We start from the raw sequence: 72089 nt of genomic DNA on the forward strand, positions 1-72089 counted from the left end.
GCAAATAATTCTGTGTAAACCATCACTTATATGCATAACTGGAACTAACAAGATATTAATCATGTAGCTTATCTTGGCATTATTTAAGGTATGCTAATAGTTTATGATAGCATAACTGTTAATTTCTGCCTCTTCTTTCCAGTATCAAAAGTTATAGATTTTATTTATTAATTTTTTTATTAAAAGATCTTGAGAAAAAATAAATCATGTATTACAAGTTGTGACAGTTCTTACTACAATCATATTTGCTCTGTAAAAATAGCAATGCATACCGGTACTGGCGGTTTTTAAATAGTGAAGCTGTCTTATGGTTGAACTAACAAGTAGAAGGCAATTCCCTCAACTTCAGTGAGAATTAAACTTTGAACACAGTTCATCTGGGATACTTAAAATTCTGCCAGAGGAATACTGTTTTGACTGAGCCAGCAGGAATCATGTTCAACTTAGCTGCCAAGTGTACAATTTATGTCCAGAGAGGATTTTTCCTTACTAGAAACTATTGAAAGTCCATGAAGTTTAGTATCTCCCAGAGAAAAGCACAAATTACTGTAATGGACCCAATCAGTTCTGCTCTACTGCACTTAGGAAGGAGGTTTACTTCATAAAGATCAGGTGACACCCTAAAATGTGATTGACTTGCATCTCACATAGCGTGTGTATCCATAAATGCTACAACTGCTCTCCATGCAAAAAAATAAATCAGGCCCTTTTAAAAAACTTCGTATGGTACATACCTGTGTCATATTTTCTAGCGATACTTCAAAAACTGACAAGGGATTTAAAAAGTGCATTATTCTTCTGTTGGCTGCAATTCTATGAAGAAACATGTAGATTCACAAAAGGATTTGGACATATAAAGTTTCATATAACCAGCTCCTTCAAAGACAGGTTCCTGTGCTGGGCCCTGAACACCAGTGATTTTTTTAAAAAAAAAAAAAAAAAAAGTTTTTAATATCTTTTAAAAATACTGCTAACAACATATCTGTATACACGGTAACCCAACTACCTTTGTAAATCTGATGTTATGTCCTCACCTCTTCTTTTCAAAAAAATTGCCTGGTATTTTGATCCTTACTAGAATTTCATGCCGACAAACAGCCAACAGTGTAAAAGAAGAATCAAGCAGCAAGACAGAAAGTATTTTACTCCCTGAAATATATCAAGACAAAAAGTACCTTGCTGGTGTGGTATAAGCAATTTACCAAACATTCATACTCAAATCATGTGTTAATTCTATTTAGATTTAGCTTTAATGTATTTAGGAATCAAATCTATCCCTGCCTAGAGATTTTCAATGAGGGCTGCATTAATCTCTTAAGAAGGGATTAACAACTGTAGACAGAAGTACTCATCAAAGTTAATTTTAAAATACTGGCCATTGTATTATTCAACCTTAGCAAATAGAATTACTGTCATTCATATCCAGCAGAAATCTTTCTCAAAGGATTCCACTTTGTTAGAAGGGTTGTTGAAAAAACAAAGTACAGAAGGAAAATATGGGGATGAAAGAAGAGATTGCAATCTTCATTTTAATTATTGTATGTAATTATGTATTGCTGTAATTATTTACAAAGTCTGGATTTTATAGGAAGCAGGGCCTTTTTTTTTAAGTTCAACTCTAGTCTAGTGATAATCATCATTATTTACAATCTGAAACATGTGGAACTTGTAGTCAGTTTGATAGCTTTAGATATATACAAACTCTAGTCTCCGATGGAGAATTAAATTTCCACCATATAGTGATGCAAGGTCACGATGCTCACTCCAGTGAATTGGTGATGTGGGTACTAAATGAAGCTTCTCTTGGCACTTCCAGTCTTATAAATTCCTACATCTTCATCTCCTCTCTCCTGATTTTCCCTCTGAGTGCCTAATTTCAGACAAGCCACCAGAAAGGGTGATAACAGTCTAACTTGGTAAGATCTAGACTAAGAGACAGACACTATACGCATTCTACAGGACAGAGTTGTTCTCTGGTACACCAGCAATGCAAATTCATATGATGTGGGTAGAAATTTAGATACACATCATTATTTCACCTGCTCTTTTAGAAAGAAATGTGAACTTGGGGAGACGCAAGAAGCCATGGAACACTCTAGAAGGTCCCAAGTCTGGAAACTATGAGGTCCTTAGTATAAAGTGTGTCTGACTATAACAGAAATACAACCAGAAAAGTCGATGTTCGGTCCTTGTGTAGCTTCTGAAGTGCATACTGAGAATTTCAGGAGTGCTGTTTCACAGGGATCTGGCTATGTGGTCCTATTGTTTACCCCCAGCTGGCCTGAACAAGAAGAGCAAAAGACTTGGCATAGTAACAATTTTCCTGTCAAGAGGAATAAAGCCTATGCAATTTATTTTATGTACCTTGATAATCTGGTAGTCACTCAGCTTCATTCCTACCTTTCCAATTCCTGTTGTATGTTCACAGATTTGTACAGACAACACCCACTCCTCAGATTAAATGCTCTCATGCATCCTTTCCTTGTTTGTTTATGCTATGTCTTTAGATGCCATTTGGCTTTCTTGTTCTTCAGGATGGCCAGCAGAATAGTGTATAGTGCTCAGCACCCAAATATAAAATTCAGGCTCCTAGCCTCAAGATCTCAAGACATTTTAAAAGCCATTTGACAGGCTTGGAAACTTACCCACTTACAGTGGAGGATGTGTATACAAAATTCCATTTTAACAGATGGGTTATATATGAGTAAAATTTAGTTACCTACACATAGAGTTGATTGAGTTTTCCATATGTTATTAAAATTGCTTGCATGCAGAACTGGGACGTAGACATGGGAAAGAAGTTCTTTAGAACTCGGAAAAAGCCAATGTGGTTCCACAGGGTTGCTGTGCTTTACCCCCTTACCACAGCCTTAATGCTCTGTCTCTCCTGTCCATACTTCTGAAACAGTTCTTTATGATCATTCATGCTACTATTCTTTTTCAAATTCTGCCTGCAAGAAGTGCCACTAATTCTATTTCTTTAATTACTTCAATTCCAGTTAATTACCCAGTGTAGTCAATATATTCCTTAGTCTATTACCTCTAGAATGAGATTAAGGCCTTGTAAAGCACTGGCAGACGGATTGCAAAGTAATCACCCGATTTCACTGCTACAGCATAAAAAGAGGACAAGCTTCAGTCATGATTGTTACATACAAAAGTGCCATTTCAGGACAATGTGATGCAGTAAGGACCACAATTAAAATAGTAGAGATTTTATTTTCATGTGACCATTCTTAGTAGAGTGTATGTATTATTTTGTCACAGTTCTGCTAGTTAATATCTAAACTATTCCTCTTTGTGATGGAATCATTTTCGTGGTATCAACTCAAAGTCACAACCACACAATTTCTAGTGCTTCTCTTTGCTCTTTAAGATTTACATCCATCCTCCCCAGCCATGGCCACATGCAGGGTTTTTTTATGAGAATTGTATACCACCATTCTACATGTTTCACCTAATCCCAGCCAGTGATCAAATGTGTAGAATGAAGAGAATTGTACATCTGAAATGAATTTGGCCTGATGATTCATGTGCTATTGGTTAACACTGAATAGAATCAGCATTCGAAGGATATTGCTCTGGTGGCACCAGGCCATTCAGATCATGGCTGTTGTATTTCCTAGGTCTCACCCTCTAAGGATTACTCATACCTTACAGAGCAAAACAGCAGCTGCGTAACACATTTACCCTCCACTGTATACAAATATCATTGGCGTTTTCCTCTTTACTGCCTACCCACAAACCCTTTGTGCCAGCAGTCCCCAAACCCAATAACACCAGGAGGGTCAGAATGCATCTCAGATTGCAGAGAAAAAGGGAGAATGGTAAATTGACATTCAGGTAGGACAGACTGTGAGCAATAATTTTAAGCCCTTCTTTCTCAAGCCTTCTTCTCACTGGGTTTGGGTTACATTTCAGGATGGATTATCACTATATCTTAATTATGCAGTGATATAAACAGTAAACTCTAGAGTAAGATTGTCATTCACATAATCTGGGGACTGATTTTTCTGCAGCTCCCCCCTTTTATTGCAGTGCAAACAAGCTCAGAATGAAATGTCAGATCAGTAGCTTTTCAGTATTAGAAAACAAACTGACTTCAATGAAAATGGGTGGTCAAAGAAATAAAAAACTGTGCCTGCTCTAACACTCACCTGAGAAAAAGCAGATATCAGCTTTGAAATCTGCTGTCCTGAACTGCCCTGTTTATTCCTACAAAATAGTTGGAGAAAACTATCTCTTTGCTGTCACAAATAGTTTAAAATTTAGCAGAAGCATAATACAAGTATGGGGAGGGAGAAGAGGGTTTGGGGGAAAACAGTGACACAATGACACTGAAGACAGACAAAGTTTATATGACATTTCCTAGAAAAAATTTCTTAAACTTGAACAAAACTGCGTGCATCTCACATGTCCTGTAAGTGAATACTCTCAGAACCATTCAGCAGAGGCTCAGCTGGATCCAGCCTTTCTTGCCCTTGACTACTCTGTCAAGCTGCTATGTGCTGCTAAAAAGTTGTCAAGTTCCACACAGAAATGGCTGTACATGGATGAAAGAATGTGTTTAAGGATCCTACCCTGCTGAGTGCATGATATTAAAATAATGTAAGTCAATATCATGAATAGTAGATTTATTTTAGGGATGTGAACAGTGAGGGAAAAAAGAGAAAACAAAAGATTTTCTAAAATTGAAACCAAATAATCACAATAAAAATACCCTTTCCCATTCACAAGTTATCCATTTCTTGGTTTAGCAGGTGAAATTGAGTAATACAAGACAAAGATAATCAGAAGGTATTTTGGTTTGGGTTTTTCTTCCCGGTGGTGGTTTTGGGTTTTTTGTCTGTTTGTTTGTTTGTGGGTTGGGTTTTTTTTTTTCAAATTCTCATAACTTTCATAAAAAGTTCGCTTTCTTCACAATTTTTTTATTTATTCTCTCCCCTCCAGAAATGCAAATATTGGATCTTATTGGTTCAGGTGTCCTTAATTCTCCCATCCATTTTTTTAATTGACAATTAGCCCTTTTAGTCAGTAGAAACCCCCTTTGATAAACTTACACACTAGTTCTTTTAAATAACTTCCCCCTTTTCTTCCCTTGAGATCATGTTAAACTTGCTCAGCAATCAGCCTCCCGGGCATGCACTTGCAGAGCCCCAAGTCACAGGAAAATGACTGGGATGGGTATGTTCTGTTTTGAGTCTGGCATCCAAACAGAAACTCATAAAAACTATCTATATTGTAATGCCACATGAAAAGGAGTCTCCCTTCTGACTAGCCAACATGTTTCTGCATCTCTGCAGACAGCCAAGATTAATAAAAGTTTAACCACTACCTTTTCAACAATGAGTCTATTCATTAGAAGGAGGAGGGGAGGCATAACTGCACCACAAAAGACTGTGTTGCACTAAGGCTAATAAAACAGAGGTATCAATTTACAAGCAGTAGGCAGAGATTGGTTGAAAAGACAGGTACATTTTCATGCATGCCACAGGGCTGGAAACCCTTTTCAAAGAAAAAAAAAAAAAAATGACAGTGACTGACATGTAGCACAGGTATAATTAATAAGAACAAGGAAAGTTGAGGTCTATTGTTTCTTCTTAAGTACTATCAAAACCCCACAGATTTTATGCTTCCAATGAAATCTGTAACAAAGAATTATTGTGTCCTTTTCCAGTAAGCAGTGATAGCTGTATTTGGATTTGTAGTTGAGAGGATACTAGTTTCATGTTTGTGTGAGTATGGTGATGCGTTCTACACACACACACCCCTCACACCCCCCAGTGCAGATGATGATTCTAAAATAATAAAAAAATCCAAACCAGCTAGAATTCACAGGTGAAGATACAAGTTAAAATTTTAGGTTGGATTATTTATGTAATAATAAAAAAAGGCCTTTTACCTGAAGTTTATATCCATCTCTAGACTTCTAGTTGTGCAAGTACATTTCTGAGGTGCTGGTTCCATCTGGTTGTATGAGACCTTTTTTAGTTTCCTATAGATAGGCTTTCTATTGTGCTTCTGATGGGAGAATGTGGAGAAATTACTAACCAGCTGTCTGTTAGAGATATCATATAACCTAAGCAATTTCACAAACGCAAACTGCAGATGCTAATGGAAAACTACACAAGCAAATCCTAGAACGAATACCCCCAGGCACAGTTTCCCTTTTCTTGAAACACTCGCTGTGTTACTCTGCCGTTGCTGTCACTTCTGCGGGCAATACAAATCTGTATATGAGTCTGAAACAAAGTTACAAGGGGAAAATACATTGTTTTGGAAGCTTCAGGTTAAAGATATTGAATTGAGTGTTGAAATTTTATAATTTTTTTTTTTTTGAATGTGCAGATTTGAAAGTATATTTTGATGAAAGAGGCAATAGTCTCTTTTCACTAGTATACTACTCAATCTTAGGAAGTTTTGTTTACCGTAATCATTTACACAGAAATATGATATGACTTGTCACCATACCTGTAATATCACAAATATAAGCAAGAATTGTGATATTCCCCAAAATGGGGATATAGCATAGTTTTATATGGGCATATATGCATACGCCTCTGTAAGCTAGTGAGATATTTTCACATTCACTGTGATGACTTCTGAGAAGATCAGGGAATTAAAAAAAAAGTTTAAAGAAAAAAAAAAATCTGTACCTTTCTCACCACTGTTTTCAAGAGAAACCAGCAGATTTTGAACCGTGTTATCTATCATTTTTGTATTGATCATGCTATGCAAATCATCCTGTTTGCAGTCTTGCTCAGGTTAACGACTGTTCTTATCGATGCTTTTTTCTGTAATGGCATCTTATGGAGAAGGAATGTCCATCCTCATTCTTGAGGGTTTGTGTCAGTCTCTCTTGTGGAGACTCCTAGCAGTCCCTCTGAATACATATACCTGTAACGCTCTTTCAAACACATTTGTGCACACTCCACAATATCACAAAGATGTTTGCTGACAAAGGTTTAATGCTTTGTTGTTTGTAAATACAGAGATTCTTCCCCCTGCAAAAGACAAAACTATGGTCATGCATTTTTGACAATGTTTGTGCTCAATCTCTACCTGTCAGTTCTGAGGACAAGAACAACATCAAGAATATTGTAACCAGTTTTAAGTCCCTCATTATGAGAAAGATGTCAATAAACTAATGCAAGTACAGCAGAGGTCTAGGACATGTTCAGTATGGAGAAGAGGTGGCTTCGGGGGGACTTAACTTACATGGAGAAGAAGGAGCCAGACTCTTCACTGTGGTGTGTAATAGGAGGATGAAAGATAGACGTAAATTGAAACAGGAGTGGTTTAAACTAGATATAAGGAAACATTTTTTCACTATGAGGACAATCAAGTATTGGAAGCGGTAGTGCAGAGAGGTTAAGCAGTCTTCATCCTTGGAAGTCCTCAAGATCAGACTAGGTACAAGCGCTGATTTTATATCTACTGCTTTGAGCAGGGGCTTGGACTACGGATCTCCTTAGCTTCCTTTCCAACCTGAATTATCCTAAGATTTTCTGATCTCTACTGAATATGATTTAGCTGTCAATATTTCAAATTTGTATTAATAAAGAAGACAAAAGGGTTTTGATCTCTTAATTTTAGGTGAACCTATATTATTTTCAGTGCTTGAACAAACATAATATTATATAAAACTAAAAAAAAAAAAAAAAGGAGTAGCTGAATAGTTGAGGTTTCTGGTCATAATCGCTGTTAACTGCCATGAAAACAAATACATCTAGTCAGATCCTAGCATGCTTCCTTTTGCCCTTCAGCCTTTTGGGACAGACATACAGCCATGCTTTTTGTTCTGTAAGAGTTTTTTGGATGTAATCTTGAGAATGGTTGATTGATGCAATGTTTATTGTAACTCTAGTGTTGTTTTCTTATTTAATTAAAATGAAGTATTTTATTAAGTATTAACTCTTTTATTCAACGTCTGCAGAAGTCTGTCACCCCCCACTAAACTTTTCTTTTGTGTAGCTTTTATTCCCTTTTTTCCCCCCAGTAGTGATAAGTTTTAGGTTTCAAGAGTAAAGAAACATTATGAATACAGCGTGTTTAACTCCTGATCTTCAGTTTGAAAGGAAATGCTGACATTTTAATAATGCATTTGCAGTTCTGAAACAGAACAAAAGGAAGATAAAAATAATTAATAAAGTCCCATAAAATTGTACTGTGAAGAAGAAAAACAGATTAAAATCTCTCTTTTTGAATTGACATTTGCACCTCTTGCATTCTACATGAAAAGATCACGTGGAATAAAAAATGGAAAGACTATTTTGGGTTTAAAGATCTTTGAAAAGATGTTTGATTGTTTCTAGCATAATAATCTTGGCACAATTTCATAAACATTACTGACATATCTTTTGTAATTGAGATGCCAACATTTGGAACTCTAAGCAACTTAATAAGCCAAACAAACATTTTACGTTATATCACTCAGACTACACATACCTGGAAAAGAGGCTCTGAAATTTAGTTCTTGAACAAGTGAGGGCAAGAAAATCCACAATTTATTGTCCATTGGCAAGAAATGATCTGATATTTACATTAGTGAAGGATTTGTTGCCCTGTCTTATCTAACTTTTTCCACTTGTTCTTAGTCCTTAGTTAACTACAATGCTTCCAGAAGGAAATGACACAGTGCTATACAAATTCAGACTAGGATCATGCTACACATCTTTAATGAAGACTGTGTTGAACCTTTGGGACATCTTACCTAGGGATGCAGTAAATCTTTTATGCCACGAAATAAAGTGGTTTCAACACTTAAAATGAAGTTTGGGTATGTTTGGTTGTCTCTTTAAAACATTACGAAATTATGGCTTTCACTCTGGATCACGTGGTGAAATTTGTTGTCCCATAGTCTGTTAGTCATTAGGTTAAGATGTAAATGCCCTTTTTGGGGCCTTAAAATCTACTGGCCTGAAAATCAATATAGGCAATTTGGATATTAGAGGTGCAGATCTGTTCAGAATAACCATCTAAACTGCTCTGGTTCCTGCAATAGGCTGGAATGCATACCAATTATTTCCTGTCTTACAAATAATTTGATGTTCATATTACTTCTCAAACCATTTCCAGTTCTCTATGCTGTTCTCCTCTTCTGAATAAGGAAAGCACTATTCGTAAAATATAGCCTAACAAACAGTTAATAATACCAATCTGAAAAGTGACTCTTTAATAGCTCCTATTAAGGAAGCAAAAACAAAGTGATATAATCCTGCTATTCATGACCTGTGCATGAATAGCCAATGAGGGTGATTGTAAGAGAAACTGTAAGCTGATGGCTCGTGGCTAGGGCTCATCATAAGTAAATAAATATACAGTGTGTGTGACTCTCACACACTTTTCCCTTCATGACTTTGGACTATAGTACATTTTTCTCTCTTTCTTAACCCTCAGTGACTTAAAAATAACAACCACGTATGTAATGAACAGCAACCCATTGTAATTGCAGGTGATGGGTTTGTATAATGTCATTGATTCTTCTATTAGGAGAGCAGTAATATAAAACTCTAGACCTTACACTCCACCATCCATCTGCAAGCAGACCTGCACACTAATGTTTCTGTCGAGTCAATAGGAACAGGAGGGAGCTTCTTACAAATGACTGGTGCAAAATATCTTCATGGAAGAATAAACCATTATGGAACAGATTTTGCATAGTTGCTTGGGAGATTTACCTTTTCCTATTTCTACTTTTAAGCCTTTATACAAAGACTTTCCCATGATAGTTTACTGGGTTGAATGAATAAAGAACACTTAAGTCTTCTGAAGGACATTACAAGCTGTAAAATTCATTATTCTTTCATTATTTCCCCATTCATTGGGTCTTCATTTAATTGAAGATATTAAAATGTACAGATTCTTTACTTACAGGGAAATGGTTCAGACAAATGTTTAATGCCCAAACAGCTACCAGGCATTGGAATGCATACCATCTGTTTTCTTCCGTCCCCTGTGTTTGTATAGCCAGCTTTCCCAACGTAATTGACTTACTCACTAGGAAAATAAACCGTGATATCTATCTGCCAATTCTATTTGTCCATCTGTCTACCTGTCTGTCAGACTGTATCTGCAAGAAGGGCTTAAAAAGGTAAGATTTCCCTGAATAATTTTGAATACATGGAAATTTAATAGAAATATGTTTTCATTATTTTAGTTTTGTGATTTTTTTTATTTTCCCTGTTAAAAGTCACCAATACATTTTTGCAAATATTTTATGAAATAGAAAAAGAAAATATATGCAACTTTAAATAACCATACTGAAATTTAAAAATACTGAAGTCTTAAACAAGCATTTATATACATTATTATCAACACTTGTTGCCACTTAACATGAATAGAGAAAGCAGGTTTTGGTCTATTACATTCTAAAATGAATATGGCTAAGCTAAGAATTAAGGTCTGAACCACATGAGTAGTTCTTTTGATTTCTTTGGAATGCTTCTTGTGTAAAATTAGGCATTTGATTTACTGCAAAGACAAAAATCAGATGCCTAGCTGTGAGTAAATTAGTTTAATCCAGAATCTATTATGGACTTTCTTATCTCCTGTCAACAAATCTAATTGCAAAAGAACTTCAGCAAAAATTCTAAAACACGCATGGAATAATACAAGACACCAGACTGGATGATTCACATTTAACTACTTATTAGTGCTACCCATAAACATGCATGTATGCTGACTGTATAGTTTGGGTTTTGCTATCATTTTAATGATATAGAAAGATTCACAATTTCATAACAAAAATCATATTGTGTGTTATGTAATTAATTTTTTAAAAAAAGAAATAATAATTTACAGCAGACTCAGAAATACTCTTTTCTTCTTGTTATTTGAAAAAAACAATATCCTCTCTGAACAATATTGAATCTTAAAGCACAAGACCAAAATAGTAAAGTTATTTTAAAACAAGGTACTTGATTTTGAAACCTGTGGATCCATCTACAAGTCATATTACTTCACGCTATGTTTTACTGGGAGTAGACCTTAAACCATGGCATCATTTTTTGCTTTTCACTGTAATCAGTCTTATACAACACTTCTGAGTGTTGCTGTGGCAATTTCCATGTGCACAAAAAATACCTTTGTCTTATTTCAGCACAGTTTCCTAATTTTAATAAACTACAGCTCAGACCCTTGTGCTTAAAATCTAGAGCAAAAATAGATTGTAAGCATGATTTTATTTAACTATTATACATTTCCCTGTATTTAGTAATTGCCTACTAGCTAGATTTCAGTTCTTAGTTTTACCTTCCTCTTAAGGGGAATTTGGAAGTACCTGATGGATATGAGGGTATTCCATCTCTTGGGAAGTGACAATCCTCAAACTAGGATACTCTGGCAGAACCTTATGTATTATTACATGAGTTACAGAGGAGATATTGCCGCTAGCTTTGTGGCTTTGTGGACCCATTTGGGAAACGATGAAACATCTCCCAGTGACTAGCATTACCCAGTGCCTTACTTCAGCAAGACAGTAAGGACTGCAATCCCTGAACCTCATGGATCTCAAGTGAGTCTATAAAGCCTGGGTTTAAACACACATATTTAAAATAATGTGAATAATTATTTTCTCTGATATCTGATTTTCAGTTTTGCTAATCTCACTGGTTCTGAAGCAGTTAGGGTTGGGTTAAAATAACAATATCTTCAAATGAAAAGTGAACTGTACAGTCATGGGTTTGCTCTGCTAGGACTAGATACCTCATACAAAGGTGTGTAGAGATACCACCTGCCTTCACCACCAGTCAGAGCTTATCAACACTTCAAAACTAAGGTGAGATTTTCTTAAAGTTTCCTTTTTGGGGTAATTGGGCCTTTAAAAAAGCTGCTCTCAAATGTTGATAACGTGAGCATGGAAATATTACCCTAGTAGCCTTCAAAAAATCAGGTCCTTTCTGTAGAGCCAGCAAATGTACATCTGTAACAGCAAATGTCATTTTCTATCTGAATATGTTCATATATTTTGTAGATTATATTCCTTGTTAATAATAGCTCCAAGGGAAGTCCCTTTCCTTATTAACATATTGCTGCTCTTGGATGAGACCAAAAGGAACATGAACCTAACCCCCAAAAGAAAACAAACAAGAAGTTAAGGCCAGATTGTGTGACATATGGCATGATTACATGGCAGTCACTGTAGATAGCAATATAACCTCAGTAGCACAGATATCAGCATTGACGAAACATCTTAATATTTATTCATTTTGCCAGACAGATTTCACAGCCTGACTGTTCTGTGCTGCCACAACTACTATCCAACCTACTAGTTCACATATGCCTGAAGTAGTGTTGGTGACTTTGGGAAAGACAGCTCGTAACATAGCCACGATATAAACCTAGTTTGTTACTTGGAAGATACAGAGGGTTTTGGTTCAGTTGTCAGAACCTATGAAATCAGAACATTATCTGGTGGAGCCCAATGCAGACAGGCTTAAAAATGTTGGCTGTACAGAGAAAGGACAGGGGCGGGAAGGACAGGGAAGGACAGGGAAGGACAGGACAGGACAGGACAGGACAGGACAGGACAGGAAAGGAAAGGAAAGGAAAGGAAAGGAAAGGAAAGGAAAGGAAAGGAAAGGAAGGAAAAGGCAGAGAAGAGCTTCAGAAATCTACATCATTCATTATTTCATCTCTGACATTTATAACAATGAGAAGATTCAAAGATGTTATCATCTATCTAGTGCTCATGATAAACTGCAGAAAGTCACTCTCTGAAATTAGTGATGATTGAACAAAGGAGCCCTCAGATATTCAAAATTCCTTTAAGTAGGTCCCACATAATTTTTTTCTTCTGATCATTTTAATGATAAAGTAAACATCATAAAACTATCTCAGATGATTAGATTAAAAATCCTGCTCAACGATTGAGACTCATATGCTTAATGCAGTGATAGTAATGAACCTACTGAGTAATCCTAAATAATAAATTGCTTAACTATCAGATAACACCCTTGGTTGCATCATAGCTAATAAAAATTTTGGGCAAAGCAACTGTTTGGAATGCCTTGTCTCTGGCATGGGCCAAATCTAAAACTGTTCCCCTGGCAAAACTGACTAGTTCAAATGGGGCTGTTGAATAATGAAAGACTCCACAAGGGTTTTAGGAGTTAGCTCCTGTGATATGGAAAATGGGGCTGAAAATAGAAACTTATAACCACTACTCTCATATTAACTTTTAGAGCATATTAACATGTTAACACAGTCTTAATTATTTTTTCCTGTCAGCCAGAAAAAAAAAAAAAAAAAAAGGAAAAGAGAAGAAAAGAGAAAAGAGAAAAGAGAAAAGAGAAGAGAAGAAAAAAGAGAAGAGAAGAGAAGAGAAGAGAAGAGAAGAGAAGAGAAGAGAAGAGAAGAGAAGAGAAGAGAAGAGAAGAGAAGAGAAGAAAAAAGAGAAGAGAAGAGAAGAGAAGAGAAGAGAAGAGAAGAGAAGAGAAGAGAAGAGAAGAGAAGAGAAGAGAAGAGAAGAGAAGAGAAGAGAAGAGAAGAGAAGAGAAGAGAAGAGAAGAGAAGAGAAGAGAAGAGAAGAGAAAAGAGAGGCAATAGAGGTAATGGAATATACTTTTTTCACCACCACCACCCCCTCTTTTCCCCCAGGGATGGGAAGGAAAGGTTTTTTTACTGTTTGTGTTCATCACATAAAGGCTCACTGAGTAAAAAATATATCTGGCTAGCCTCTCAGCAGCTATTTTAATGAAGATTATTAAAAGGCAAGGTCTAATTAGCGACTCTGATAAGCTAAGGTTATGAAATTCAAAATTTACCCTTTCCTCTCCAAGAAAAATTAATTTCAATTATTTATTCAATTTTGCACAAGTTATTTACTTATTGCAATTATATGATTATCTAATTAAGTCATTAGATATCAAGGCAGTTATCATGGCAGAATTACATACTGGGAATAAGTGCTGTCTAAAACTTAAACATTCCACTACAAAGATGCCTTTGTTGTGTGAAATGGAAGAGGGAGGAGGTAAATGGCCTTCTGATGAAAAAAAAAAAAAAAAGGCTAGAAAGATGCAACTGAGAAAATGTAAGCTTAAGTGAGTTATATGTTTAAGTTCTCTTTGAATCAAACTCTGGAAAAATTCACAGAACCGTCACAAAACTGCACTGCAAATATTGCCAGCACTGATGACTATTCATGTCTGAAATGTATCCGTCAAACAGAAAGGAGAGCAGCTATGCTGAAGTCGCAGTATTACTACTACTTAGTATATTCTAATTCAAGTAACATTTTTTTCATTAATTACCCCTACTTAATTTGATTGAATGAATAGATGATTAGATAAATAATAAAGTATCACAATTTGACATACAGGACTTTATAGAAAAGACTGCCTCTATTCTCATCCAAGTCAAAGAGTGAGGAAATATTTTAAAAAATCAGAAATAATCACTGTTATTTTTAAAAATGGGCAACATTTTCTTGTCCAAATTCAGATACACTGAAAGTATGTGGGGATTTAAATCTCACTGTCTTAGTTGTAGGTGGTTTCATTTGAACTCTCTCCACTGAGTAGGATCAACACTAGATAGCTGACAAACATCTACAGACATCAGTATTCTGTTGGTTGAACATACCTCCTGGGTTTACATTTCAGAAGCAGTAAGACTCCAGAACTCTAGAGGAAAGCAATGCAGGACATGTCTCACTGGAAACAGTGCAAAAGGTATGAAACTGAAGTTCTATCCACATGTACATAGACATTCTCAAGCAATTTGTATGTGATATCTGTAAGTACCATTCAAATAAAGTACACAATCCAAAGACTGTACCTGTACTACTGTTTGCAATCAAAAATGCTTGAAGTCAATGGAATTTATTGTGTGAGATAATGCTATTTGCATAAGCAAGGATAGAAACCTAATCTAGGGGGTTTCATTCCATTTTTTTTTTTCCTTTGATAAAGGTTCAATACTGAGATGAGTAAATGAGAACTGCAGGTAATAAATGCTTTTAATGGAAACTGATATTCATTTTTCAAAGCTCTTTTGCAACACGACAGAAAAAAAATGAATAGGATTGCATTTTTTTAAGAAAAGAATGACACAGCAGTATGAAGGTTAGCACTATAAGGAGCCTAAGAAATTTCAGAGCTATGGTCTGTCCAAAAGCTCTGCCCAAATTTGCTTAATTTGGCAAAAAAAGAGTAGAAGACTAAAAGTGAAAAAACAAGCTGAACTAAAGGATGTATATTTTCCAGTGATAAAACAGTGCAAATAACTTCTTAATGACCCAAAGAAAAGCGTAAAAACTCCATAGCTTATGCAGTTTAAAACTGGACTGATAAAAGCATTAATCAATATACTGAGGGAAATAATTCTATACTAGTTCCAGAAAGACAGACAAGATAAATTTTCTCATTCTGATTACCATTACTCCTAGTTATTGAAGAAGAACCTTTCAGTGCAAGTCAATTTTCTCCAAAATATCATATATGTATATCTCAAGTCATTACAGGAATTTAACCCTAATTCTCTTACATATTTTTTTACAGTCACAGAAATTGATCAGATATTTTACTCTCATAGAGATAGATTAAATAAATAGAAAACCAAACCAAACAGAAATCCCTGACAGAATCTTAAATAAAAAATTGTTATATCCTATGACTGCTCTTGACTTTGTGCCCCTTTTCTGGTCTAGAGTGTGTCTTAAGGCCAGAAGGAGATCATAGACTGAGTTAGAAGGCAAGTTGATACTGATCTGGAACATTAAGTTCTCCCATGTGTACATATTCTATTGCCCTACTGCCCAATTCATGTGGTACAGTTCATCCTAATTTTTGTCCTGTTCTGTGCTTATCTTCTGCATAGAAATATTGCACTGAATTATAAGTCAGTGTGCCCAAAATCATATTAAACAGCACAGGGGATGGCTTTGAATAATAATTATGGGTTTATAAAATATTCCAAACTACAAAGACCAGATGAAATCACAGTCCCTTTGCAGGTATTCTGCTAGCAGAAAAGCAATCCAGTCAGGTTTTTTTGTGACACTTGCCCAGCTTTGTCCATTTATCTTACAGACAGTATTCCTCTCATTCTTGAATAGTATGAAAATCAGTTACAAACCAAACAGAAACTCTATTCCTCACTTGTATTAGGGAAGTGTTAAAAGCAGCAGAAGAAAAGGCACATGTAACTCTTTTTGTCAAGGTAAATGTCATTCAACTATCTAGTGTGTTAAACAAGGGTGTGTAGGGCCAGGATCAACATGCTGCAGCTATTATCACTAATACCCACCATATGCCTTCAAGGATGGAAAACGCGAGACGTGACAGATCACTGGAGATGAACAGGGAAGGATAATGGGTGTTGGAAGATGTTCTCCCCAACTCCCTCCTGTTTTTCTTACAGAGCAGGAGTGTGGGGGAGTCAGAGAAATAGGGCAACATAAGTAGCTACTTTTGTGGGCTGCGTTTTTCTTACTGATAGTGCTGTATTTTCATTAATATTAATTGAATTATTCCTGATCTACAGCAGAAGAAACGAATATTAGGACCAACATCCAGCATTTTATCCTAAGCATAATCTTGTAATTAAAATGGGAAAGAAAAACATTTCTTTAAGAGAAGCTGTACTTAAGGAAAAAAATCCTCTCTTTTCGATCTTGCATTTTAAAACCCTTTTCATAGAAGAAAATGTTTATTGCAGGGGGACAGGGCAAGGATGACTGTGTGATGATAGTTCATATGCTTGCAGTGTCTATAAATGCTGTGTGGCTGTAATGCTTCAGGAAGACAGTAGGATTCCTACACACTCCACAGACAGGCAGATCTACAAAATTTTAGACAGGAAAAAAGCAGCCCTCCCCTCCCCCAAAGCAACACATGTATGTAATTTGGATTTTAAAGTTACATTCCTTGAAGGAAGATTAGACTCTTACCTTCGAAGATACTTCAAAGTCTCAGAAGTTTCAGAGCCCTCAAGCCCTGGAATGAGGCTTGGTCCATTTTAAAAACTGCTGCAGAGGAATTAATTCATAAGAGCTTATACATTGATAGAATCTTCTTCTTATTGTACTGACAAGATTTCCCTGTGCTTATCCTAGGACTCATTTTTACTGTCCCAGCGCTCCCTGGGAAATGTCAAAATTAACCTTTACCGATCCTGCGTGTTCTCTAAATACCATGCTTTCACGATTTCTCTAGAGAAGTTTGACAGTCACTGGGAGCTTACACTTGTAACGAGGACTGCGTCTTCTGTCCTGAAAGCATATTCTCCCTAGGAGTCACAGCAGCCCTTGCCTCTATGACCTCCTTTACAACCTCTCTACCTTTTCATGACAATTAACCCACCAGCACTCTTTAAATTATTTGCAAAATTGTACCCTGAGATCTATAGCATCCCTACCTAACACTACCATGCAGAATTTGTTTTAGAGACAAGAATAAAAGACAACATTCAAAATGTGGAGAGATGATGAATGCAACATTTCTAACCATTAATTTTCTTCCAGTCTCCATATAAGTACAGTCTTATTTTGAGGTTAACAATTTACAGCAATAAAGAGCATAAAGGCTGGGAATGTGTCAAACAGAAAAAAATCTGTGTTTACAGTGAATGTATTGCCATTTAAAGAAGCACGTTCCTGTGAGGTACTCAGTGATATAGTCGCCTTTGCCAAATTAGCGAACATGTTGTTTCTCATTCACAACAGAGGTAAAAAGGGCGACCGAAGATAAGGGCTTCAGGTTATATGACCTGTAGCAATGTAAATACCTCTGTGTGTAGAGGGGTCGAAAAGAACGTCCCAGTCTGGGAAGGAAATGGAAGTAAAAAGAAAACTGTATGCATTATCCTTAGAATCATAGACTGGTATGGTTTTGAAGGGATCTTTAAAGATAATCTAGTTCCAACCCCCCTGCCATGAACAGGGAAAACACAGCAGGTAACACTGAGCAATGGGAGCAAAGTGCTGTTGTTAACAAGGGAGTTGATCCAAACAGGACTACTTCAGGAACAAAGCAGTGGCTCAGCAGAGCTTTCTTTCAGTATTATATGCTTTTAAATTAGTAATGCAACATCTGTCAGCATTTTTCACAAACCTATTATAAATACCAATGTGTTAAATACATATTAAAAAAAAGACTAGAGAAAAAAAAAAAACCACAACAAAACAAAACAAACTCAAACACTAAGGATTTATCTAGAAAGAATTAGAGGTTGGATATAATTTGCTGAACAAAGATAAGGACAGTTACTCTTGTCATAGCTATCCTATTCTTCTGAGTATTTATCGTCTGTCCCATATTCTTAAAGTAACTATCACTTGCTTTGATAGAGAAGAACAGAAATGCCACTAAGACCACTGTCTACAGTAGTGCCATCCCAACATGAAATCACAATATTCAAGGACTGTATAAATAATGAGCATGATACTTAGTCTTGTATGAACCTTCTGATTTTTATGTGCTCACAGAATTAGATAAAACCAGAACAAACTTAATCTTCCTATAATAAATGGGAAAGCACTAATCAAGAACCCTCTGTTCCAGTAGGATAAACTGAGGTACAGAAAGTTCAGGTGAGCACAAGGAATGCCAAGTACTTGCACACCGCATCATCCAGAAGGCTATGCTTCCTAGAAGCTACTGGAAATCTTCCAGGAAAGTTTAATCTAGAAGTCTCGGGAGATCCAGGTATATATCAATCTCAGGCAGTTTATCAGAGCCCAGCTGGAAAACCTTGGAGGCCCTGTTCTTCAGTCTTGATCCCTGTGAAACCATACCCACCTACACACACAGATGAGATTTATGTGTATTGTCCCTAGACATGGAGGACTGCCCGAGGTTCAGGGAAGTGCAGCGTCTTCTGAATTGTTTTAGATTTTCTTGTCATTGATTGGTAGCATGCCCAAGTACATTCTGCAAGATGCTTGTCAGAAGTTTTTTGTCAGAAGTTGCATGGGTACCTTGTGTGAAAAGATTGTAGAGAAATAAGCTGCTCAGCTGTCAATCAGGAAGGTCATCATTACCCTTATTATTAATTTATATGGCTGAGAAAAACTAAAAGGTCCAATCATGGACAAAAATCTCAACTCTATATGGAGTTGTACAGTTCAGTCACAGAGAAAAGAGACAGTCTTTTCTGCAAAACTTAAAGCATTTAAGTAAATGAAAAAGACGACATCCATTTCTGCTCCCAAAAGCTTGGAACATTTTAAGAAGAATGCTCTCTAAAGAAATCTGTGACTTACAGACATCCATAAACAGAAATAAACAGAAAAAGAGGTATTTTAATTTTATATGTTATTGACCTTTAGAAATAGGAAGATAGCCTATTTCTCTAGTAATGAAGCAATATTAATATTCACTATATTATGCAGATGAGGAGCTCATGAGCATAAAAGACATCTTAATTGGTTGCCTTCAATAGCCAGATCAACAGCACTGACTCAAGGGCTTACTCACAGTCATTCCTTTTCAGGAAGAAATTTTGGAACTGAAGACCCCCCTGTATCTGATCCTGTTTCAGAAGCAATCCTTTTGGACTGATGCTAAGATGTTTAAATAAAATGTCAAATATATGGAGAATAGTACTTCCACTTCTTTTCATCCTCTTTTCAAACCGTGTAACAAGAAGACAGAACAGTGTATGCAAAACAATGCATGAACAGTTTTATGAGGGGAGATAGGTGGAGGGCAGTGTATAAAGGTAATCAGCAGAAGAGATGCAGTCCAGTTTTAAGTTACTGAAAGCTCTCTTTGGCCCTAACTTTATTATACCTTCACACTAGCGGGACTCAAAAGGGAGAAGATCATAAAACTCTTCATTAGCATTTCCTTTATGTACATTGCCACACTGCCCAGTTTGGAACAGAGTCCCAGGCAAACATACTTTTCCACTAGTCACAAAACTGGTCGCATTTTAATGACATCAAGTTGCAGAAGATTTTTCTAATCAGAATTACAGAATTTTATGCCTTCGCTCTACCTCCAACCTCATAACACTTCTTATGAAGGAAGATTTAATTGTACTTTCTGAACATAGCCAAGGACCCCTCAATGAGTTCCAATCATTATGACTTTTCTCAATGTAGGAATTTTCTTGAATCAGAAAGTTCCCAAAACATTAGGGCTGCTAAATAAATTGCAGCAATAATAACAATAGGCTTCCATTAAGTACCATTACTCAAATGATGAAATTTTTGCTTCTGTCCTATATCTGTCAGATGAGTGTGACTATCACACAGAGAACAATTCATCTGTAGCTTACTCGTGTCCCATTAAAAGTCTGAGGAATTACTTACACTTGCCTCACATCAAGTTACAGTCATCTGGACTAATCCCATAAAATCAACACCCTTGAACTTAAACAGATAGATGTCTCAAAGGCCAAAATACTGCTCTTCTGAGAAAGTGATGAATGCTGGAAGCTGACAGAATATTACTGGCTTTTTCAATGACAATCTTGCTGCTAGACATTAGTTTCTAAAGCAGAAGCTCCCTTTTTGCATGAGGGACCAGATCGGTCTTATGTTCCTTCTAAAATAACTTGTCTGTGATCAATGAAAATGAATTCTATGTCATCTGCCCTGTATTGCAGGGGGTTGGGAGGGGGATATCAACAAACAATATGAATTCGGAAAGAAAATTCTACATCTAGCTTTGTAGAATAAAAAAGGCTTACAGTCTTCTAGTTTAGTATCTGCTTGCTTTCTTGAGCTTATTTATTTTATCACTTACTTTTTAGACTTGATCATATATCTGGATCTCTCTTCCAGCATATCAAATGCAGGACTCACAAATTAGAAACGATCTTTTATATCATGTCTGAAGAGTCCATTTGCTTTGGATTCGTGAGCTCTCCTTTGGCTTTGGGGAGTGTATTTTAACACATGGATAACAGTTATTCTGTGAGCAGCCCTGGAAACCCGCAAATATTTCTAGACATAATTCTGCCTTCAGCCACGTTCATACAGCAGTAAATCTAGACCTACTCCAGATTTACAGGGATATAAGGAGAAATAGAATTTGATTATTTTTTTTTCTCATTACAGATTCTGTTGCTTTGGCAGTAGAATGGGCCAGAGTGTGCTAACAAATCCACAGATGAAGGAAAGAAAAAGTTCACTCTTTTCATGCATATTGGGTAGAAAATATCATTCAATAGTCACATTCGCAGGGGAAAGGAGAACAGATGTAGAAGAGACATTTTATATCTTTTTTGCTCTGAAAGCTATGGTGATAACAATGCCACTTATACATATATTTATCCCCAATGCTTATAACTGTGATTCACTCTAACTTTCCAACTGTTCAGGCATGTGGGTATTTGTTACAGTAATGCAAGCCCATTGCCACTCAGATTTAAACCACACATTTCTTTTTTATTTCTTTTCTGGCTAACAGCCCAAATCCACGCAGCAGGTGCTGTCTCAGGAATGTCACCGTCTAATAAAAGTACCGTAACATAACACAGAGCCAATAAAAATTTCTTTGCATAGACTTTGTTTTTCCTGACAGACTGGATTCCTAATAAGACAATGTCTACAAAATCTAAGCAAGATGAAAATATAAACTTTATCTTTAAGCAGGGTTTTTTCTCCCTTGTTTAGACAATGAACTCAGATATCTGGTGACAGAAGCTACGCAAGAATTGTACAAACCTTTCTCTGTCAGCAAAACAGTCAGGGAGATGGGGAGCCCTGGCATTGTGTGTTGTTTTCATTATTTCTTGGCCAGAACTATGATTCCATTCAAGGTTGGGTAAAGGATTTGATCAAAGGAAATACAATTAAAACAAGAGGACTGAGGAAATCAGCAATTGTTGGGCAAAGGATTTACAGATTAATTTTATCCAAAAGATCTGCATGGATGTAAGACACAAAACTTGTATTTGTTAGGATGCTGGTTTTATTTATCTATTTTGTAATGTAGAGCACTTCCAGGCAGATCTAAACTGAGATATGATTTAAACACCCAGTACTTCATAAATCCCATATACACAAAACTAATTAGCAGTTCAAGCAAAGGAAAGATTTCAGCTTTCAGCAATATTTTAGAGGCCCTGAAACTGGGGAAAAAGTCATTAGACATCACACTGAAATGCTGAAGTGCAGACACAATGGTATTTTCAAGTTGGCTGCACAGACAGTGGCAGTACATGCCTAATGACTGTTTACTTCAGCTGTAGCTGCTATTCTAATTGACTTTTTTACTTTTTTCAAAGACATTCAAAACAAGGTTCAGAGGTGGAATATGTTTAAGAAGTTATATACAACAGATTAAGATGCATAAGACATAAATACATCTGTTTGTTCTCCTTTTAAAACTCTGTCTGTCTCAGAAAGTCTTTCAGCACTCAATCTGTTCTGCTGTGCAAGATATCTAAAAAATGTCACAAGGTCAAAAATGTTGATTTTTGGTGCACAGAGGTAGATTTTTATCTCATAACATAAAGTATCGTTTTCAGTGTAGTAGAACAGGTCACGTTCAAGTACATGGTGTTAAATTTTGAGAATTTCTAACAGAACGTATCTCTGCCCAACTCAATGCAAATGCTTATGCAAATCAGAAAATTAATTTTTGCAAAATGAACATACACTAGTCTGGTTCTTTTCTCTGTGAAATCATCATTTATCTTTCAAATTGTATATTAAAATTGTATTTTAAAATTTGTCCAAAGATGTCAAACCACCTTAGAGACAATAAATATATTTGAGAAAGTATTGACAGAATAAAAATAACCATAACCACTACAAAGATGGAAATACTGTAACAGAGTGATTTGCTATAGGGAAGTACCCTTATTCAACACAGCAATCTAAACATGAATCTATAACTCCTAGAAATCAGCAGGGCTTAAGCACAAGTTAAACACTAAAAACATACTTAAAATTTTCTCTGAATTGGCACCAAAATGATTAAGTAGCTTCCCCAGCTTTCCGCAGCGACCCAAACACCCCGTTAGTAGGCTTTTTTTCGAACTGTTGGATGGTATTGCCTCTTATAACAACGATCTGCTGATCTTGCGTACACCGGGCTCTGCAGGGGAAGAAAAATAATTATTGCAGGGCAGGATAGCACAGACTGGTGGTCTTAAATTAAAATATTAACTACCTTTGAAAGTTATTATTTACCTGTCAAAGCCTCAAGTACTAATCTTAAATATGTCAGAAAATGTTACATTGAAGATCGCATCAAATATAAAGCTGCATCAGCACTTAGCAGCTGTGGGGTTTAGTTGGAAATGAAGAGCTGTTATTTTTAGTCCACAATTGCTGATCAATTCTGCTTTTCTTTGAAGTGAGTGTTTTCACTGGTATGTAGCTCTCAAATTTACAGTATACTCTAACACAGAGGATGCTTGACGGGAGACCCCTTTATTTGTTTTGTTTCTTCTTGGCAGAAGCAATCGGTGTAAAAAGGAAACATAAGTAACCCTCCAAAGACGTGGAAATTGCTAAGACGCTTTCACTTTTTCGTTTTTCTCACGCATGCACGCACTCTTCTTTTTTTTTTTTTTCATCTTTACTTAGACAACACAGAGCTTTTTCTGTGCTACCTTTAATTAATGGAAACAGTTCAGTGAGGGAAGGAAAGCCTGAAGGGAAGGGTTTACTTACTACGGTAAGTACTTTGCATTGCAAGTAGCTGACAAAGGATTTTGTTTTCCAGTGGTACCAACAAATGAAATAAGCTTCAGTTCTAGAATCTCTCTATCTGATGAAGTTTTCTGTATATGTGAAAAACAGAACTAATTGTTGTCCTAGCTTTGCATAGAAGCTAAATTTCTATTATTGTAATGTTATTACACATACTATGATGGTATCTAGAGACTTAAATGAGATATCAGGATCTCATTGTGTTAATTCTGTGTATTAATATAATGAAATCTAGTCCTGGTAATTAATAATAATAATAATAAAGTCCCTTTTTAAAAGAATTGTTAGGAAGAATTAGATACAAGAATCAGATAACAATAGCAGAAATCTCCCCTACATAATGGCGCTCATGATACTTAATATCACCTCCATCCATTATAATGAAACACATCGTGCAAAGTCAGGCTTATGTAGTATTGCAGATAAATAAGTCCACCTCATTAGTTTAATTCTGTCCTATGCTTTTACAAGTAGACTGACTCTGGCTGCAAAACCATGTGAACCTGCCGAGTGAAACAGACAGGCAGAGTAACGTTCATTACTTCATAGACATGTATGAACTTAAAGGAGAATGTAACCCTTTTAGTCAAATACTAATGCACAAATAAATTTATATGCCACTTAATATCAAACCATCTGAGCACTTCATAATGCACACTGTGTAGTTTCATCTCTCCTGTGAGACAAGGAATTGTCATTTACCCCTTTCACATATAAAATTAAAACTAAAAGAAGCTTAGCAAATGCTGACTGAATTAAATTCCTGTAGGACTGAGCCATCTTTCCCATCTAGAGTTATCATATAGTTAGAGACATAAACAGAATTAATGAGTTAATATTCTCATGAGTTTAGGCTGATAAAGTTTTTGCTATTGATAAATGGACATGCATATATTTCTGAGAGTTTTCATTTTCATTTTATAAGCAAATGGAAGTTGAAAAGAACCTGGAACAAACAGAGAGAAATGAGACTGGAAGAAACACAGATTGTTGATAAGTATACACATGTGGTCACGCCATATTTATTAAAGAAGTCACTTCCCTGTTTATCACGCACAGAACAGGCAGGTATTCAATGGAAATTCAGTACCTAGTATGCTAGGTATGTTATTGGTTTTAAATAAATCATTGTTTTGATATGCAAAAGGAAAATGTTTGTTCTGAAAATTTGAACCATCAACATCAAGAATGTTTGTTTTAAAGTAGTTTATTCACTTGGATTTTTTCCCTTTAAATGAATTTTTATTCATGGTTTTTTAATATGTATTTTTTTAAGTATTAAACTTGTTATATATCTGTAACTCTTGGAATCTTTTAAAACATGAAAGAGATCTTTAAAACCTCGGATAAGGAAGATTTTTGCAAATGTTTATCAACCTCATTAAAGAAAAGAAAGCTCTTTTAGGCGAGAATCTTAGCAACATTTGGTTTCGCTAAATAGTTTTCTTATAAAATTAATTGGAGAAGTGTGTCAAATTTTCAGGTGAGGAGATAAGAGAAGAAAAGAAAGAAGAATGAGAGAAAGGAAAAAGAAAAGGGAAGGGAAGGGAAGGATTTTGAATTGGTACAGGAGATTAGGAATAATTTCCAATTTCCCAATGTTATCCTGCAGAAATCTGGAATGCAATCGTAAAATATATGTACAGAACAGCTGTGACAATTTAAATTGTTTCTTAGTTTGGTTTCTTTTCCTAAATCCCAGGTTTAGGTTTGTGTATGAACAAAGTGAATATCTTCCAGCAATTCAGTAACATACCCATCGGACCTTTTTCTCTCTCTCTTTTGGGGAGTTGGGCATGTTTGTGGAATTTTACAAGCTGCTACTAAGAGGTGGGACTGTGGTGGTACATGAGTATTTTTCCATCTGTTCCATTGTGATTTACCCAAATTCCATGCAGATAAAGAAGAGCTGTTACATCTGACAGACCTCCCTAGGCTGCACTATAAACAGCAGGAAAGACCACCTGCTACACAGAAACTTATGTTACATCAAAGCAGCAATGACGGCCCAATCCCAATCAGATGGCAGCAGAACTCCTAACTGCAGCATTTGTCTGGTGACTTAGAAAAAATTAAAAAATATACCGGCAGACTAGACATAAAAAACCTTTTCAAGGATTCTCCAGAGAGGTGCAAATATTTTTCATAAAATAAAATGAGTCTAGAATTGGTCTCACCTGCTGTTAATGGTTTGTTTATGTACATATTGCCCCCAGATTTCTTTCAGTTATGTATCACCGCTTCATCAACCTCCATTTACAAGAACTAAGGACCAGATCCTCGAGGCCATTGGAACATGAGACAATTCCCTACCATGACTTACCCTACTCTTTTCAATAAAAGAAATTATCCTTACCAAGAAACAGAAAATACAAAGTCTTGATGGCAAACAGAAACTAGGTCTTTCTTTATGTAAGGTCTTCTGTCTTGAAATACTTTTTTCTGCCTTCAGGCAGAGAGCTAACTAGAATAATGGTGAGGTGTAACGTTTTATTTCTGAGAGTAGTGTTTGGTGAAGATGGTAGAGTAAATGTGTTGGAAAATAATCCTTTTCATATTCTGCTACTGAAAAAATAAGTTTAGAATGTCATCTCTACAAGTTTCCCAACATGTCTCAAAACTGGACCACTGAAAAGAAGTCAGACTATATTTTTGGTTTTACTGTTCATCCCATTAGCTGGAAATGTCAAGGTAATGTTCAGAAATTTTGTGAGTTAGACACTTGGGAATGAGACTGCAACTACCTAGGTACATCCCCTAAGCTACAGAAGAGTCATTAGAGAGTAACAGCTCAAGAGTTGCTGACTATTGGCCTAGGCTGGATTCACACCAACAACTTAGAGGTGAAAAACTCCATATGCTCTTACCAATCCCAAGAGCAATCAAATCCCTCATATTTCACACCTGGACTGTTTAATGAATTGTTGCAATAACAGCAGGTCTGGGGGAATTGTGTTCTAATTAATATAATGTTGCATGATCCCAACCAGCTGTGTTTAAAATGAACAAAACCAAAATTTTACATTATTTTTTTCTAACAAAGGAATTAAATTAATAATATTGTTTGGGGGTTTTTTTATTATTATTTCCCCTCCACTCCCCCAAAGTGAATCTCTAATAACTGAAAGGTGGACAGTCTGAGATCGACTTTTCTTGAAACAGAACCTTTTAAAGGAAGACAAGGTAAAACTAAAAAGAGCTACGCAGAGTGAGAATGTACATTTGAACACCATGTTCACGGTTTGGTACCACATTCAAATAAGCTTAAATAAGAAGACCTATAATGAAACCATCATTGCTATAGCAGTGCATAGGTCAATCCATCCTCTCTTACAAGCTAGAAGCATTGCGTAACAGAATTGACACGACAAACCTTAACAAAGTTGTTTGGCATCACTTTTCACTGAAGTGGCTGAAATGCTGCCAGTAAAAATGAGGAATGCTGAGAGAAGAGTGAGGGAGACCTTTGAACAGTCCCCAAGAGTTCTCATGGTTTTGTCACTTTGTCACATTCACTTGCTTATGTTTATATGTAGGGCATACAGAAATGAGTAAACCCAATGCACTCATGTAGAGAGCCATTCTTCTGAAACTGTGTCATTCCAGAACCTAAGATCAAGTTCTCATTCAAATAAAAGGCCTTTTCATCTCCTAAAATCTGTGTGAAATATATATATTTAATATGCTTTCCAGACAATCTGAACCACTTGAGAACTGGGAATAAATGAACTAAAGAGGACTATTATGCTTTTATTTGAATCATTGTAATCTTGTTTCTTTGATCAGGTTAGTCTAAAATTTTAGCTTGTGGAGTCCAAAAAAAAGATCTGCACCCTGATTGGCCAAGCAAAGTGTGAACAGATACTCTTTTTTTTCTAAACATTTAACTTTCAATTTCATTTAAAAATAAATTGATAACAAGAAAAAAACTGAATACAGTAATTGTGACTGGTATTTAATATTAGACCTTGCTTTTGATTTATTGAAATATAGAGTACCTCAAGCAAGCACAGAAATGAACTTTCTCTCATGAGAAATCAAGTGCTGCTTCTATGACATCTGCTTTCTTACACTAGTGATGTACAGACAAATTGTTGGAATGGAAAGAATTTACAGCAATTTTTATGAATATTTGCATTTGGAAAATTAATCGCTTAAAGCAGCTGGAGAAAGGAAGGAAAGAAGGAACTATAGGATCTACAAAGTTACAAAAGCTGTTTGTTGTTGGGCTTTTTTTTTTTTTTTCCCCTCTGAGGTAGGACTCCAGGAATAAAATAATTAAAAATGCTAAATTCTGTCTTGAACTATGTTCTGCTCTAGTGGGCATTTCACACATTCAGAAGAAAAAAAAAAAGCAAAACATTTTAAAATTAAAACTTCTTTCTTTAAAGATCAGTTTACAGTATTCGATATCAATGTTTTGGGTTTTTTTTTTTTTAATTATCTGCTTGCTGAGGTTTTAGCAGTAGTTTGCAATTGAAACACACTGGTCAAGGCTCTCAGCTGGGGCTGTGGAAAAAACATGGGGAGGCTCATTGTAGTCCTCTGATCCTGCTGCTGTTTTGTGCCAAATCTGTCCCGAGGAAGCAGGCAATCTCTTTTAACAAGATACGGCCTCAAAACTAAACATGCAATATGAACACCTATGACCTACAGGAAAGTACAGATTCAAATTTTGCTTTTTATTCAAATGGTCTGCCAGGCCAAACCAAAATCCCGTGTAGATTGCTGCAGTCAGAGTTCACATTTGACTCTAGAGACAACAGGGTAGTCTTCTGCTTCAAACATGGAGAGGAGAGGAGAGGAGAGGAGAGGAGAGGAGAGGAGAGGAGAGGAGAGGAGAGGAGAGGAGAGGAGAGGAGAGGAGAGGAGAGGAAAGGAGGAGAGGAGAGGAGAGGAGAGGAGAGGAGAGGAGAGGAGAGGAGAGGAGAGGAGAGGAGAGGAGGAGCAAGTGAGAAGAGTAAGTGGATTCACAGCTTTTCTTATGGAAAATTCATGATTCAGATCAGTCACGACTTGAGAAGAAAAACTATGAGCCACTACTAATGTAAGTCAAATTATATCCTGGAATCTGCCATGCATGTATCTCTCAAATCTTATTAGAATGTGCTAAGTAGCCTACCAAAAAAACACAAAAACCCCAAACCAAAAACAAAACAAAAAAACCCTGTCAGTCACTCTCTCCTAAAAAAAATTTTTCAATTCTTCCTAAATACTCTAGCATTCCCTGGTACAAGAATGGAAACACCAGTGTCCCACATATGTGCCCTAATTATCAGACTGTCTTGTGGTTTTCTGTTTCTAAGATAAAGTAGAAAAACATCAAAAGAAAAGACTGAGAAATACTTCACTCTGAAGAGTAGATGGCAGGAGGACCGGTAAACCTTTCTGAAAAGGTGAGGAATATATTTTTTGAGACCTCAGAGCTAGATGAGGGCACTGAACTCAGCTCTCATGCACGCTCTGCGAGTGCTCTACTTCTTACGCCTCCTCTTTCTGATGATGGAGGTGGGTTAGGCCACTAAAGATGTCCTTTTATTGTGGCTGTTTTTGTGTGCTGATCATCAGGACACCAAACCCAGTTTTTAAACACTTAGAATTTGCATTCGGAAATGTTCTGGCCAGGTGATACAAAATATTAACCAGCTATAATTTACTCTGTTGGTTTAAGTACGATCAAAAATTGTGATGCATTAATTTTGAATGAGCAGGCTTTATGCCAAGTCATGTATCATCTGTCCTTCTACAGGTGGCATAATGCCAGCATTAAAACTCCATAACATGTACTCTGGCTAATTTGACAGGAATATAATTGTCTGATCTGGATCAAATATGTACTGCTGGATTATTCAGTGGATTTACAGATGATGAAACCACAGTCTAGGTCATCATTCCCCTTGCTCTGATTTGTTTAAAATGCCCTAACAGAATATAAAGAGGATTTTAATTTTATAAGAATGTGAAAAAATACATATTTTTAACTTCATTCAAGACATTAATTCAATTTCAGTTTCAGGCATAGCTGTTAAACTAAATCAAGAAAATTTAATTGGTTGTTCAGCCTAAATCATCAACTAAATGTACATGGACGATTTTTTGCTGAGATGTCAAAATGGTCTTTAGAGATTTAAATATCCAGCTAACACCAGTTTTCATTAGGATTCATTCCTTCAGTTCTTTAGATATCCCCAGCATTAACATCTTTTACCTACAAAGACCTTAAAAATGTGAAAAAATCCTTGTTCAAAACAACGAAAGATTACTCAGATTAATTCTTCCCTTACATTTAATCTGTAAAGGCAAATTGGCTACTTCGTTCAGAGCATTATCAGAAGGTGTTTATGTATTTCTGGTTTTATAGTATACTATAGCTTTCAGACTAATTTATAGTTAATATAAACTGAACTACAGAGCCTTTTTAAATGTCTCCAAAAAGTAATGCGTAATGTCACATGTTTGCATTGGCATTGTAGTTCCAATTAGACATGATAAAATCCATGTCGCAGAGCACGGTTTGAACAAACACAATCTGAAAGTACTTAAGGCAGAATCAAGGAGGTTCAGAATATGAGGAACAGAGAACCAGGTCTTCCCCTGTGCGATCATGATTCAAGTTACAGTAAACTTTATATCCTTGTAAATGAAATAGTCTTGGGGTCTCTGAGCTCAGACCACATGTGAATTGCAACATTTGGCACAACTTTTACTCTGCTCTGGAAATGCCTAACAAATGAGCTAGGATTCGTGAGGTTGTTGCCCCTCCCAAGGAGGAATGCAAGGAAACCCAAGACCTAATTTTCTTCTCTTTCACACATGTATAAATTAGGAGTAACATCATTTAAGCCATGTTAACTTCTAGGTACCTCTGGTACCTTCTAAGATAATAGCCTATATATTTTCCATTATGATTTCAGGGAACTTCATGGTGTTAGAAGTACACTGTTTTTGGATGAGATATGAAACATATCCCAACTGCTTGCATTTTTTCAAGATTGCATAACACTTTTCAGAAGAGCTGAATGTGTTAATTTCAGTGTCCTGGCCAAATTCCACAGCATACAGTTATAATCTCTCCTCCTGATATTTCCTCTGAAACTCCACGTAGCTCTGGTTGGCCGTGCGCTTCCTGCCCCATGCATTTGGGCAGCACTTCTGTAACACCTATGAGCAGAACAGAGTGCTTGTGGTAGATTCAATGACATCGCAGTGTGTGTACTTTGGAAAGCACCTTGCCACACCTCATAAATATCTGGTTAACATACACAGAGATTTGCACCGCTCTCTAAAAAGCCAGTGGTCAAGGCAGGCATGTCTTCATTGCAGACTTTGCTGCATAAAGATAGCCCAGACACACACTGGCCTGTTTGTGCGGGTTGTCCTGCCATGCAGGGAGGCAGAAGGGTTCCTGAATCTATTTTTGAATCTATTTTAAGCTTTTCGACCTGAACCCCATTGGCAAACCCCCCCCCAACTTTAGAGTTCTCTCTTATGCTTCTGAAGACTTCCCATGTTTCCTCATACAGATCCTATCCCTTGTTACTCATAATCTACTCACACTGATCTAATGTTTGACAAAGACAAAACCAAGCAACATATAAAATGTTCAAAAATGAATAACAAGTAGGATCATCTACAATTTAGTATTATTGGCTGATGCAAAGTGTGCAGCCAAGAGCATATGCGTGGCAGATAACCAAGCACCTTTGCAATCACCCTGAGACATATAGATTAAGAGACACTATGATATGTAGCAAAATCTTCTGCCTCTTGAATAATGAGGTTTTATGTCTGCATCTTCAGTGTCCCTTAACAGTTAAATATTACTATTTTCTGTGTGAACTTCACACTAGTCATATATATATATATAAATAAGATTTATATATGAATTAGATGAAAAATAAACAACAGTACATGGATTACTTGGTTTGTTGGTTGGTTGTTGGTTTTTTTTTTAATTTTGCTTATTAGAAAAATCATCAAGAACTACTTTGTTCTGAAGGATTTCCAATTCTTCATGAGCCTTTCAAGTGCTTAAAATTATGGTGATTGATGCTAACAGATGCTATTCCATATGATCACTAATATTACCTGATGATTAATTTCTCAGCAATGCAACGATATGTTACTTGAAATATTTATTTGCAGATGCTATAGAAGGCCATTAAAGTTCCTGACTATTCAAAGGACTGTATGAGTACTAATACCAAATAGAAACACCTGCTATATAAGATATTCTAAAACAGTCTCTCCCAACCCATCTTACACGTAAAGGAGGATTTTTTTGTTATAGAGTTCTTAAGAGTTGAACATCAGCACTAGGAACTGTAGTCTAATCTTAAAATGTAGCTGAAGACTGAATTGCTGACTGTCTTATAGAGACTTTATTGACACAAATTTACTTACAAACAGAGCAATGTGTAAAATGCATTCACCTTACTAAGCAACAAATTCTGTTTGGAAAATATTATTTTACTGAAAAAATAATAAAAAGGCATGTTTTAAATTTGATTGCATTTTAATTAAGATTAAAATTGGGAAATTTGAAAAAAAATTGTCTGAATTGTGTTCTTTTCCTTGCTTGTAGATGTGCTCAAAGATTTTTCATGCTCAGAAATTTGAAAATCAGTTATCCCTATAACAAATAGATCTTTTTTCTTTCTTTTTTTTTTTTTATAACAACTATGGTAAAAAATTGCTCATTACTGAATGTTTTACAGTGAGTTTCAGAAGCACTTTTTAATTACCATCCCTTGAACAGAATAGTTAGAGATAGGTAGACTTCATACAAAAAACGGAATCTCAAACAAGAGTTTTGGAGTTATATAATTTTAAGAATGTTATAAGGATTGAGACTCTGATGTTGAACAAAATAAGCATATGAATGATTTTACATATTTGAGTAATTTGTAGTCAATCCATCAGGCATATAAAGCAAATCATAAGTTGGAAATTTTCAGAATTGTGGCATTACGTAAAAATGTTCAGAAATTTCCTTTTCTGATATCTTTTTCTCACTAGAATTAATATGTTCTGTAAGACTAGCGCATAACACACCACTAAAGGACCATTTCACTGAAACACACAGCTCACACAGACATAAATATATAATTTGACTATTTCAGATTTTGATTACTATGTTTTATCCCAAATTAAAAAAAAAAAAAAAAAGAGGTGAAAATGAAAGTTTTAACATTTGGCAAAGTATTATTTAAAACAGCTTTCTTAACATTCTGCTGCTTGCCCTACCATTAAGTACAATATGTTCTTATGTATTTTATAACATCAAAACACACCATGTTGCATAACATTTAAGCAAATTATGTTATCAAAACTCTAAATGTCTCAATATATCAAATTGTACATTGGCTAAATGAACTACATCTACAGGGCTAAGCAGTAAGTCACTGACAGATGCAGGAATGAATGGAACACAGCATTAAATGTTGGGTTGTCTAGTAGTATTATTCTGTTGATTCCTTTTGAAAAAATATTAAATGTATTTGTTGCATGACTGGTAGAAGACAGTATGGTTAAGTGCCAATGAACAAGAGCTGTTCTATTCAGTTACTTTTGCCATGTCAGAAAGAAAAAATATATTTCTTCGCATCAGTGAACTGTTCAATACTGTTAACAACACCAGTGACCCGTTTCCTCCAAACCCTGGGAACTGTTATAAAGGAAGATTGTTAAGAATGTCGTATTCCTTTGCTTTATACGTAAAAAGAAAAATGCACCAAGTTCAGTACCAAAATCAGAGAGTTCACAGTCTAGTACCCCAGCTACAAAACCAAACTGAAGTTTCTGTAAGCACAAATTTAGAGAACAAGTGGCAAATACATTTTCCTAATTAATTGAAACCCTTATTCATGTCCAAAATACCAAAGCGAATTTGACAACCAGCAATGAATGCATGTAAGTATATATGCAAAATAATTTTAATAATAAATATAATAATAAACTAATGTAATAATATAATAATAAACTAATAAGTTATTTATCCATTAAACCAGCTAACTGCACAGGTAACTAAAGTATCTGCTAGACTGTGGGAAACTGAAAATCAAGCCTTAAGTTCTGATAATGAATCAGTTTGGAAGCATGTACCGAAGATATTCCCAAATAGTCAATGATTCTGATCATAACGCAACATCATTCCAGTTTAATTTAGCTAATGTCTTTCAAATCAACAGGCTCCTAATTTACCTTAATTTATATTACAGAATGCCTCTGTACAAGATGAATAAATGGAATCAATTTTATAGGATAATATCTATAATGGGTGCATTTTATATATTTTCTATCCACTATTTTTTTTTCTGTTCTGCAAAGAGGTTAGTTTAGGTTTAGAGACATACACTAAACCTGTGCAAAACTTGGCATTAGGATCCACATGTCTTGACATAAGCACTCATCGATTAGGTAATATGGCATGTTAGAAGGCCCATAGAAAGAAAGAAAAGCTAAAACTCACAGACCTGAAAAGAAGGGAGGTTTTCAGATGATATTATGACTTAATGAGGCATTATTATTATTATTATTATTATTATTACTACTAGTATTTAATCTCTTCCTTTGTTATCCTACTAAAGTGTCTTTGTCTCAACCCACAGGTTTTGTTTCCATTCTCCTCCCCATCCCCTTTGGGGTGGGTGGAAGGGTGAGCAAGTGGTTAAATCATGGCAAAAGATCAGGGAGGTGAGAAGAGAGAAATAATGTCATTTTCTTCTTATTAATAATTAATTAAGACAAACTAAAGTGCATGTTGTAGTTTCCTGGCTGATTAGGTTTTTGTACAGAACAGATTATAGATTTCAATATCTTCAGATGTAAGATATTTTCAGTAATTTTAACAGAAATATTTTAAATTAATATACTAATATTATTATAACATATAATATAGTATAATATATGGTAAATAACATAATACATTGTGATAATCATACTCATAATTGTCATCCATTATATACTGTATAAGACCCTACATTTTACATTATAATTATTAAATTATAAATACTATTATTATAATATAGTTATGTTATAAAATAATGTTAAAATATTAATATTTTAACATTTTTAATAGTGAAGTACTTTTTTTTTTTTTACTATTTCATTTTTAGCTTAATATTTTGAGTCACTTTGGCATGCTACCAGTTTTGGTTATGTTCAGGCATGGGCCCAGAACCACCCCTGAAGTTGTTCACCACAGTTTCCCACTTTTATCTTTGTCTTGCTCCTCACCAGTAATGTGCTGATACATCTCTGCTTTGATTTGCAGTGCTCCTAGCTACTACCTTTTATACTTTTTTTTTTTTTTTTTGGTTAGGAAAGCCAAGGATGTAACAGTTATGGCCTGGGAGAATGAAAAAGCTAGATCATCTCTTGAAATCTCTTGCAGGTCTGTTCTTTATCTTGTTCTCATGCCTCTTGTACCATAATGCTAATTAATTTCAGTCCTTATACAGTATACAGGAACATTCTTCATGTATTAACAAACTCTCATTAACAACAGTTTTCTAGCTTACCTCATTACTAAAATGTTGCTTTCCCATTTGTTCTTCTATGGATATATTGACATAGTTACTTACGTATATTGACACTGCATATTGTTTTTTTTTTTCTTAAATAATTACCTTTTTTAATTTTTTTTCCCCCAAATATAGAAAGGAGCGTGCCATTCTGACTTACTTAGAGAAAGACTGCAGTCTCTGAGTAAGTCACATCAGTACTGCACCTAAGGCTGAATCCAAATCTTTTTCTGTAGGTGCTGAAGTAGTATACGGACCAATTCCACCTCCTAATTTCTCAGCTGTAAGGAATAAAGTCTCCAGGTGCTGGTGGGGAATAATCTGTAGCTCTTTGTGATTTGCTGTGTAGTGTGAATGGCTTTTGAAATGGCTTCTGGAAGGGTTTTGAGAACTCAACAATGACCCTAGGTCTGATCGTTCTTTTGAGGAGGTTGAAAATCCAACTTAAAGATGAAAGAAAAATGTTGTCAGAAATCCAAAACTACCTAACCCCAGGCTTAATTCATGTGGTATACTGGTTCCAGATGTAGAAGTTTGCTACATTCTTATTAAAAGAATACATTAACCTGCTCACATGGGCACATAGTTGTTGCCCCATTGATGCTGCTGAAGTTCTGCCTGTGAAACAGTCCCACCACCTATATACTCATACCTGTACAAATTGTTTATTTGTACTTGCTAATTTATATAAGTGTACGTAGTTGTATGTCTTTAAATACTTACCTGTTAAAAATTTCAAATACACTCAAAAGTCCTGTTTTCAATAGGGTCTGCTTTAACTATCTAGACTTATGCAGTGCAAATTAAAATTTTCTTTTTATTGTCAATGTCTGTGACTTAGTTAAACTTAATCATGTGTTCACTTTATGCTAGCCATTCATAACATCATCAGCAGTGGTGTGAATTACCTAACCTAGGATCGTAAAACCTAGCAGAGTCCTACGCAGAAGTTACAGTATTAGCGGTAAGTTACCACGCACCTGAGGTTTAGAATCAGAAACAGAGCAAAGGTTAGGAGAACTGCCAAATGAATAGCATATAAAAATTGGTTAGAAATAAGAAAAGTAGTATTGTATTGTATTAATGGCAAGCTGATTGTCTGTACACAATCCCCAGTTGTTCAAAATCTTTGTGGCTAACAGGGGTTAGAGTATTGCTGTAAAAGCAGACAGTTTCATGTTTAATATGCCTGTTCCGCTCTGTGTACCATGTCTACAATCATGTTCAGCCAAAGTACCAGGGGTATTTCAGATGGGCTGTTATGAGGCTCAGGTTTTTTACACAGTGTTTAGTTTAATATGTTGTGTCAAATAACAAAAATATACATTATATAACAAAATGGAAAGATGAAAGATTTGTGTAACAGCAGCTAATTCATCAATGCACTGAATATTTTTGGTTAATATTCTTGATTCACATCATTTCAAAGTTATGCCTTTGAAATTAGGTATTCCTTTCTGACTCTGACATTAGTGTTTCCTAATAGTGTTGAGTTTTTGAGTATGATTGATTATTTAATTTTTTTGAGAGTATAACTATTAGGTAAGGACCCTGTCCATTTTTCTTACCTCCAGAATTGCCAGGGGTGACTCTAGTTGTGATGTGGGGAAGTTGCTCATCCGTATAGCCAAAACAGAGCTATGCGCCATATCAGGCAGTCCTTTTATATCTCCTTTTTCTATTTTTGACCTTGTGCATATCAGTTAAATATGAAATTCTTACTCTCTTCCTGTGTTTCTGTATAGTCTTATATATTGTGCCTTTTCTAGAGCTGACTGTTTACTTAATAGGAGATCTTCCTCATATATACACAGTACTTTCTGGTTGCAATCTTCTGAATAAAAACATTGTAGACACATCTGGAAAACTCATGTCATATGCAGACACAGTAATTACAGGCACTGATGCCCCAAAAAACTTGAATAGGACGATCACATTTTTCATTATAACATGAATTTGTCATAATACAGAGAAAAATATTAGATGCAGTTTAATCTTTTTCCAAATCAAAATGTAAATTCTGGGTTGACCACAAGGATAAGATGTGGCTGCTCATTTTCTTTGAATATAACACTGAAACAGTTTTGTAACTATAAATATTCAGGGAAGCTGTATTCCACCTCCGATATTCAGCGAGATCAATTTTTATTTATTTATTACATTGGAACTTTCACGTGCAGGTTAACCTCTTTAGGGACTGTGTCTGGGAACTGAAACAATACAGAACCCAAAATTCTCCTGTAGGACACAACTAAGGATAAGAGAATTTCAGTGCTGGGAGCTACTTTATTTTGTAGGCGTAACTCAGGTGCACAGAGAGGAAATAGATACTGTGGCAGAACTCAGGGTATATCAGTTACTGGTGTACGACTTGGAGAGGATAAAAGGGAAAGGCAGCTACCCTTCATAAAGCATGGGGAAAAAAGCTGAAACCAGTCTCAATTAAAATGTGCACTGCTGAACTAAAAGAAATCCAATGCAATGTACTTGGTAGAAGTTTTCCACTCTGAGACATGGTGAAGTCTCTGGTGGACTAGAGATAAATATGAATGAGAAAGAAGAAAATAATCTACATAATATAATATCTACTTACTGAGCAATAGTCCTGGAATCCTAAAATTTAAATTACCCTGCAATAAGAATGTATGAGTTGTTTGAATAGAAACTACACATTTTTAAAATAGAATTCATCTCCCAAGACAGAAAAGGCACTAAAGGTGTACTAGACTTTAAAAGTTTAAGGAAAGTGAAATAAAGCCATCACGCAGGAGGAAGGTTTGAGTTGTTTACATCGCAGTTTAGAACAGGAAGCAAAGGTGACATGTTGATCCTGCTTAAACGGAATGTAGTATTTTCTAAGTTATATACACATGAAATAATTTTCTAAACAATTATCTAAGTGCAGATATTAGACTAAATCTCTGAAGGAGAAAAATAAGTCCCTCAAGAGTGGTGAGATGCACACATTCAAACGAACAAACAAAAAATCTTGGAGACAGCCCAGACTAAAATAAAGCATGGAAATCACCACAATAATTTTGTGCGCAGTTACAGCTGATATTTTCAAATCAGTGAAGTTCTGTCTTTAACAGTAGAATCATTTCATGTGCCTTCTTCAATAGCCAAAGACTTTAGCTCCGAGTCTCAGAAATTCATGAGTTGTTAAATTGAGTCTGGTTCTTGCAAAGTCCCTGTAAATACTGGATTATACCTAGCAGTCCTGAGCCCATTTTAACTTAAGCTTGGTAGGAATTCAATGTCTAAACCAGTAGTTCTCAATCTTTTTCAGTTTATGGATCCTTATTTTTTTCCAGCGATGCTCCAACGTGGACTCATTTACAAAGTTACACATTTGCAGACTTCCACACAGGTTATATAGCTTTGTTTTTGTAGGCACAGTTAATGAAGCCTTAAGAAGAAGCCAAGGAAATCTGGGATCCATGCTGTCCCAGGTCAGCTCTCAGATAAGAGCTGAATAAGGACCTTAAAACCACAGAAAGGACCTAAAGACATGACCCAGTTGGAAGGGAAAGTGCTTAGACCCTTTGGTTCTCCCTTGATATATGTCAGCAGTTTGTGCTTTGAATTCATTGTTCTCTCCAAGAAGAAGCCATTTCTCATGTCAGAGATGTGAGTGTGATGATGCCTGCTTCCTATTTTAGGGGGGTTTCGGTGTTAAGAACCAGCTTCCTTTGTTTCCTTAATCAACATCTCCATGGGATTTCAAAACATAACCTCTTCACCTTTTCCAATAGGTAGCACAACAGCAGCAGCAGAGGGTAATCATTTGCTGACATGATGTAAACAGCCTTCTGTTTGAGGAATGAGAAATGAATGGCTTAATGAATGCTTCCTTTTCTTTGACCGCACTGGAGCTGGAAGCACTGGTGACTGGCGATACAGCTCCCATCTGTCAGCAAGATGCAGCAGAAGCGCTTAGATGCCTTGCTACCCTTCTTTACAATTTGTCTGTTTCCATTTCAAGGCTGCTAGACACATTTTCTTGTGCAACCGATTTCAGTGTCAGAAAGAAAACTTGAGAGGTGAATAATTTGTGCTGCCAGTAAGAATTGAATTTGCAGTCACCTTGAAGGGGAAAACACTGCATTGTTATGGATTGCAACCTAAACTCTTGCTACGTCCATCAGAAAAAGAGGAATGAGAAACAGCCACAGAACAGGCATGAACTGGTGTTTCCTTATTTTAGTCTTTTTTAGAAATTTCATTTCTTATTACCAGTTATTTTCTTTAACAATGGAAGACTTGTTAAACACACTTGGCCCTGAAAAAGTATAAGGATGCAATTAATGCCACTCACGAGTGCTGTCTCTGGCATTAGTATCCCTTGAAAGTAACAATATGGCATTGAAGATGGCAATGATAATCATAACTGGAATACAGATGTTGAATACGTAGTTAAAAAAGAGCATTAGGATAGCGTCATACATTAGTAATGCAACAGATGGTAAAAAAAAAAAAAAAAGAAAAAAAACCCAAACCAAACAAACCCCAAAACAAACAGGCATGGTATGGGTGATAGAGCACTTGTTTGGTGAAAATGATATTTTGGTAAAAGAGTTCCTGCATAAGCCTGCTGCTCTGTTGTAGATGTCTAGGATATGATTTAGTTATGGGAAACTGTGCTACACAATATGCAACATGATATAATTATACAATTCTGGAGAAATAACATGCACAAATAAAGAGGTTTTGCCCAGACAGGTAGAATTCCATACAAGTGCATAGTGAATCATAATGGTTTGATGGAGTGTCTGTTAGATATTTTCAAAATTATATTTTGATAATCAAATGTTGATATTTTGATATAATAAAAATTATATTTTTATAATAAATTTGATAATCAAAGTAATATTTTGGGTTTTGTTTGGGGTTTTTTTGCAATATACGTGCTTTATAAGTTTGGATTGTGAAAAAAGCTTCAGAAATAAACATAAAGTAAATGGAAAATAACAAAAAAAAATTTTTATTATTTTTGTAGGTACGTAGGCACATACACAAAGATTCGGAAATGCCTCAAACCTGAAATTCCTAGATACATATGTGTTCTGGCCCTCATTCTAAACCTCATTAAGTTTGTTGGGGTTATTTTGATTTTGTTGTTACTAAAACCTCATCATTTTTTCTCAAGAAAAAAACTGAAAAATCAGAGACTCGTACTGGATTACTCTAATTAACTTCTGAAAAAAATATTTGTGGACATTTCGTTCCACATTTATAGATCTGTCTATGGCATTTTGAGTTAGTTTAATTAAAAGTAGCGTGTGGTAACATGGAAATTTGAAGTATTTTGCTATGCGTGTTCTATATCAACGTATTAATGAGAAACTAAGAAACTTGAAGTAGACCAGACTATATACATGAAGCAAATTCAGTGGAGTTTAAAAAGGATTAATTGTCCAAAGATACCTGCTAACTAAAGTTCACAACTGAGCTAAAGGGTATTTCCCTTGCAGTGACCTGCAATACATATGAAGAACTTCTGTGAGCTATTTTTTTGTTTAATGTGGTTGGGAGCCCACCTGTGCTGATTTTTAGGTGCCTCATTAATAGTCCTCAGGGGCCCAATTTCAGACACATGCTTCATTTCCCCGGAAAATCTGAAAAGGACACCAACAAAATATCACAAAATGAAAGAGAAAAAGAGTTTCTATGAGTACCCTACAGTTCTGAGGAGAAGCGTCAATACCCTGAGGGAAGACAGAAGACATGATTTACCTTGGGTTTAAACTAAGGCAGAGAATGAATGCTGTATTTTGAGTTTTAATTAGTTTTCTTAATCAGTTGATGTAGTTAACTACTTTATAGGCCATTACATGACTTATACTTTTTACAAATAAAGTTTTAGCAACATTTTCAATGGAAAATTTTGGGATTTTTCTTTCATAAGAGACATGAGTCATGCTGAACAGAGAATAAATGAGAAGTAATTGGAATGAAAAGCAAGAATTGTATTTCAGTATCAATTTTCAGATCAATGTTGGATCACGTTTTTAATCAGTTTGTACTCCAAACCCAAACCTCAACAGTATTACTACTGTTTATCACTTCCCTGTATCTACATCGGGGATCCCCAGAGCTACTACGGAGCTACACGACATCTCTGCAGATGCCCTAATCCTCTGTCAATCTCCCTAAGAGAGGAAAAGAAGTGTGAGTCACTTTGAGAAGTTGATCCCTGTGGTGTAAAAGCATCTAGCTCTATGGTATCCTCGGTGCTCAATCACAAACTCCATTATCACACCTCAGCAAAAACGCAGAATAACTATACACAGAGAAAGGATTTGTCCCAAATCCTTTAGAAGGTTGGCAGTATTTTAAACGCTTCCTGAAACTTTTTAACTAAGCTGAAAGATAGTCAATAATTTAGATCTTTCTTTTTCTGCTAGTTTTTCTCTTCCATTTACTATTAATTACATTAATAAGCACCTGTGCTTCCCGTAGCCAGAAACCTAGTAAACCTTACATACATGGAACTACTACTCAGTAAGTGGGCAGTTTGTTTGTACATACATACACATCCACACCCCCCTCAATATGTTCATTCCTTAGGGAACCATCCACGTAATTTAAAATAGATTTGTTGAGGCAAAATGCCAAACTAGGTTGTATAGATTGTTGAGGGTTTTTTTTTTCTTTTTAATCCCTTATTTTCTTCTAAAATAAATTATTTCTCCATTTAAGTTATTTTATACATGCAACACAGAATAATTAACAATTATTCTAAACAATTTACTTAGGGACATACTGGAAAGTCTGTGGGAAAACTGTCACCAAATTAATTCCCTAATTGCTTCTTTTTTTTTTTTTTTTTCCAATTAGATCCCTAGAAAAAAGTGTAATAGCTATGCGGAGTGACTCTTTTGATTGTGTATAGTCCTTTTCTTGCATTTAAAAGTGCAGCTTTCAGCTTCTGAACATTAATGGCAGGATCTTCCCCATGAGGTGGATATTAAGCTGCAGTACTGTTCACTCCAGACAATGGTGAAAAGAGCAGTGTTCTGAGCACATGTGGACATGCCCAGTAGTATTCTCAACAATAACATTTCTCTCCTCAGAAACAATATTTTACTCTACACATGACACTTACATAACTTATCAATTTTAACTATGGCCTTTTCATTTATTTTTGTTCCCTCATCACAAGGCTGTCATAGAAATGAAGCTGCACAGACATGAGCTGAAAAGATAACCTACAAGTAGGTGTTTTCAGGAGTTTAGAATTGCTTTGGGTTTCAGGTGGTGCAAATCCACAGAAGCTGAGGAGATCTGGAGAATGTGCACCTTTTCAGACTTTGGCCCTTTGCAACAGACCCTTTTCAAGCAGACCTTAGGCTCTTAGTGGGTGAAACAGGCTGATATTCCTCACTCTTCTGATCACTATAGTTATTTAAAATTAAAAATATTGTAAGATTGCTTCATTATAGGGTTTTTTTATTAATATATGTTTGGTTTCCTTGAACACGACTCGAAGTAAGTTGATATATGAATTGCAAAATCCTAAAAAACCCGTTTTTTTTCTCGAAGTAGTAGAAATGTAGATTAAGGGGTAACATTGCTAAAGTGCAGGTCGGTCCAGGCCTTCCATTTCAAGGAAAAGTTTTAAACTGGTCAGATCTATCACCTTATGCATTGGGCCTGAATTTCATAAGATAAAATAAAAATGTAAGCTCTAACGAAAAAAGTTCGGGCAAAGCTATCCTTTTAAGACAAGCATTACTTTCCTAAGGGAAAAAAAAATTACTTTCAGGTCCAAAAATACCATTCCAGCAATATGTGTGGCACACAGTCCACACAGAAACATATCAAACACGATATGTTCTACTTTCTGAGTTTTTGATATTCTATGATTTGTGTATTTTCACATATTGCTCTTCTGACACTAGTTTCTTTCAGCTTCGTGACAGCAGTTCAGTGCTGCTCATAAGTCCTACCTTAAATTACGCTCTTCAGAAACCCACCTCTTCAAACACAATTATAAGAATATGATACAATTCATTTTATACTGAATCTGTATTTAGTCTTCCAGAATTTTTTTTCTTCCTGATAGACAATTATCAAACATGTATAACTTACAGTTTGACTGAAGACAAATAACTTCACGAACCTAAATCTAGAAGGGTTGTTGCTCATATAGATCAGCCACATTTCCTTTGTACATTAATATTTAGATGCATAGACATGGGGGATGAATTGAAACCCATTATTACAGTCACTTATTCTCTTTTCTTGGATTTTATGAATATCAGGTTTATTTGGTTTGGAATTTCTCAATTGCATGCTCTTTTTGCAATGGAATTATTTCTACTGTGCCATCTGCTGCTGCGGAAGACCTGAGTGACACCCAGCTAAAGCTGAGGAGATAAGCAAATTACTGTGTAGGATAACAGTACTCTGCTAAATACCTGGATTTATTTACTAGTATAAGAAAAACACTGGGACATGTTCTCGCTGTAACAAAACAGTAATGTCTTCTGTTACAGTCAAAGTTTTCATTCCTCAGATAGGAATACAGACGGAGGTATAGAAAATAAGTAAATTCACTAGCCATTGGCCATAGATGAGAAGCAATGGAAAAAATCAGCTAGATGAGAGGAGAAAGGATGTCAACACTGCCAGAAAAACGGGTTCATCAGCATGGTACCTGCATGTAACAACCCTAGAGGAGTCTAAACATCCCAGACATTCCAAGTATAGCCTGTGTGTGCTTCTGTGTGTTTTATTCTTTTAAAAAAAATGAGAGACAGCGTGGCAACAGCGTAGAAAGAAGTAAAGAATTATGCCTTAACATTTTGTTACTTGGTGCTGTTTTCATGATAAACACAGAATTTGCTGCACAACAAAATTACTATTTTCCCAGGTATAGAATTACTTTTGATAGGGATTTCAATTGGCTTCAGTGCCAGTCTTTATATTTACAGCTCACATCTGAATAATTTTCATAGATGTGTTGTCACATATGTAAATATCATTAAAATGAGTGGGTTTATTATATTTAGTTCCGTGCACGCAGTAATCTACTCCTTGCTGCTAAGGCTTCTGCTTTTTATTTCTTAAAGAAAAATGGATTCTTTTCAAATCTTGGTGTACAGAAATGAATGGCCAGTTGGCCTAAGATGTGCAGGTAATTAAACAAAGGATTCATCTACCTAGGCAGTCTCAGTTAAATACTTATTGCTAGAGTTGATGCTAATCAGGATACCTTAATAGAAATCAAGAGAAATTGTTTTAGAATTTACATAAATCAATGCAAAAATATCTTATTCTTATATAATAAATAATTTATCAGATATTTGTATTTATGATCTTGGTTTCTGTTAATTAATGTAAATTATAACAAAACTGATAATTCATTACTCTTTTCTGCAAAAATTTCCATGAAGGTTACCTTGACTAAAACCACTTAACAAACACTGAAGCAATATATTTGCTTTTTAAACACAAAACGTATGGTCTTTAAAATTTTAGGATTTTTTTAGAATCCTTAGAAGATAAAACAACAGGCCTGTTTTATACCATTTTATGCAGATGTATAAATATCTAAAAGTTTTGCTTTTGAAAGCTATGTTTAATAATGCATGGTCATATATCTATAAACATAAACCATCGAAATGCTTTTAAAGGACTTAAATATATATTGACTATAAGCAGAAAATGAAAGTCTAACCTCCATAAATACAAGCTGATTTATAAAAAAAAAAACAAACAGAAAGAAAAACAAAACCAGCAATATATCCTGACATTTAACTCTTCATAATTTCAACTCATGGTGTCAGGTCATTATATGCTAGTATTGGCTGTTTTAATTATTTATTACTACTATTACTGCTTTTGCCATTTTTTTTCCCAAATATATTTTCTGTTTGAAAAAAAAAACCAACAAACCAACAAAACACCAACCTCTTCCAATTCTTTCCTTTAATAACCTTGAATGTTCAGAAACAAGAAAGCAAATAGGAAAGAAAGGCATAAAAGTAAATGTGTAACATTTATTTTACATTCCATGATATTTAATCTAATCTCATGATTTTTTGGCTCCATTTTTAATAGGAATACTGAAACTGTCAGAAGTAGATTGGATTCTATCTGAAGGTTAAGAAAGATAGGTGATGTCTTAACAGCATTTTAATACCATCTTATAAAATATGTAAAACACTAATCCTCTGATGATTTCATTATATGCAGTCATTTACAGTGCCATTCAGTGAGTTTAAGTAGGTATAAAATTCTGCACATTTCGACAGAACTACCCCTTACTAGATTGTTTTAAGGAAGATCAGAATAACATATGTATTTTATAATTTTTACCTGGTCTCAGCTTTTTTGATAGGTCAGCAGCCCACATGATATCTTTTTAAAGGAATAAATTCATTGCACAAATAGTGTTAGTGTAGCTTGATAATTTCTTCTGTTAAATTTTTATCTATATCATGTAGACAATATTGTGCAAGAAATTGTTACGTATGAGCACAGAACCATTGACATGATGAGGAAAAACTAACACTTCAATGTTGCTTTCAGTCATGAAGATTTCGCTCAGATTCTGATCTACATTACATCTGTGTAGCTGAATGAGGCCTGCATTTAATGAATTGAATTATAGAGGACATGGCGGGAAAAGATTAATGAGTTTTAAAAGGTTAGGAAAGACCAGGGCATAGTGGCACAAATCCTCAGCTATGGCTGAATATTGTCCTGAAAGCAGGGTGGGAAGGCAGGCTTTTACCACCCACTCCCAAGGCATTCTGTGAGATAAGGAAGTCCTCCAATGAAGTTTAGAGGACTCATCAATACATTTTAGTATAAAATACATACATCTAGAATTCAAGCTAAAGATGAATCAAAGCTTTTCTGGTAACTTAGCACAGGTTAGTATAGATAAGAATCCTTCCTTTGTTCGACTTTATTACCTTTTGGAAAGTAGAAAGCCAAAAATTTTGAAACTGTCCTTTTTTTATCTGTTCAGGTCACCTTTAAAATCCATAAACTATAATGAGTAACTATCATCTATCACCATCAGTCTTGGAAAATGCATAGCTCACACTTTAGTTTTTCTTAGCTAGATCTTGCTACTCTCCTTCTGCAATGCAGTGCTTTATGAAATTATTACTGCATTAAAAACTGTTGATTGGTTACCTTAGTCTTTTTGTATCTATAATCAGAAAGTTGATTTCAGGAGCATCAATGTACATACAGTAATATATTCATCTGCCAAAAGTTGTCACAACATCGACTAATAAATGATTTTATGTTGATGGTTGTTACAACCCCACTGCTCAAGCACTGGAAGATGAGGGAATGAAGCACCAGGAGATAAAATTGATTTTTTACCTTTTCTGCTAGGTAATAATACTGAACATCCATCTTAACTTTTAAGAGCAAGGCTAGAAGCTAAGATACAGCTGAGGAGGGAAAAAAAAAATCCTCCAGATCAATATGCTGCATTATAATCCACCTGCATGCAAGTCAATGTCAAAACCAATACTGTGGGTACAAGATGAAACAGGTCACATCAATTTAGCGCTATTTTTCTTGGAGTTAACATGAGAACATCACATTGCAGACTGCCAAACTATTCTTTTACTGAATGAGTGATATGTTAGTCAAATGACACAGTCCAATAATAGAATATCAGATTGAATGTCGGTTCATATGTTTGCATAAAACTTGCAGTAAACTGGATGTCTTCACAAATCTATGTACCTGTTTCCAGTCAATGTCTACAACAAACACATTTTTCTCTAAAATAAGCCCTCTGCACTATCCATTAGCAGCCTTTGCCTAAAACCAGGCCCAAATCTAGATACTGTATCTATTACTTTTAAGAGGTTCTCACTTCCAAACCCCATTTATTTTACAGTAAACTCCTTTCATGGATGCACATTGAAGCACCTTGGCGCAGTACAACAATAGATTGATAACGTCATACCAAGGCAATGGCATGATGAAGGGCTTTCTCAGCAAAAGGTTTCGTGCTGTCTATTGGGCTGATCACTCCGCTATAATGCATTAAACTGTGAGTTGTCTCCCTTTTCCACCATGTCCATATGTTAGGCTGGATTACATGCCTTGTTCAAGAAGGTGACAATGACCAGCAGTCAGAAGCAACAACCTTTGAGCATCTGTGCCTACATTTGTTTAATGTATTTCTCCCATCCTTGTGCTTTCTGTGTTTATGTAAGGTTTAATGACAGGTAAAGGTTGCTGAAATACAAGTTATAACAAAGCTCTTGCATCTTGCCAGGCAAGAATCCGAGATGCTTACCCGAAGCCCTTGATCTCCGCTTAGAGAGTTTTTTTGTTATTCACCATCTGTCACAAATCACTCAGGGCCAAACTGTGGCCTCAGGCCCCTTCTAAGTCAAATAGGAACCACACGTGTGCACCCAAAACCAGAACTAGACCCTTAGTCTTGAACTAGCAATCTCCCTCCATCTCTCTTCCTTCATTTTTTTAAAGAAAGCACTGAATGAATTAAAACCTGAATGAAATTCCCTTTTATGATAGGATAGATATAAAGTATTTTTATACTAGTTTAATTTTTCACCTTCCTTATTTTAGCTAACTTGCCCTGTAACTCAGGACTTGGCCCTGTCTGAAGTGTTCTAAAGCAGCTGCTTTGTTTATTTGCTTAGTCTTTTGACTTCAGCTGAATTTCCTGCTGTGCATGGCAGTAGCAAAAGCTGCAAAGGGAAGGAACAAAAACAAACAAAATGAGCACACAATCTGATAAGAAGACTTTGATTTTCAGATATCATATTTTTGTCAGTCCTCTAAACAACTGTAAAAAAAGTAAACTAGTGCTGACTGCAAACATAAATTTGTTTTATTTATTTGGCCTATAGCTGTAAGCACATCAAGTTGAAAAATAACTTATATATTATTTATGTGTATCTAGGAAAAGTATATGTTATTCTCTGATGACAATATGCTAACTAGAAGTGATTGGGAAGGTTGTGACCAAATGCAATTTCAATAAGAAGTGATGATTTATAAAAAGTAAAACTTCGGAGGCAGCTGCTTTTCAGGAGGTAGAGATCTGAGTCATTAATATTGGATGATTACACTTAATAAACTTATTTTAAATTTGAGAAAACCGAGGCACAAGAATGTCAAGTGACTTTCCCAAACAGCTCACACAAAGGCTTAATAGCAGCTAGAAGTTCCTTATCCATTTGATGAGATCGTTAACTGAAACTGTAGGGTAACATTGGACTAACAGTTATGCAAGAGGTGACACAAACTGAGGCTATGAAAAAGTAAAATCTAATCTCAACTCCCAGTGACAATAATAAATTAAGGAAACACGCCTTTTTTTTTTTTTTTTTAATCAAAACATAATATTATAGGGTCTTTACTTGATGACAAAGGTAATAAATTTCTAAATTCACTGATATCTTCATCTAAGTTTGCAATATATTCTTTCTTTTCATGGAATCTCAGATGGTAAAAGAGAAAAAAAATTAAGAAATAGTCAGGATGATTTAATGTTTAATATTTGATGGAGATGTGTATTATATTTAAAAATTAAAAAAAAAAAAAAAGAAAAAAAGAGGGAGAATATTTTAATCTTAATTTACATCTGAAGGCTCTGAGCTACAGAGATTGAAGTGACCTGCCTATAACATGACCCATAGCTGGTCAATGACTGAGGTAAAGCTTAGGACATCTCATTCTCGGACCACTGTCTTATCACTGTACTACTTTGCCAAATAATGAAAAATAATGTTACCTGTCATTTAACATGAATTGGCAAGACAGTTAGACTTTACTTCTTTCCTTAAACACTCCTATCTCTCAACTTTCTAATTTTTCTATGTGCAGCCCTTCGTTTTCCAGTATCTGACATTTGGCCCTCACTTTAACCAGTTGATTTCACAAAGTTTGTTGGAGAAGTGGTAATGAATCTCCCGTCCAGTCAGACCAGGTTCTTGGCTTAGAAGTGACCTTTTTCCATGTGGTGCTCTAAATGTATCCCTGCTTCACTGAAGAGATTTTTCATGCTGCTGAAGAGTTGGGGAGTTCCACCCATAGGAGGCTCTTCTGCGTATAAATTTACTATTTTTCTTTTGAGTTTTGTTTCTTGAATTGGTTTCTCTTTTGAGACTTAACATTTCTTCAATATCCTGATCTTTTAACTACAACTTAGGAAGAGGGGAAGAGAAAGAATTAGAAGAATTTCCCAACTTTTATTTGGAAAGACAAGCAATGGTGTCACCTCAATGCAAAGGTCCGCTATTGTCCTTTAGAAACTGTGCTCCTCCCACCTTCTGCAGCTTCTTTTCCTACAGTGCTGAGGGTGACTCACACACAACTGCAAAGGCATCAGAAAGATTAGACCCATAAGGAAACAATTACCTACTACAACAGTGCAAAAAAAAAATTTCCTATTAAAGATTAGGGCATTAAAAACTGCCTGGAAAAAAAAAACAAACAAACAAAAAAAAACCCCCACAAACAAACAAACCACCCCAAAACACCACACCCACACATTGAGAACAGAAGTTCATTAATCTTTGCTCAGCATATAATTCCCATCCAAGATCCTTGCAAACTTTTGCAAGTGGCTTAAGTAGAGTATTATAATCGGTTTCAACTACTCCATTATTATTTCCACCAGAGCAGCTACAAATCCTCTCTTCTATAGTGGCATCTCATGTGGTTGAGGGGATGTCTAAATTAATGTGTATTCTTACAAATGATATCCTATTAAAAAAAAAAAAAAGACTGAGTACGTGGCAAGCAGACAACTGACTGGGTATAATTTTTCAGAACAAGGTAGCACAAGGGAAAACAGATTTCTGTGGCAAGATCACAAGCAGAGACAATATTCCTGTGACCACTTTAGTCTGTTAAGTCAGTTGCAGTACATTTTCTACTAATTGGAAACAAATTAGTACTGTCTGGAGAAAACAGTGAGAACATTGAACTCTAATCTCCTACTAGAACATGTCATGCATATTATCTAGGAGGTTTTAACATTTTTGTGTACAGCTATTATTTTTTTCTTAGCCCCTGATTATTTCATTTTGCCTCTGGGGTTCCACTTTTAGTCATACATTAGTCCTATTTGCAAATCTTGAACTGCTTTGAATAAATTAAGTACGTTAATTACTGTACAGGTAATGTCACTTTTGATAACTGCAGGGTTGTGTTTTGGAAGCTTATTAGAATTTTTTATCACTTCTTGTTGTCTCTGTTGGATTTCTAGTTTAAGAAAAGTGTTTGATCTGTGTATATCTCATGAGCTTCATATTTTGTAAATAGCCTGTCTGGATCTCTACCCATTTTAATTCAAATTTTTGTGTGGGTGGGTAAAAGACGTTTGCATAAAACTCTACAATTCTATTGTGTCAATTCTTATTCAATATGAGATTGAGAAATATTTTTTTAAAAAAATCCTGTAACATTCTTATGCAAGATGATAATGTGGGTGTAACCGTGTGTGTCATAGCATAAGTATTATTGAAGCGTAAAGTCGAATGTCTACAAAACCCTTAAATGTAGTCAACTCTTAACTCTTTCATCCTTAGAGTACTATATTTTAAGCAGAAGAGGTATGAGAGATGCTGGTTAGGTGAACAGGAAGGAAAATATATTTTAATTCATATAGTGATAGAACCACTGCTCTGTAAGTATCTCCATTATAGTTTTGCCAGTTCTAGAAACCTTTTCTCCATGTAGCCACCCACCACAGAGGTACACATTTTCACCAGGGTCGAGCTCCCTGACAGGAGTAGGATGTATCAAAGCAAGGACAGTCTTGTTGGCATATCCATATCAAAATCAGGGCTTTTGCAAATTTAGTTATGTGTGGAAGGATTGAGTTGGGTTTTTTTCAGGATTTTGTGCATGTACACACCGATATTCACATGTCTGTGTGCGCTTACTTTCTGAATGGTCATAGTTAATCTCAGAAAATGTATTTGCTGATGTATTTGGCAAAGGTCTTCTGTTAGAATACGACTTCGATTTAGGTTCTTCTTAGACATTTTAGGCAGAGAATCTTGCTGGTGCCAGTTGAGGCTGACAGCGAAGGTGCAATTGGTAATAATTACCTTTCTGTTACTTTTTTTTCTTTTTATTTTGCCTTATTTAATTTTTAAAGTTGGAGACAATATCCCTTTAAGAACAGAACTGAAGTCAGTAATTTGTTGCTCTGATAGCCTATTGTTATGATTTGGAGAGACAGAACATAAAATCATTTTCTTAAACTTTGCCAAGAAATATATCAGGTTGTTCACTATGGCAAAGGAAACGGCTAAAAATAAAACAACCATTACCTTATTTTTGGATATTTAACTTCAGACAATTTAGGTAGAAAGTTATTCAAAAAATGAAACTTGAAAAATCAGAAACACTATTTGTAAAATTATTCTTAATGTATATTCATATGAAATTCACAGTCTTATTTTGTTGTTATGCAATATGTATAATTTCCAAAATAAACTCCTAAAGGTAAATCAGATAATTGTACACTTAACAGTGAATGCCAGAAGATGCATTAGTGTTTTACACCTGTGTGATCATTACAGACATATCTTCAGACAAAATGTCTGGTTGCTGGAAAGCTTATTCAGAAAGCTGAAAAATACTCGTCACCTGCTATGCAAACAAATAAAATGGCAAGTTAGACAGCTACATTGATGTTAATATACCAGTACTTTTCAGGGAGAATGAATACAATAAAACTAAACTGAAAAGGCCTTCTTTCCATACCTGGGGCCAAGATCACAAGTGGTGACAATTCCTTTGCCATCACTAAGAAGTTTCATTAGTTAAAGCCAGGAAATTCCAGCTTTTTGACAAATTGTTTGAGACATTAACAATGCTAAAACTCTGACTTTAGCCATTAGATTTTATGCATGAAGGATTATTACTGTCAGAGATTTTATCTTTACAGCATAGGGCTTACCCTCCTCAGCAAATTGGTGAAATCTCATATTAAAATCTTGTTAAAAAGTCAGGCTTTTTTAAGGACTGTAGGAAACCCTTTTGTAAAGAAATTACATTTGTGGATTCTGTCTGCTCCAAAAAATCACTTAAATACCTTAAATCTTCGTCTGCATTTCCTTTTGTTTATTATGTATGGGATTTTTCCAAAGAACTGTCTTAGTTCAGAAAACAGTGGATTCCTTACTAAGATTTTCTAGAAAATTTGAAATGAATGCCTGTTTTAAAATGAGAATATTAAATAGGGACAATTGCTGGGCTTCATAAGGGGTAAAGACTATTACAACATAATAAAAATACCTTACAAAAATAATTATATTATGAATTTTAAAGGGCTAGCACTATAATACAATTGCATAGCTGGCCCAAAATCTTTTCTGTAGCTTTTTTTTTTTTTAGCTTTTTTTTTTCCTTTTGGTTAGAAATAAGACAACTCCTAGGAAGTGAAGGATCACAATAATTGCTTTGAATGTATTTGTCTTTTTCCTATAGTCACGATTTCTGCTAGCATGGTGTGGGGCTCTGAGCTTCCCACTTCCTAACGTCTGTATCCCACACCTCTGGTGGAATGGATGGATCTCACACTGATGAGTGCCAGGTTTTCAAACATTTTTTGTTTTCTTTCCCACGAGTTTTGTGACTGCTGTTGTGTTTACTCATATGCTGCCCAGAGAGCAAGGGAGCTCTTTTGATAGACACTCTGCCTTATCTCTTCCCAATGACGTGGGAGTGGATTCCTTCCCCCCTCCCTCCATTTTTGTATCCCTTTTAGTGTCTTCCTCTGAGCTAATCAGGTCTGTCAGAGAAAGTAAGTGCAGAATGGATGTGCCTAAGCAGGTAGAATTAAAACTGTAGTTTCTTATTTTTTATTCCTTGAGTTTGCAACACCTTTGCAAAGAACTTTTAACACAGTGTGAATATGGGAATGTGCTCGTGTGTGCCTCTGTATAATAGCCATACCTCTGTCGATATTAGTAATGAAAGCTGTTAAAGATTATACCCAAACTTCATTATTGAAAATGGGTTATTGGAGAAAGTAATTAGAGGCACGTTCCATTAATGAGTGTGCACCAAAGGATGAGTTTGTTCTGTTTAGTGCAAAGCATTTCAGCTTCTCTAAGCATTGTTAAAGTGTTATCTTTTCCTCTTTTGTGGGAAAGGCCAATATCACACAATCTCTGCAAAGAATTCTCAGTTTGCTACTACGCACTTACATTATAATTACAGAAGTACAGTTTCTCTTTATCCCATCCTTCCTTTGTCTGCCATTCTTTACCTCTTTCAAAAATAAGAAAACATACATCTTAACTTGTTCCAAGTCTTAAAAGCACTCCAACTGTGGGATTTGGCTTTAGCTCATATACTCTGATTCCCAGTTTTAAAGCAAAAGAACTAGCCCTGCAGGAAGGAAATAAAAAGGAAAAAAATAATAAAAAAGCTGTTTTCTTGATTTCTTTGATTCCCTGAGTGGAGAAGGTGAGAGATGAAAATCTCCAGTGTCTAGGTGATATATAGAAATGTACATTTATAAAATTGATATCTGAATGTGCTGATGATAAATGAGATCCCTAACATGATGAGTATTTAAAATACCTTCAGTGAGTCTGAAAGCAGAAGTTCTCTTTGTTATGTCTTCAACATAAATAGAGACTTTTCAGATGGGATGAGGCAACATTCCAGAGCAGATTAGCACATTTGGTCTGCAGTGCTTCACGATCTTGACTTATCATGAACTGTGCGAACTCAAATTCTGTTAACACTGTCACAGAATCACAATGAAGACAACACAGCTCGACTACCAGAAGCTTAAATGCTGTGGTTTTAAATAACGTTCATTTTAACCAAAAGATTCACTAGTGGGGTATTCCATGTATTTCATTCATGGTGATCCAAATGAGCTGGCAGGGTTGCCATTGTGGTTAGGCAGTAAGGAATTATTTTATTTTAAAAACTCTGTGATTAGCTTTGTGTGTACACGGGTGGGTGGAAGGGTGGGTGTGAGCAGCCGTAGATGTGTGCATGCATATGTAGACACAACAATGTGATAGCCCAAGCCAAGAAAAATAAATGTCACCTTTTTTTCTATCCTTAGGAGCTTGATTAACTGTGGAGGCAAAAAATATTGCCCAAACCAAAAGAAAAAAGACATAAACCCACATCTACATTAGACATAGTTAGCTATTATACATAGCAGATTCCTCAGGGTAGGTATTGTACGTACTGTTCTGTTGTATACTGGCTGAAAGAAACTGTTGCCATTTCTGGAAGCAATGATAAAATATATACAAGGTGTAATCATCTGGATACTATTTAGCTGATACATTAGTGGTGTGATCTTAGAATCAAAGAAAGAGCCTCTACTCTGCCACAGAAACGTGGGGGGTTCCCTGATGGAGCACACCGGCAAGGCAGCGTGCAAGAGGCTGAGGACGATTCTATGCCTGTCTTCCTCAACACTGCCAATCCACCAAGTTCTGTTAATACACAGGTCACAAAATATGCAAAGACTTTAAACTCCATTTTACATGGTTTTATGAGGCTTGGCAAAAATTAAGGTTTGCCTCCACTTTCACGTTTGTATAATCTGTTTTCGAATTAGCCTAGACTTTCTTCAGACACCGTTAAACCCTATTGTTAATAATAATAATTACCAACATGGGGCATAATTATCATAAATATAAATAAATAAGAAATATTTATGAAGTTTAATGTTAGTAGCATTAAAGTAGTAACTTTAATGTCAGTGCATTAACAGCTGATATGTTTTAGTGTGCTGATATCTTACAAACAGTTCAAACACTTCCCACAAATCAGGAATCCAAAAGCAATTTCATTTTAAGATGTTTTGAATTTGTAGTTAGTAATTGTAAGATTAAAAAACCAAAACAAACCCCTTTGACAAAACATTTATAATCATGAGACTTCTAAAAGGAAAAATAAGGTCTTCTGAAGCTAAGCCAAATATAGCCAAGAGAAACTAAAGAAAACAGGCAACTGTTCCCTATCCACTGAGGCTCTTTGGAAAACCCTAGCTTAAGACACTTCTGAGGGTATTTAGCATCATAACATCTTAAAGATATCAAAATGGCATGTGTGAAATACACTGGCACTTTCTGCTGAACCTTGACATATTTGGAAGTTTAGTTTTTTGTTGGATATGTATTCATTATACAGCTATCTGGATTGGGAACTGAATTGGAAATATAATGTGACAAAAACTCTCTTGTGAGATATCTTGCATCTGTTTCTTCTATTCTGTAATAGTCGTAAGCACACAAAAACTGAAACCAATGACAACCAGCCAACTAAAAAAACCTGAAACCCAGAGATACTTTTCAGTTTAAATGGTTTATTTTATTATAAGGGAAAAAATATAAATGGAAATAAGAGCAAAGATAATGTCTCTATTAGAGAATACAGTGCATACTTATTTGTAACATGATGAATCAACTCTGGCTCTCAAACCCCCTACAGACAGTAATATAAAAAAAAAAAAGAGTATGTAGAAAGGAAAAAGCAACTCTACCACCTCATCTACTATTTCATAGCTATATACATCTCAAGAACATTGTATTAAAATCCAGATATGTTTAATTTAGTTCGTGGGTTTTTCTTCTCTGAGTTCACTGGTGCCAGGGTCTAATGAGAACTGTCTTCATCACAATATTTTCTAATACTTACAATTCTAGTTGAAAACACATGTCTTTTTCACTTTAAAATGGAATCCTGATTTGACTTCTTGGAAACGTTTGAGTGATCCAGACTTGTTATATCCTCTTGATTGGGTTATTTGTTTCTAGTACAAAAGTGTCAACCCAGTCTATCATCCACAGACAATAGCTGCAATAGACAGAAATCCAGAAATATTGTTTGTTATCTTGAAACTGTGAAATAAAAGCAAACCAGCAAGTATTAAGGGCTTTTATAGATGGTCTGTTGTTTAAAAAGGTCTGGCTCACCATGAGCTCTAACTAAAGTTCTTGAAAGATAAAAAGTTATTTTAGGCATCATATCATATTTTCACTCAGAAAAATATTCTTTGCTACTGCCTCATTCCGAAAGGTAAAGGTCTTGAACATCTAGTTTACTGCTGGCACTGTATAAATAATAAGAAACCCATCACTGAAGTATAATCTTTCAAATAGCTCTAATTCAGCAGGTGATACTGATGAGCAAAAATTATTTTGACTAACATGATTGTAGTGTAACATTATTTCTTAAGAATTCCAAAATGCAGATCAAAAATGTGTTTTTCTGTAGTTTTCAAATGTATTTGGTGGAAGACATTTCAGCCCATGTTAGGAGTTTTTTATGTATTATCCAACAGAATGACAAGATCTGTTACAGCTATTCTGCTATTTGGGCTACATGATTAGTAACTTTTTTTTTCGTGCTCTCTCTCTAACTCTCTAGGAAGTCATAGACACTAGCTCAGACTTTCGTGTGAATAAGTATTTGCAGTTCTTTATCTTCATTTTGATTGGAAACAAAATCTAACGGCCACTAACATCCATTAAGGGACAACTGATGTCACCGGTAAGTTTTCCTCAGCTCATAGAAACAGCACAGGTCTCAGCATGGGACAAGAGAAACACTGAATAAGACCTCAAGAATTTACTAAAAGGAAAAAAAAAAATAGAAATCCCTCACTATGCCTTAGCTGCTGTTATTTCCTGATGGCTTATGACGTAGGTTCAAGCTACTTTTCTCAACATTGATCTCTCCAGTCTTACTAAGGTGAAAGAGATCATCTTCCTCATGAAATGTTGAGAGACAAGAAAATCTAGTGTGCCCTTTCAAAGCCAGGAGGGACTCTCTGGAACAAACTCATACAATTTTTAAACACATGGATTTTTATACTTCTGCCTTTGGCATAACTTCTTCCTTTCCCCACTAGTAAACAGGTATATTGGAAATTGGTTGGTTTTCAGCAGAGTTCTATACATTTGACACTTTATAGGGCTCTTTAGGATCTTCCCAGATGAAAGCCATTAGTGAAAAGGCAAGACACTATTAGTACATTCCAAAACAGTTTAATACTGTGAGAGGCCGTACATGTGTGTGCATATAGCTGCCTGCCTCTCCCAAATGTCCACAGCTATCTGGAAAAAACATCTATTCTGAATATTTCTTCTCCCAATGATTTTTTTCTGACCATGAACAAAGACAAATTTGCAGACAGATAATGTGATGAAGCATAGTAATGGTTGAGAACTGTTTCTTAATCTAACTTCGTGCTTGAGTCACTGTGAGGTTTTGAGAAAATCTTAATTTCTTAGTCTTGGGTTCCTCAACTTTATACCACAGACAATAACTTCTATCTGTCTTGCAGTGGTGGTGTGAAGATTGGCTTGTCTCTCTGGAGCACATAGAGAACATAAATACACCCTGAGTAATCACAACATGGGAAAAGTCTGGCAACTGTCTGAATGATTCTCCTGTTTTGGATGCATACCTTTTGAATTAAGTGCCACTAACACTAGGCTTTCTGATCCAAAGTCACTTTGTCCACTGACTTTCCAAATGGGTTTTCCAACTTCTACAGACCTCTCTGTTGAGAAAATGTCACACTCAGAACTTCCAATTTATTATACAGAATTTAAAGGGGAATGTTGGTTTGTGATGCAAAGCCCGCGGCTCAAAGCACGGGAGCGTATTACGTGGCCAGTCTCCACAGTGTTAAAATGGCAATAAGCAGCAGGAAAAAAAGCTGCAGTGAGGGCTGCAGCCGTGTCCAGCTGAATACTTGAATTATAATTTCACTAATCTGAACTAAAAAAAGACTTCCTCTAGAAGTACATTTGATTTTGTGTTAATGAAGGATCTCGCTGAACTCCACCCACCTGCTTCTGTGTGAACTTGCAAAACTGTTTGTCTTTTCTCAGTCTTCTCTTTCTTCATTATGAATCAGAGGATTTACTACATCCTCACTCTTACAGAAAGACTGTACTTGTGAAGAAAGGCCACCTAAAAATCATTTAAGCTGAAATGAGAATAAAAATATGTTTGTGTGTGGACTTGCGGCGGTGAATGTTTTCTTATATTTGGAGAATCTAATTCCTTCTTCTTGCTAATTACCTGAGTCTTAGAATAAGCACTGCTATTTTCATAAGAAATCACCTGAACTTAAAAATGCACCTGTGGGCAAAGCTTTTTTGGTCCTCAGACCTTGACGTCCTTGTTCTATATTGTACATGTGATTTGGATAACTGTGTCTTTTAGTTATCAGATAGTAATGAAAATGTGAATTTTTGAATACGCATACGGATTTCACTTCAGCTTGTGTGGGAGATTTGATAGAAATTCAGACCATAAGGCATCCATGTGTCTAATATTAATGAACTGTTAATCCTGAAGATACAAGACTGATAACAAAAAAATATAACTGGGACAAAAAAACATTGATCTTCAAATCTTTCATCCACTCCTCCCCCCAACTATCAGATGGCAACAGATGCAAAATGGATTTTCCCAACTAGTTCAATCTTTGTGATTTAGTACATACCTGTTTGGCTGTCAGTTCACAGATAATGCTTTCGTTACCAAGGATTTCCAGCTCTTATTTAAGTAGCCTGATGCATACAAACGCAATACAGAGTGGGGAAGTTCATTGTTTGATTGATGAGTCAGAATTCCATACCCAATAGTAATTAACTTCATTATGTTGTCTGCTGTCTGTGCTCTTCACAAAAACCTATGATACAGTTGGATTTTTTTCAGTGAATGACCCCACGTGGATTTCCCTTGTTAGTCCCGCAGAGAGGAAATGTTGGATCCTTACAAAAAATATTTCCTCTTAACAAATGACAATGCTGTTTTTCTGTTTTTATCTGTCCTTTTTACATAAATAGTGGACTTAAGCCTGCAACTTCAGCACCATTTCATCAGCTGACAAGCTCATTAAAAAAAAACAAAACAAAAAAACCCCCCACCATGCGATGTGGGTAATTATAATGAAAATAGCTCATAGTCAATCTTTTCACTGTGTAATGACCATAACAGATCAATAATACTTTAATTGGATTGCTGAATTATCTTTTCTATTAAGGACAGTAACTTTTGCTTCATAAATGGAAAACTAAGTTGTTACACATGGGATTTTTTTTTTTTTTAATCTTGCACTTTATTTCTTCGAAGATATGGCAAATGAGTTTAAAACACAAATAACAAGGGCAGGAACTATAAATGTATTTTACAACATAATAGCAAAAAAATTGTTATACCCCCTTTCACTAAAGGTTAGTTGCAGGTGTTATTATTTCGCACTTGTAAAATTGCAGGTAGGAGGTATATATACTCAGTACAGAACCAAAGATTCATTCCAAAAAATTGCAGGGGACTGGGACAGGAATGTAACAGGGAACCAGGGAAAGTCAGATTCAACAATGGGATTTTTTTTGCTGTTGTTTAAAGTGCTTACCCAGCTTGATAAAGTCCCTATCATGCTCATCATCGTTGATGCACGTACTTTCCAAGCAGCAGTCAGAGCCCAGTGGCCTCGTGTGGCTGGCCCAGGTCCTGCCTCGCCAGGCAGCACCTCCAACACCCACCTGCGACTGCACGACCCACGCACACGGCTGCCCTGAGAGGAAAGCAATGAAGGCACTAGACTGCGAGGAAACCGGGATTTTACTCTCAGATTTAGCATTCATGGGGAGGGAGAGGAAGGAAGGAATTCTCTAGCTCTGTTTTCACCTCTGTTATTTACGAGGTACGTAAGCTCTTAAAACAAGGATAACCTCCTTTTACTGATCAAAGTTGCTGAACTCTTCCAGAACATTTTTGTTACGACTAACAAGAATCTATTGCAAATCTACCAGATTTTGCCAATCCCACTGTATAAAATACACACAATTAGAAAATTTGAATTTCTGAACTGTTCAGATACATCTCTATGTCTGTGCAACCATTTCTTAAGGTACCACATTTGTTCAGATACATCTCTATGTCTGTGCAACCATTTCTTAAGGTACCACAAAGTAATGATCAGCATAAATGGTTTTAATATCTTTTTTTTTCCATTATTATTTCTTGTTTTATTAGCTCTAAGTGTAATAGTTGGCAATACCATGGTCATAATCAGAATGAAGGATAATCAGTAACAAAAATATCCTTTAGTATAGGAGTGTGCGTGTATATATATATTATATAATATATACTTATATATCTACAAAATATCAAATACGAATATAGTATCAACTACAAATATATTATCAACTACAGCAATCACATACAGTAAGTCTGGAGGCAGACTATGCCTCTAGGCCCATGTAGGCATGAGCAAGTTGCTTCTATCACCTATTCCATAACGTTTCTTGAGAAAGGCCAGATAGGACTAGAGCATGCAGAAGTGCAGGATGAATAAAATGAATTATTCAGGTTAAAAATATTGAAATAATATTAAATCAGAGGTCAGACCAGTAGAATGACCACCTTTTCATAGGAACTCAGATCTGCCTATGTTTTTGTATGAGTAAAATTGGTAGCTTTTCCTTGAAAAATGTGTCACCAACTGGCATGTCCTTCACCTTTAAATCTGAGGTGAAAATAAGAAGGTCTGTCTTTCATTAATCTTGCAAACATATTTTGGAAATTTTGCTATGTTTTGGCTGGCTGAAGTTTCCTAAATTCCAGGAGGAAAGCTCCCTTTCCTGTCTTCTGCCATAAATAACATCTTTTTTCTTAATGTATTTCACTGTTCAGAACAGTTTCTAAGCCTGTTCAACAAAGCTGTCAGGGTAAATGAATTGCTCTCCCCTGATGTTTGTTATTAACAGATTGTATACTGATAGGATAATAACCTCTTTCTTCATACATGAAAGGCATTCTTGTGAGCTGGATTACAACTTGAGATATAAAAGACGTGCTCTGTGGATAACTTCCAGGCTACTTCGTACCACATTGCTCTCCCATAATTTTGTGTTTGTTATCTTGAACGAGTGACAGTAACCACCGATCAGAAACTGAAATTTATGTGAAATGAGTACCACATGTATGATGTTTACTTCACTCTGGGCAAAGGAGGGACAGATCATTATAGCCCATGGAGCTGTGTGTTTTAGACTGTGTGCAATTTAATATCAAGTGCGGTAACTTGAATATACAATAGCAAAAAAAGGACTGGTATGAAAAATAAACCACTTGTCATATCACGTGTTAGTTTCCAGCAAGGTTTTGGGGTGGTTTTGTCAAACAAGTACTTATTTGTTTGTTTTAATATGTTAAAATGATCATTTTTCTTCTATGGTGGATAACTGTACATGTTTTTAATGTATGTAAACTATTGCTACTCATTTAAAGATTTGAAGGGGAGTGGCAAAGGTTTTACTAATAAAATAATAAACTCCCTAAGATCATTAGAAAGTACAAGTGAAGAAGTGAATGACAAAAAAACTTAAGCTAAAAAGCGAGGTATTTCAGTTTCAAAAGACCTTTCATGCAAGCTGGAAAAGACCAGAGTTCAGAGTTCATTTGTGTTTCTGCCCATATCACTGAAAGATGAAGTACAAGACAGCATGTGTGCCTTCATTCTTGTAAAATGGTAAAATTTTGTTGAGATTTATGAAATCTTGCTTTGAGTACCTAAAGGAGAAACTTAAATTAGGAACATCCTAAGCCTAAATTCCTCTTATAGTCAGTCTAATACAACAGATAATTCACCTCGAAGCTGAATTACAAGTTGAGAGTGCCCATCTCTCTAATATAACTGTAGTGGAAACATACGGAATTTGCACTCAGTTAAACTGACTGAAATTACATGTCAGTCCCATTCTGAGCTACATAGGTGTCACTTTAGTCAGTTAAAGAACCTGAAATCAAAATTTCGGGCAGCATACAGAAAAAAAACCCATTATGCAGGCTGGTCATTCTTTTTCTGTCAGGTCATTTCTTGTGGGGAATACTGATAACTAATTGAAAATGTGTTTCAAATATCTGGGATTTATGAATTTATTTTATTTTATGGATTAAAATCTTAATTATTTTTTTGTGTTTGTTCTATGAATGTTCCCACTCTGGAATACTTCAGTTTAAAGTAGAAATATTTAGAAATATGCAGTCCCAGGGCATAGTGAGAACTGTAATATAATTGTTTGTGTCTCCATTGCACTCTGTATGAGCTTTGAATAAAATGTTTTTTGTGATGTCTTGCTTGTTCCTTCCAATATAATTCAAAATGTTTTTGAAGCAAAGACATTTTTCCATCACATATATTTTTGACACTCTGTAAGGAAGCCATATATCTTGCTGTTTAGAGGAAGGTGTATATAGGATGTAGATAGACATATAGACGATATAAATACAGATTATTATTTTTTTTAAAGGCAAACTCCTATTAATTCTAAAAGGAGTTTCTATTACATGTTTTCAGGATAAGTCCTGAATCTGTTGGAAGCTTAGCATAGACAGTATCAGACATTTTATTTCTTTTTAGCATCCTGATGTCATGCCTGTGTTAATTATGGCATGTGGATGTAAACCTCTGGGATTTCTGCTTTGTGCTCCATTACGCAGTGAGAACATCACTGTATGACACATCCTGCTATTTATTCTAGACTGCTCCTTCTGAACTTCAGCTTTTGCTGAAAAAAAAAAAAAATTCAAATTCAGCAATTTTGGAAAACAATAAAGATTAACGTTTGCTTATATGTTGGTTTGCAACTGTAAATTTGGACACTGAATATACACTCTGATTGGTTCCAGTTCAGTACTTTTTTACATTGACCTTGATGTAAATCGAAAATGTGATTAAGTGTCTTCTTGAATGCAGCAATATTCCTGAAAGTTTGCCTGAATGATTTATGCAGACTAGGTTCTCCACTGAAATGTCAAAATACAACTCCATTAACATCAACGATAATTTTCAGACATTGAGTATTTTTCTCCTAGGTTTATTTTTAAATGTTATGTTCTCATTTCAGGTATATGTATGCTGACAGATGAACCATATATTTATATATTACATATATATATATATTTGTGTGTGTCTGCATCTATGTATTCATATAAACATAAAAGACAATCATTTAGCTGAAATATTGAAAAATAATGCATAATTTCAGATATATTTCTCTTTCATTTAGCTCTCAGAATATGATGTGATTTTATATGAAACACAAACTCACAAGTCATCACCTATTTGTTTTGACCTGTCTAGTGTTAATGTTTAGAATACTTCCTTATAGTCTTTGTTCAGTAACCTTAACATTTCTGTGAACAATTTCAAAATTGAGTGGGTATGAAAAAGAAATGAAATAAAAACTCCTTTCTATTTCGCTGTATTGTTAAGTTGTTCTTCCTTCAGAATACAAAATTTTCAACACCACACATCCAAGAACATGCTTTGAAGTTTCAATCTAACTCTTTCCACATTTGGTGCCAGAAGGCTAGAGGCTAATGTTCAAATTATCCCGCTTTCTTCTGAGGTTTCAAGAATTATGACCAAATTCTTCATCCAAAACTGTCTGTGCACAGCTCTCTACTGCTTTAATGGGGTACTATCGGTTTAGAAAACCAATTTACTGTCTATTTGTAGGTAACGGCTGCCATTCTCGTAATTAATTTTTCCACAAGTTTTTAAAAACTTTATTCTGAGAAAGATTATGGTGGGTAATCAGCTTCAGTTTCTCTGTTATATAGACCATCAACAGCATCCTTATTGAAGATTTTATAAGGATGATCAAAGAAAAAAGTTATGCATTTTGTTACTTTGTTGTTTGATAATCAGATTAGTAACATCACTTTAAAGGGACGGATTTGATGGATGAATGGATCTGAAAAGAGAATTTGGGTTTTGTTTTTCAAATCATATACATAAATTGCATGCAATTATAAAGAAAGTTAACAAGATATGTTAGAACCAGAAAGGCAGAGAACTAGAAAGAGGAGTCCCCATTCCTTTTAATAAAGATGGACTCGCTCTCTCTCTCTCCCTCTCCGTATATATACAGCAGAAGAGATGATGATGAAGTTAATATCCATCAGCACAGGTCTTCTGCTTTAACTCAAGTGTGATACTCATGCAAAGAGCCTGATGAGGAACTAGGTGGGAGTCTTAGCATTAGAAAAAGGAGTGTTTATAGGGCTGTGAAGAATGTTAATACTATCTGAGGCATCCACTATATCTGTGACTTGACCAAGGTCATCATAAATTAAGAAAGTTATTACTATGCCAACAACACTCACATGCATATCTAGTCTTTAAGATAGTGAATCAACGTGGCAGTACACATGACGTGAGGAAACTTTACGCAAATTGATAAACTATGTCTTGCTAAATATATTCCAGATCTCCAGAGCCCCCTGTCCTTCCCTAAATAATGACTGCCTATTATAGAAGGACAACATTTGCATTTTCAGAGGAGGAGGAGCTGTTCTGTCACACCAGCAATTGCAGCAACTAGTAAATGAGAGAATTCTGACAAGTCTTCCAGCATGGGGTGTGGACAGAGTTGAACAATGCAAGGAGATAGGGCAGCTCTACACAGAATTTACTCTGGATTACCCTGGATTACTTGCCCTGAAGGCCTCACTAGACAAAACCCACAGCTTCAAGCAACAACTAAAATTTTTATTAAGTCTGAACCATGCACATAATGACTCCTAAGGGCTGGACAATAACATTTGCATGTAGAAGCTAAATAGTTGGTGTCACGCCCTATTTTCCTGCTCTCATCGCTCTTCTAGGCAGAGATGATGCAGTGTCTGCGCACAATCTCGGTCGCTCCAAAGGCAAGGTTTATTTCAGTTAAAATCATTCTCACAAATGTCATGGCCATTTATGTGTAGCTAGGGGACAAGTGAATATGTAATTATGTGGCTTCTGTCCATCCACAACAGCAATAGCTGCACATCGAATTCCAAGTGAGTGCGGCTCTGAGCACTTAGTCTTAAAAGTCAAGATTGCTTTGACAGGATTTGGGACAGTGAACCAACTATCTTAAAATTTATATATTTACAAGCAGAAAGGAATTTTAGCCAATCAACTCTGTCTTCCTGGGTAACTCAGGCTTCACAATTTAACACATCTACCCCTGCAAAAAGAACAATTTTTCTTTTCATAAATGGAATATTTTCTATTGGGAATGGAAGCAGCAGATAAAAGGATTTATTATTTACCAACTTAAAGAAGCAAAATGCAAGTTAAACAGAAGCTGACATCTTATTGCTCAAAGGGTTAGTTATTTGAGAAAAACAAAACAAAACAAAACAAAACCAAAAACAAAACCAAACCCAATAATTTTCAGTGTTTTCCTCATTTCTAAATCTTTTTTGCTCATTAAAAATAATTGACTTTGTCATAGCTGCCTAAAGAAACACAGTTAGCACTGTACTTCATATTAACAAATTATGATTTTTAAATAGATGTGCATATATTATTTCAATTCTATCTCTTTTCAGAGGAGGAAAAGCTGCCTCCTCATTACAAAGTACCTTTTTAAAATCAGCTTGATTTTGAGTTGGGGGTTCACTCCCAATTTGAGTTGGTAGAAAGATGAAATTTTTTTCAGTACATAACACATTTTTTCTTTTACCTGATAGTTTCCCACCAGATAGATGGATTTTCTTTACACATTACAAAGAAAAAAAAAAAAAAGAAAGAAAGAAAAGAATCTCAAACTTGACTGAAGAAAATGCATTAAAAATGCCACCTCAAGTAATAATTGATTTGCTCCCTGCAAGTTTGAAGAAAAAAAGAGGAAATAACAAGTCCAAATCAGAATCTCATTTCTACCACTATAAATATGTAATGGTCCAGTTACCATAAGTGGAGTTCTGCTATGTGTAGAAATTAGGAGTCCAGCACATCTCCATGTGAACACTCCTATGGGTCAGAAGAATTGTCCCCTAAATATTTTTTTTTTTTTCATTTTTCTAAAATTAAGCTTCAGTGAAGGTTTTATACTTTGAGTTTCTGTAACCCTTGGCCACAGTCTGCTAACCTCTCCCTCAGCTTAGCCCATTCTTTCCCTTGTCCCACTCCATGTCTTCATGCTTTTCTGGCAGAGATCCCAGGTACAAGGAAATACTCTGCCAAACCCAAGTTCAGAGCGAGGACACATCTCAGTTCCAAAAGAAGAAGAATGTTTCCAAAGAGGAGAGAATCTTATATGAGGAACCTCATCCTCACAAAAGCAAAGATGCTTGCATATGAATAGTGCACCTAGTCAGAGTAAAAAGAGTCTTCCCAATTTAAACCACCTGCTCTTGAGGATTCATGTAAATAATTTCTAAATCCCAGCACCCCTTCAAGTCTTTATAGAAAAAAAAAAAAAAAAAGGAATAAAATCATGTTCCTGTCATTGACTCTGCAATGAAGAAATTGTACAACATGTAATGAAGTAAAACACTGTGATTTTAGGGAAAAAGATTTTAATACTGTAAAATCTGAAACATAAGTGACACCCAAATCAGTATTAAAAGTTCCCCATGCCTACACTTTGATTTAGCCAGCTATATTTGTTGGACATATGTCACTTTGATGTTATAGTAGTAATGTTTGGTGTGGCACATTTTCTTCAGTCAAGTCATCTTTTCCCTTGTGTTTCTTTATAAAGCTCAGTTCCCCTTGTTCAAACAAATGCTAAATTATACAGACATGGTCTAGTGAAGTTTTAGTGCAACAAATATCACTATTATTTAGCTAGAAAAATTTCCTTCGTGCCTTAACAGAAACTAATTAGTCAAAAATAGTGCAAAGCAACAATCTTGTTTTATGCTCTTGCCAATACTGACAGCTTATGCAGATAATACATTTATGGCTAGTTGCAGGCTGCATTAAATCTGTGCTGGCCTGCTTAATCCTCTTCTGCCTAAAATGTCCCACTGCTGAGAGGCTAAAGATAGAGTCTTGCCGAGCTGCAAAATGTGATGTGCTGGAGCAGGTGGAAGCCAGGATTAGACAGCTTTCAGCAGCCCTGGGAAAGGCCCAGCTCTGAGACATGTCCAGGCAATAGCTGCAAGAGAGGACTTTATTTCCCTTCTCTTCAGAGAACCCATGGAAAATCCCTGCTGCTGCTGCTGGATTTATCTGGGTCACCATGGAATTTTTACAGTATGAATCAGCATGTTGTGCCATCCACTTGCTTGGTTTTCTCTGCTTCTTTTTAGCATTCCTCTGTTGACAGTCTAAATATTGATCTCAGTACAAGCAAACCATCTCCTGAGAGACTCAGAAAGAACCAATAGTAGAGAATCTAGTGAGACCAGTTATCCTGAGCATTGCTCATGCTCTGGCCTTACCCCAGACTCCAGAATCCCTTTTCCCTTGTGCTCTTGCTGCTGCTCTGGTTTGGAATACATATGAATTTTTGTCTTGTGGACAATAATATGATGTCAATAAATCAGAGGTGATGTGTATTTCTGAAAAAAAAGAAAAAGCTCTGCCTTGTACTACCCTGAACCAGATTCTTTATCTGTCCATTTAAGTCGTTGCAAACAAGTTACAGTCCAGTTATTTCAAGTTTAATATTGAGTAAGCTCCCTCCCTGGTATTTAGACCTTCTTGAAGGAAAGGCAGCTCCATGATGCAGATGTTCATTCGGACTTTTTAAATGCATTGCCTTATTTGGTATCATCGTTACAAGCTGGATAAAAGATCAGAGAGAGAGTGTTAAGAACTGCCACACCTAACTACTCACTCTGAATGAGTAGTTATCTGTCTGCATCTTTCTGAAGAGATAAACATTGAATTCTTCCTGTGTCATTTCCTTGTTGAGTCATCCCCCTATTGCTGAAACAGCTTCTTTTGCCTTTTGAGTTGCCTAGCCCATATTTCTTCTTGATAGATGTGGTGTGCAAAGTGCAAGAGAAAGAGGAAATATGCCACCACAATGTCTTTGTATGCACAAGGTAAGAAGCTACATGCTAATTAATGCACTATTCATCTGCTATAGAATGGTGACAGCCATTTGAGGGTTAGATGAGAGCATACTTATCTATCTCCCAATCGTTCTTCTTTGCTGCTCTTAGGTCAGCAGTCGCAAAAGAAAAGGTAGTCTGGAGTTCCAAACCAAGAGTTGGGACTGAGCCCTGATGTGGCAGACAAACTTCCCAGCTCTAAGACATCCAAGGAATGAATGCTCCAAGGAATACTAATAGCCTGAGAAATCCAGATGCATTCTTCAGAGGAATGCAAGGATGCTGTTTCAGTGTTGAGAGGGATTTTCTTTCTCTTTACTCCTTCAAGAATAACTTTAGATTTGGACTTTTCAGCTTAAAAATCTGAATAGAGTGTTTCCCCTCTTTTTTTGAGGAAAGAAATGTTCAGATATTCAGTTTTTGAGATATTTTCAGGTACAAAGATGGACAAACAGTGGCGAAAAATGCAGAAGTATACCGCATACATCATACAGCTCCACAGGGATGATAGTAGGCCTGTCATCAGAAAATGCCATTTCCTTCAGCATGCTAGAAATGGAATCAGTAATTTTCAAAAAAAGACATTTTCTGCATCCAAAATCATAATTTGTAGGCATTCTATTGAATGTTTGAATTCTAGTGAAGCATTATAGTTCTAAAAACCTGTTGTCAAACCATGACAACATATACCCATTTTCTTTTGCAGTGGCTAGGACTCCCAGCTGCTGTGGCTTGGTGCACTCTCATGATGTTAATTGCATTGCAGAGGAAACCTCAAGGCTGACAGGACAAGGAGCTCGAACTAAAGGACACTCATAGGCTTTCAGGTTTCAGTTTTGCCACAATGAGCCTGGAAATCATGGGAATACCATTTCAAGACAAGACTTAGAACACCCTTTGTGGTTTTACACAGGTCAGATATTTAAAAATGCTTCAACTATTCCTGACTTTTACTTCTTTGCCTTCTCCATCCATATCTGTCTTACTTCTAAATAGATATGGAACCAGGCTAAAAAATCTTATTGTAGTAATCCAGATTCTAAGCAGAATCCCCACAGTGGCCTTTTTTTGTTGCAGAAGAGACCTCCAAACAGGAAATACATCATTAACAGTCAAACAATAGGCGTGCATTCTAGAAACCAATTGACTTTACTGACTTCCATCTACTTCAAAGCTGACCTCAAATTAGCTCCGTGTGACTATGTATCACCCTCTGTCTTAATACAGGACCCATACCTTCCCTGAGATAGGTAAGGATAACTGAGGAGGAAGCTGCAGTGCAGGGCAGGATATACATGACTTGCCTGAAAAGGGAGAAGTTCATAGTCACAGAGCAACATTTGAACATAAACATCCAATTTCAAGGCCACACCTTGTAGACTTTCCCTTACTTTTTTTCCTTTTTCAGAGAAAAAACTGAGGAAGAATATTTTATAACAAGAGTATTATTAAGGGGGATACAGGAAAACAGCAAAACTTTCTCCTTTTCAGATATCTAGAACAGATATTTGGTTTACAAAGCAGCTTTTTTGCTAGTTTTTATTTTGTCTATGAGTATGTATTTCAACTCCAGTGAGAGGGCAGTGACTCACATACAGTGGGATTTTCCAACCAGACTTCCAGAGACATACAAAAGCTTCTGTCAGACTTGCAATATAAACACATTAAAACTTTTCTGATTGCCCATGAGTCAAATGATTGTAGTTTATTAGTAGCTGATCTTTATTATCAGTGTCTGTAACCAACCTAATCTTCATCCTTTACAGGTTAAAATTATTATAACTAGATATATCCTTTTGTTTCTGGTATAATTAATTTGCAAGTTTAATTTTTTAAAATTAATTCCTCTGATTCTATTTCAGGCTGTGCATTATGGACAATTTGTAATCAGTCGCGAAAGATTAGACCCTAGGCACACTTAATGGGGATGTTTTAATAGTGCAGATGGCAAAACAGCCTGTGAAAGCAGGTCTGGTGGGCATTCTGCAAAAGCTAATTCAGTCAAAATTTATCCAAGATGACATAACGTACAATTGCTACAGTGGGAAACTCTATTAAAATTTCACACGTTTAAATCTCTCCCTTCTCTTTTAATTAGAATTTTCCAAGAGAAAGTAGAAGACGTGTACCTCCCCGAACCCAATAGAAAAGGTCAAGGATAAACAGCAGGATGCATGAAGTTCCTTTGTGCTCAACATGTTCAGGTTAGGAGGAATGTGTTAAAATGATTGTGTGGAAAAGACATGTCTGGGAATGAATTTTCATTGTGAACCAGCAGTGGCACTGGGATGTTCTGCCTGCACATGCACACCCACCCACGCTGCCTGTTACATTATTCAGTGTGCGTGCAGCTCTCCTAAGCACTGCAAGGAAAGTGAAGTCCTCTTTTTCTCAGGACTAAGGTTTCATTTTCCAAAAGACTGCAAAGTTTTTATCTCGTTCAGCATTGAATTTTCCAGGAACTGCAAATGGATTCTCATTCTGATGCCCAGTGATGTTTACGGACATTACTGTACTGAAAAATGCAGAAGCAATCCCCTTTTATTCTAATATAGAGTCATGATTGATTTTTTTCTTATTTTTTTTTATTTTTTCTTTTTCCCCCTGATCCTATGACACCTGTATTCCTTACCATGCAATGAGCTACCTTGGACAGGAGAAATGGAAAGTGTGTTCAGAATAGTTTTGAAAACCACTCTGGAAGCAAGTATAGTGACTGAAGTGGAAGATATGGGTTTGAGCTTTTTAAGTGTGAGAAGGGAACACAAGTTTAGTACTTCCCACATAACTTCTCCAATCATGAGTGTATTATCAAAAAGATCTTGGCCATGTCCTTCCACTCATATTTATGGACAGTGATTTTTGAATGAACTTTGGAGTAGGTACTTACTGGATCAGGCTGTACAGGGATGCTAACTTTATGAACAAAGATATCTATGCATCTCAAGACTCCTTAGCAATCAAACAAGATTTGTAAATCACTATTGGAGCTGAGCACTTAAATTGTAAATGAAGTGATGCTTGCCACCTATATTTCTTAGAGAAAAGTAAGGTTTGAGGTCCATGCATATGATAATCTACCAAAACTACTGTATTCCATGGCCCGAGGATTCTTAGATTTGTGGTAAGGGACAACAAGATCTTTAAGATAGGACTCATTTCTTGTTCCTTGTCTGTAGAAGAAGTAACACCCTTTAGGAGGTCTATGTAAGTGAAATTACCTGACTTAATAATCCACTCCATAGACTAGAGTAGGGTGAAGAACATACCATGACAATTCTTTGAGGAATGAAAGTAGATTTCTTTTTTTTTTTTTTTTTTTTCCCCTAGAAGGTATCTAACACACCATAGCATAGAAAAAAATGAAGGCAAAATATCTTCTGATTTCATGTTCAGTATCAAATCTTACTGGGATGGCTTTAGAAGACTACAAATAAAAATACAAAAGGTCAAATATTTTATGCTCCTTCTTTGCTTAAAACCTTCATTGCATTGTGCAGCTGAAATACAGTGTAGATGTGTCTCCTATCCAAATATGAGCACTATAGTTTCCATTTACAGTAATCCACTTGATAGACATTACTTAATCAGCTGTGGTGTTTTAAAAGGAGCAGCTACATATTCAGGTAAGAACAGACTTATTTTCTGTGTTTTGAAGACTATGTGCCATTTATTGTAAATGTTTTGCAGTCACTAAGCTGTTAAACTATCGGTACAGAAGTTGCCTTTAGATAAAGGAAAGTTCTTCATGCTAAAAATTAAAAAGAACTATTTATAAATTCATCAGGTTAAACTTGACTGAGATCAGTATTAGTATAACTTCAACAGAAAACAATGTATCTAAAACTACAGAAATATTATTATTATTATTACATGAAGAAGCAGGGAGACATCAGTTCCAAAACACGTTATTTCAGAAAAATATTATGCCCCTGCCACTGAAGTTTCACAGCATATTTTGTCACACTAATTTAACCACTGGAAGTTTGCTCTGGATTGCAATAAAAAACCAGATGACCCATTTCCTATGACTGTTTGTTTATTACTAAAAAGTGTTTTACTTGACCAGGAAAAAAAAAAAATCAGCTGACTGAACTTTTACACAAATCTCTCTCAAA

The sequence above is a fragment of the Grus americana genome, chromosome 5, assembly GCF_028858705.1.
Source record: "Grus americana isolate bGruAme1 chromosome 5, bGruAme1.mat, whole genome shotgun sequence".
NCBI classification, from domain to species: domain Eukaryota; kingdom Metazoa; phylum Chordata; class Aves; order Gruiformes; family Gruidae; genus Grus; species Grus americana.